Raw genomic sequence first — 70,808 nt, forward strand, 5'->3', positions numbered from 1 at the left:
TTAACACTATAATGTAATGACCTGACTAGATCATAAATGAACAATTGTCCAGACAGAGGCTTGAGTTTGCGAATTGACGGTTTATTGAACCAACTTTACACAGGCTACTGTTTGGGCCGTAGCACACGCCAAATAGATGACAGATAACCCACGCAAATAGATGACAGATAACCCACAAGCCAATCGTGACCTTCTCTTGTGAAGCCCAGACGTAAGAGAGAGAGAACAAAGGCTGAACCTGGTCTTAACTTCCAATGCCCAACCCCCCTCCACGCCACTCCGCCAACCACCAGGATGCCCGGCATCAGAACATTCCAGGCATTCCCGTGATTGGCAGATAGCAGGTTGATTGACATGTCGGACCCCGCGAACACCGGGTACTGGTCAGTACAACACAACCACCTCCTAGCCTAGCACATAACACACAGCTGTCTGTGCGGGTCGCTACAATAATTTGCTTGCGAGCATGATAGCTGTACTTTTTGTCGATAGTTGACATGAGCCAATCGGCGTTTCTCAAGAAGTTGAATGCACCCAACTAGATTTTACGAGTTCACAACTGGTAATTACCACCTTCCCATTTAGTTATCAACTCAGCAGAAGCCCCAGCATCACACGCGATACAACTAGCAAGCCAAACCAGCTTTTGACAAATATTTCCTATAACAAATCATTTGTGGGTGCAAACCCAATTTCAGATTAATACATAGGAAACGGACATTATTGATGTTGCATACTGAATAGGCCTGTATGTTCTGGCTAACATAAATGTGCCTCAACAAACCTACATCGTTGCAACAAAACAAAAAGACTAGCTAGCTAATGCTTTTAACCTTATAGGCAAAAAAACATGTCTAGTTTAACAAGCTAGGTCACAGATGAAAGAGTTATAAATATCTCTGGCTAGGTAGCTATTTTAACTCGATTACAAGCTCAGGTACATCAATTAATGTAGCATGTCAGGGCGAAAGAGGACACAAGTATCCTTTTTTAAAATTTAATCTTTATTTAACCAGGTAGGCTAGTTGAGAACGAGTTCTCATTTGCAACTGCGACCTGGCCAAGATAAAGCGTAGCAATTCGACACATACAACAACACAGAGTTACACATGGAATAAACAAAACATAGTCAATAATACAGTAGAACAAAAGAAAACAAAAAGTCTATATACAGTGAATGCAAATGAGGTAAATTAAGGAAATAAATAGGCCATGGTGGCGAAGTAATTACAACACTGGAATGGTAGATCGGCAGAAGATGAATGTGCAGGTAGAGATACTGGGGTGCAAAGGAGCAAAATAAATAAATACCAGTATGGGGATGAGGTAGGTAGATAGATGTGCTGTTTACAGATGGGCTATGTACAGGTGCAGTGATCTGTAAGCTGCTCTGACAGCTGGTGCTTAAAGCTAGTGAGGGAGATGTGAGTCTCCAGCTTCAGAGATTTTTGCAATTCGTTCCAGTCATGGGCAGCAGAGAACTGGAAGGAAAGACGACCAAAGGAGGAATTGGCTTTGGGGGTGACCAGTGAGATATACCTGCTGGAGCGCGTGCTACGAGTGGGTGCTGCTATGGTGACCAGTGAGCTGAGATAAGGCGGGGCGTACCTGAGCCCGAGGGCCAAGTAAAAAGGGGCGTGTCACTGAGGAAGGTGAGGTCTACCGTCCATGACCATGAGAGCAGTGATGTTGATGATGTCAGACCAGGAACAGTGAAGAGTCAGTACTTCTCCAAGGAGGGGGAACCACAAAGGCTTGGAGAAGAGTTCTTCAACCAGCCCTGTATAAATTTGGCTAAAGCATTCCTGGGCAAAATACGTTCCCTAGAATCAAACATAAATTTAACCCAAACCACTGTTGAATAATCCTTGATCAGATACATATTATAACACAGTAGGTAGGCCTATGACTAGGGGCAGCCCCCGTGATGGGAAGGGGGCTCTTTGTGGACTAATGTCTACCTCTGATATAGCTACAGATTGTTACACCAGATAATGTGATTGAACTTTTTTTGCTCCGTGAAGTAATCCAACAATTTGTACGCCGCCACCTTGTCTATTTCAAGTATTTTCTCATTGATCGAGACTGGTAGGTGTCCACCCCAAGGTGCTCGTGTCATGAAGGGCAGACACCTGTCTCGATCAATGAGAGAAGACTTGAAATAGACAAGATGGTAGGATTACTTCATGGAACAAAAAAATGATTACCTGGTGTAACAATCTGTAGTCACCTCTGAGGATTATTGTTGCAACTAAGAGTTGGAAAGGTCATCTATTTTAATCCTGAACAGAAACACTGCTTGCATTCAAACGACCAGCAAATTTCAAAGCCAGGAAGTGCTTGTGTATGCAGAGTGACTATTAATAATCTTAGCCATGACTCCTTTGCATGTTGCTTCTTTTTAAGCCCTCCAGTGGCTGAATCCTGTGCATGTTTGTGTTTAATTAAGTTATGTCTGGACCAGTTTACAGGAAGGCTGTAATAAAAAGTATGAAAGCCATTATCATGTGGCAAGGCTTCCGGGCTGGTTGTTAATTGTCAGAGAAGCTTGGTTCCCCCCGGTGTGATCATGCATTCCACCAGCCTTCCAGCACACACTGCCTCAGAACACTGTGTGGTTTGTGAACAGTCCTTTGCTCAATGCTGAAATAATTGCTCTCCTCAATGGGGACTTCTTTCAACAGCACTGAAAGAAACTCTGACTCTGAGTAGTTGGTGCTGACTGAGATCCAAACAACTGATGGGAGAGGACTTATCTTGTAGAAAAATATTTTTTTCCTTCTCACATTAACCTAATTTTATACGACTTTGTCCCCCCCCCAGCTCCATCTATACTAAATGCCTTCTCAGTGGAGTCTCATGGCCTCTGTTGATTTTGTATTTATTATGGATCCCATTACTCTTCCTGGGGTCCAGCAAAAATTAAGGCAGTTTATACAATTTTAAAACATTGCAATACATTCACAGATTTTACAACACGCTGTGTGCCCTCAGGCCCCTACTCCACCACTACCACATATCTATAGTACTAAATCCATGTGTATGTATGTTATTGTGTGTGTATGCATGTGTCTGTGCCAATGTTTGTGTTGCTTCACAGTCCCCGCTGTTCCTTAAGGTGTTTTTTAAATCTAATTTTACTGCTTGCGTCAGTTACTTGATGTGGAATAGAGTTCCATGTAGTCATGGCTATGTAGTACTGTGTGCCTCCCATAGTCTGTTCTGGACTTGGCATCCTTTCACTCCCTCCTCTCTACATTTTCCTCTTCTCTCTCTGCTGCTAAAGCCACTTTCTACCACTCTAAATTCCAAGCATCTGCCTCTAACCCTAGGAAGCTCTTTGCAACCTTCTCCTCCCTCCTGAATCCTCCTCCCCCTCCCCCCCCTCCTCCCTCTCTGCAGATGACTTCGCCAACCATTTTGAAAAGAAGGTCGACGACATCCGATCCTCGTTTGCTAAGTCAAACGACACCGCTGGTTCTGCTCACACTGCCCTACCCTGTGCTCTGACCTCTTTCTCCCTCTCTCTCCAGATGAAATCTCGCGTCTTGTGACGGCCGGCCGCCCAACAACCTGCCCGCTTGACCCTATCCCCTCCTCTCTTCTCCAGACCATTTCCGGAGACCTTCTCCCTACCTCACCTCGCTCATCAACTCATCCCTGACCGCTGGCTACGTCCCTTCCGTCTTCAAGAGAGCGAGAGTTGCACCCCTTCTGAAAAAACCTACACTCGATCCCTCCGATGTCAACAACTACAGACCAGTATCCCTTCTTTCTTTTCTCTCCAAAACTCTTGAACGTGCCGTCCTTGGCCAGCTCTCCCGCTATCTCTCTCAGAATGACCTTCTTGATCCAAATCAGTCAGGTTTCAAGACTAGTCATTCAACTGAGACTGCTCTTCTCTGTATCACGGAGGCGCTCCGCACTGCTAAAGCTAACTCTCTCTCCTCTGCTCTCATCCTTCTAGACCTATCGGCTGCCTTCGATACTGTGAACCATCAGATCCTCCTCTCCACCCTCTCCGAGTTGGGCATCTCCGGCGAGGCCCACGCTTGGATTGCGTCCTACCTGACAGGTCGCTCCTACCAGGTGGCGTGGCGAGAATCCGTCTCCACACCACGTGCTCTCACCACTGGTGTCCCCCAGGGCTCTGTTCTAGGCCCTCTCCTATTCTCGCTATACACCAAGTCACTTGGCTCTGTCATAACCTCACATGGTCTCTCCTATCATTGCTATGCAGACGACACACAATTAATCTTCTCCTTTCCCCCTTCTGATGACCAGGTGGCGAATCGCATCTCTGCATGTCTGGCAGACATATCAGTGTGGATGACGGATCACCACCTCAAGCTGAACCTCGGCAAGACGGAGCTGCTCTTCCTCCCGGGAAGGACTGCCCGTTCCATGATCTCGCCATCACGGTTGACAACTCCATTGTGTCCTCCTCCCAGAGCGCTAAGAACCTTGGCGTGATCCTGGACAACACCCTGTCGTTCTCAACTAACATCAAGGCGGTGGCCCGTTCCTGTAGGTTCATGCTCTACAACATCCGCAGAGTACGACCCTGCCTCACACAGGAAGCGGCGCAGGTCCTAATCCAGGCACTTGTCATCTCCCGTCTGGATTACTGCAACTCGCTGTTGGCTGGGCTCCCTGCCTGTGCCATTAAACCCCTACAACTCATCCAGAACGCCGCAGCCCGTCTGGTGTTCAACCTTCCCAAGTTCTCTCACGCACCCCGCTCCTCCGCTCTCTCCACTGGCTTCCAGTTGAAGCTCGCATCCGCTACAAGACCATGGTGCTTGCCTACGGAGCTGTGAGGGGAACGGCACCTCAGTACCTCCAGGCTCTGATCAGGCCCTACACCCAAACAAGGGCACTGCGTTCATCCACCTCTGGCCTGCTCGCCTCCCTACCACTGAGGAAGTACAGTTCCCACTCAGCCCAGTCAAAACTGTTCGCTGCTCTGGCCCCCCAATGGTGGAACAAACTCCCTCACGACGCCAGGACAGCGGAGTCAATCACCACCTTCCGGAGACACCTGAAACCCCAACTCTTTAAGGAATACCTAGGATAGGATAAAGTAATCCCTCTCACCCCCCCTTAAAAGATTTAGATGCACTACTGTTCCACTGGATGTCATAAGGTGAATGCACCAATTTGTAAGTCGCTCTGGATAAGAGCGTCTGCTAAATGACTTAAATGTAATGTAAATGTGAAGAGACCTCTTTGGGTATGCATGGGTGTCGAGCTGTGTGCCAGTAGTTTAGACAGACAGCTAGGTGCATTCAACATGTCAATACCTCATAAATAAAGGTAGTGATGAAGTCAATCTCTCCTCCACTTTCAGCCAGGAGAGATTGACATGCATGTTATTAATATTAGCTCTCTGTGTACAGTTGAAGTCGGACGTTTACATACACCTTAGTCAAATACATTTAAACTCAGTTTGTCACAATTCCTGACATTTAATCCTAGTAAAAACTACCTGTCTTAGGTTAGTTAGGATCACCACTTTATTTTAAGAATGTGAAATGTCAGAATAATAGTAGAGAGAATGATTTATTTCAGCTTTTATCACATTCCCAGTGGGTCAGAAGATTACATACACTCAATTAGTATTCGGTAGCATTGCCTTTAAATAGTTTAACATGGGTCAAACGTTTCGGGTAGCCTTCCACAAGCTTCCCACAATAAGTTGGGTGAATACTGGCCCATTCCTCCTGACAGAGCTGGTGTAACGGAGTCAGGTTTGTAGGCCTCCTTGCTCGCACACACTTTTTCAGTTCTTCCCACCAATTTTCTATAGGATTGAGGTCAGGGCTTTGTGATGGCCACTCCAATACCTTGACTTTATTGTCCTTACGCCATTTTGCCACAACTTTGGAATTATGCTTGGGGTCATTGTCCATTTGGAAGACCCATTTGCGACCAAACTTTAACTTCCTGACTGATGCCTTGAGATGTTGCTTTAATATATCCACATAATTTTCCTTTCTCATGATGCCACCTATTTTGTGAAGTTCACCAGTCCATCCTGCAGAAAAGCACCACCACAACATGATGCTGTCACCCCCATGCTTCACGGTTGGGATGGTGTTCTTCGGCTTGCAAGCTTCCCCCTTTTTCTCAAAACATAACGATGGTCATTATGGCCAAACAGTTCATTTTTTGTTTCATCAGACCAGAGGACATTTCTCCAAAAAGTACAATCTTTGTCCCCATGTGCAGTTGCAAACTGTCTGGCATTTTTATGGCGGTTTTGGAGTAGTGGCTTATTCCTTGCTGAGTGGCCTTATGTCGATATAGGACTCGCTTTACTGCGGATATTGATACTTTTGTACCCGTTTCCTACAGCATTTTCATAAGGTCCTTTGCTGTTATTCTGGGATTGATTTGCACTTTTCGCAAATCGCTAATTTCTAGGAGACAGAACGCGTCTCCTTCCTGAGCAGTATGATGGCTGCGTGGTCCATTGGCATTTATACTTGCATACTATTAATTGTGATACAGTGAAATAATCTGTCTGTAAACAATTGTTGGAAAAATTGCTTGTGTCATGCACAAAGTAGACGTCCTAACCGACTTGCCAAAACAATAGTTTGTTAAGAAATTTGTGAAGTGGTTGAAAACAAGTTTTAATGACTCCAATCTAAGTGTATGTAAACTTCCGACTTCAACTGTACATCCAAGGGACAGTCGTGCTGTCCTGTTCTGAGCCAATTGCAATTTTCCTAAGCCCTTTTTTTGTGGCACCTGACCACAAGACTGAACAGTAGTCAAGGTGGGACAAAACTAGGGCCTGTAGGACCTGCCTTGTTTTGTTAAGAAGGCAGAGCATCGCTTTATTAAAGACAGACTTCTCCCAATCTTAGCTACTACTGCATCAATATGTCTTGACCATGATTATAATTCCTGATTCTAACTGGATGATATTCTATAGGCTTCAATTAAGACAAGTAACTCTTTATCCACATTATAGCAGGGGGTGTAAAGCCATAACACAAGTTTTTCCAGCAGCAGACTTTGATCGATAATGTCAAAAGCTGCACTGAAGTCTAACAAGACAGGCCCCACACTCCTTTTATCATCAATTTCTCTCAGCCAATCATCAGTCATTTGTGTAAGTGTTGTGCTTGTTGAGTGTCCTTCCCTATAAGCATTCTGAAATTCTGTTGTCAATTTGTTTACTGTAAAATAGCATTGTGTGGTCAAACACAATTTTTTTCCAGAAGTTTACTAAGGGTTGGTAACAGGCTGATTGGTCGGCTATTTGAGCCATTAAAGGAGCTTTACTATACTTGGGTAGCGGAATGACTTTAGCTTCCCTCCAGGCCTGAGGGCACACGCTCTACAGTAGGCTTAAATTGAAGATGTGGCAATATCGTCTGCTATTATCCTCAGTCATTTTCCATCTAGATTGTCAGACCCTGGTGGCTTGTCATTGTTCATAGACAATAATTTGTTCACCTCTTGAGTTGAATGATCTAGCTAAACATGGTGGTTAAAATGTGTGTTGTGTATTCCTGTATCAACATTGGAGTCCAGCTAGCGGTTGCACAGCCATTGGCACACATACATCATCAGCAGAGCTTATTGTGACCCCACACATGTAGTCTAGTTCTCTTCAGAGACAACAATAGCTCAAGTTCCTACTGAAGACATACCCACTGAGGACACACATGAAAGAAAGTCTTTATTTAGGCCATCCCTTGTTTGTGCTGCAAGGTATTGGTGCGTCGGAGTGCAGATGGTGGTGGAGACTGAGGCCTACCTGGGAGAAGAGGACAAAGCCTCTCACTCTGCTGGGGGAAAATGTACTGCGAGGAACACAGCGATGTTTATGAAACCCGGCACCATCTACGTGTACCCCATCTACGGCATCTACCTCTGTATAAATGTTTCCAGTCAAGGTAAGACCATACAACAAAAACAGTACAACAGCCAGGCTTACCCTGAAGGTAGTGGAACAAACCACCAGTAATAAACCAAACTGCCATTAAAACCACACGCAGAAAAGTTCAGTGTGTTGGCCTTATCTGTAGGAAAATCACCTCATTAGAGACTAAGTAGTGTTGCATCTCCCAGGCTCCCCCATGTTACTTTCATTAGGCCATAGTTCTCTTTTTTTCAACTGCTTCTCATTATTGAAGACGTTATATTATATGTTGCACCATGTTATTATCCATTCATTCACACTGGAGAAAAAGGGCAAAGGAAGGAGATAATATGGCTCCACTCTATCGTTCCCTGTGTGTGTTCTCTCTAGGGGAGGGTGCTGCTGTGCTTCTGCGGGCTCTGGAGCCTCTAAATGGCCTGCGTCTGATGAAGCAGCTGCGGACAGCCAGGCGGAGGGAGGAGGCCCGGCCCCTGAAGGACAAAGAGCTATGCAATGGTCCCTCAAAGCTGTGCCAGGCCCTGGACATACCGCGCTGCTTCGACCGGAGAGACCTTGCCTCAGACCCAGAGGTGTGGCTGGAGAGGGACACCCAGATAGGACCGCAAGAGCCAGGCCTTAGGGAGGTGGTCTCAGCAAGCCGGATCGGCATTGACTCTCATGGGGAATGGGCCACCAAACCCCTGCGCTTCTATCTGCGTGGTCACCGCTGTGTGAGTGTAGTGAACAAACAGGCAGAGATACAGATTCACTCACTGGCCAACAATGTGATATCAGACTTTGCGTCCTCCTCAGTGGACGTATGTGATGGTGACACAGGACAGAATTGAAACTGGGAATATTTTTGGAATTGTATCAAACCATGATGAGTATATACTTAATGTTTTTACAGACATAATGCAAGTGAAAAATGTCAGCTATGAGCTATTTCAGTAATTTGGTCTAGCTATGGGGAAATCATTGCAAAATACCCAAAGCCAAAATGTTTGCTCTGAGGGGAATCCAGATTCAATATATAATTACGTCTACTTAGATACACACATTGTTGCCCAAACACAAATCCCACAGATATGGAATATGCCATATTTGTGTGCTACAAATGATTCAACTACATTCCAAACATCTGTAAAATATTTGATCTAGCCTCCCCTCCCTGCTATCAAAGCAACTAGAATTTCCATTCCAGTCATTCTCATTAATAAACATCCTTGCTGGAAAAGTTCTCTTGGAATCATTGATTTCGCAGATGTTTGGAACGTCGTGCTCCTTCTCTCAAAGCAGAAACAGCATGTCTGATGTTTGGCATCTTTTCATTCTTTCCCTCCCACTGAGACTCCTGGGGGAGGCAGCCTTGCCTGCAGCCTGGAATGAGCATTAAGGTTGTTTTCCTACATTGTGTTTGTTGGAGATGATTTAGCACTTTTGGGAATCCCCCAAATGGAAAGGCTCAAGTGGAGTACTGTGTTTAAACTGCCCAATTTATAGGTATCACTAAAGCTCTTCACACACTGTTATTCAATCATGTACAGTAGTATTGAAAACAAGGCATTGAACGTAAAACATCTAAGAGAGAAAGGGACTAATTAAATCATCTAAAAGCTACATACATTCACTCCCAGTCCCCCAAGCAGAGCAGACAGTTATTCTTTTAGAAATCTTATTGTTTTGGGTAGCATTGATATGAGTACAGTTGGCTAGAAGCAATGAGCACCATAATAAGGCCTTTGTACAGCAGCAGTCCGTATCATTCTGTCCGTCTGGTATTTCAGAAAGGGTCCTTCACCTCATGACAGACCTGTTCACTCTCTCTACCCTCTACTCCAGAGGAGACTGGAAGAGGGAGATGACAGACCTCTACTCCAGAGGAGAGTGGAAGAGGGAGATGACAGACCTCTACTCCAGAGGAGACTGGAAGAGGGAGATGACAGACCTCTACTCCAGAGGAGACTGGAAGAGGGAGATGACAGACCTCTACTCCAGAGGAGACTGGAAGAGGGAGATGACAGACCTCTACTCCAGAGGAGACTGGAAGAGGAGATGACAGACCTCTACTCCAGAGGAGACTGGAAGAGGGAGATGACAGACCTCTACTCCAGAGGAGACTGGAAGAGGGAGATGACAGACCTCTACTCCAGAGGAGAGTGGAAGAGGGAGATGACAGACCTCTACTCCAGAGGAGAGTGGAAGAGGGAGATGACAGACCTCTACTCCAGAGGAGAGTGGAAGAGGGAGATGACAGACCTCTACTCCAGAGGAGAGTGGAAGAGGGAGATGACAGACCTCTACTCCAGAGGAGAGTGGAAGATGGAGATGACAGACCTCTACTCCAGAGGAGAGTGGAAGAGGGAGATGACAGACCTCTACTCCAGAGGAGAGTGGAAGAGGGAGATGACAGACCTCTACTCCAGAGGAGACTGGAAGAGGGAGATGACAGACCTCTACTCCAGAGGAGAGTGGAAGAGGGAGATGACAGACCTCTACTCCAGAGGAGACTGGAAGAGGGAGATGACAGACCTCTACTCCAGAGGAGACTGGAAGAGGGGGAGGAGATGACAGACCTCTACTCCAGAGGAGAGTGGAAGAGGGAGATGACAGACCTCTACTCCAGAGGAGAGTGGAAGAGGGAGATGACAGACCTCTACTCCAGAGGAGAGTGGAAGAGGGAGATGACAGACCTCTCTACTCCAGAGGAGAGTGGAAGAGGGAGATGACAGACCTCTACTCCAGAGGAGACTGGAAGAGGGAGATGACAGACCTCTACTCCAGAGGAGAGTGGAAGAGGGAGATGACAGACCTCTACTCCAGAGGAGACTGGAAGAGGGAGATGACAGACCTCTCTACTCCAGAGGAGAGTGGAAGAGGGAGATGACAGACCTCTACTCCAGAGGAGACTGGAAGAGGGAGATGACAGACCTCTCTACTCCAGAGGAGAGTGGAAGAGGGAGATGACAGACCTCTACTCCAGAGGAGAGTGGAAGAGGGAGATGACAGACCTCTACTCCAGAGGAGATTGGAAGAGGGAGATGACAGACCTCTACTCCAGAGGAGACTGGAAGAGGGAGATGACAGGGTCCTCATGGTTGGTGACCACCAGAACACTTCTGAATTTGTCAAATAGGGTCTTCAGCTGAGATCGCCTCATGTTTTCATTATACATGATCTCCTCCAGGTGATGGTGCCCTCGGAAGTAGTGCAGCAGCCTGGAAAGAAGGAAGGAACATCACACAACAGGCAGAGAAATGAGACTAAAGCAAATTATTCTCCAAATCATTAGCTAAGTAAATCTAGCATGAAGCAGCACTTGTTAGAGCCAGTAATCACATTAGTGCATCCTGCACACTATGCAGTCACACTATTGATTCACTGCTTAGGGCTTTGGCATTTTCCTTCAAGCTTTTTCTCACTTCTGCAACTCAGCAATTGTTACACAACTGAAAAATAACATTCTATTTCCCATATATTCTTACATGAAGACGGGATGAGATTTTTTTTTTTTTTTCAAAGCCTTGAACAAAAATCCTTTAATTCCCCACAAGACCAAGCTGACAGATGTATGTTTGTTCTGAAGATATACTAGTCACAAGAGCCTCCAGCCCCGGTCCTTCAAAATGAACCAGCCCACCTGTCATACTGGCTGTTACACAATAGAGGGCGCCATTACTCCACTAAAAATACAGTAGCCCACCTTGGTGCCAACTAGTAAAGCGCAGGGGACATACTGTACCTGGCAAACATGCGCAGGTCTTCAGGACTTTGTGCAGCTGGGATATTGAGGATGACCTGGCGCTCGTGCTCTGTCAGGCTGGCCAGTAACGTCTCGGTCATCCTCCTGTTTAGTGGAGAGTCTCCACCAGGAAGCAGTTCTGCACTGGAGTTATCCATACTGGGACTGGTCAGGGTCATGTCATCACTGCTGGCTACACAGACAGACAGACAGACATACAGACAGAGAGAGAGACAGAGTGAGGGGTGGAGAGAATGAGAGAGACAGACATTGATTGAGGAGAAGGAATGACAGACAGGGGTTAATGATTAGCTGACTAGAGGCACAACTGTAGCAGGTAACCCTTTTGAACAGGAATTGAACAGGTTAACCAGGTACGGTAGTACATAAAAACAGAGCGTACTTCATCAACACTTCACCCCCAGAGTGCAAGACAGCTGGTTGAAGGGGAAGTTCACATACTTGGAGATCCAAAGCTGAGTGCGCTGGGCGTGCTGAGGCTGCGTCCCCCCACCCGGGCCACCAGGGGGAGCTCCTCGTCCCGCAGCAGACCTGGCTCCTCCTCACTGGGGGGGACCAGCAGACACACATAGGTATGGAGCTGGATCAGCAGGCGCCGCTGGAGCATCCACACCACCATCTGGATCAGCTGGGCCTGGCCAAATGTGGAGGGGAAAGGAGAAGGGACACACTGGGTTAGAGGCACCACTCAAAGAAAAAAACTGAACAAGTGGAACTGGAAGAAGCGTCACCCTGTAACTGGGCTCATCTGTTTGAGACAGAAAGGTTCCAACCTGGCCCAAAATAGAGCCAAGAAATAGCTGCGTGTTCTGATCCTGTTCTCATGAAAAATAGATGTTGAGAAGGATGGAGTTGATGTGATGTCTTTTATAATTTATCATCTTCGCTTAGAGAGCTCGGCCAAACCAGGATGGGTCTGGGAGAGACGCTCTTTCTGCTTCAGACATCAGCATTTCTAAGGCATCAATGATATGCCGAGTAGCTTTCTGGAAGCTATCTTTTAGTCAAAATGAGCTTGTGTATTTCCTAATAGACCTACCTCCTGCACAGACGCATCCAGTGGGTTCCTAAACTCAGACAGTGAGAGCGGCAGGGAGAACTTGGCCAGCATGGAAGGCAGGTCATGACCTGGGAACTGCTGGCCAAACGCCTCAGCCAATGGAGAGTACCTATGCAAGAAGAAGGAGATGGTGATTTCTTACTTCTTCATATTCATATTGTGCCCGTTACAAATGTTCAAGCTGGAGAGAATCCTTTCAGTCTACAGTACGAAACACAGACAAACCATGAGTGGCCAAAAGAAAATCTAATTCAGTCAACAAAAATAATGGGTTAACATGATATGACATCACATTTTGTTATAGATTCACCATCCAATCGTTAGGTCATAATTCAAAATGATCACCCTGATGCTCATGATGACAGCTTGTTATGTTGGTATAAAATAGATGTACAGATTACAGTGTCTGGTTCATTAGTTTAGCCAACTCTCAGCACACACCCTGTTAATGAGGCATGGCAGGAATGAGAGAAGGAGAGAAAGGGAGCACGAGGCTGTTCAAACACTCACACAGATACTCACAGGCTGATGTTGGCGTGTGGGGACAGCATGTAGACATTGTTCTCACACAGAGGGTACACTATGATGGCTTTTCCCCAGTACACCAGGTGAGCAGCAATCTGGAAGATCTGCACACACAACGAACAGAAACAAAAATGTAACTGTGAAAATGCATGATTGGGCATGGACAGAACCTGTCTGTATAGAAATGAAATATTACTGAAGAGAAAGAAGATTCATCATTTACCCCACTAGATGGCAGTATGAGAACAGCAACATTATGACACCAACAATATGATGTGACATTGAGGACAATTTGTAATGACTTGCTATTCTTTATATCGACAATTCTTTATATTGCAGCATGTTAGTGATCAGCAACTTACAATCAAATATGTTCAAAAGTGGACCGATGTCAACTAAACCTGGCTTCAAATACTATTTAGGGTATTTCAATTGCTTTCAAATACATTTGGAAGTAAGTATTTATATTTTATTTTTAAAGACAAGTAGTTGAATATTGGAACTTATTTGGAAATACACTGACTCAAATACACTCCTATGCATTAAATCTGGGCATCTTAAAAAAGTGTTTGAAATTAGTATTTGAAAATGCTTTCAAATAGTAGGCTATTTGTAGGAAATGCTTTGAAATACATTTACATACTTCCAATATAAGTATTTTATTCAGCCACATTATTTGAAAATACTCAAATACACAGAAAATAAGTATTAAAATAATAAACAGTCAAATACCCATGTATTTGAACCCGATCAAATACCCATGTATTAGTGTGTACTGATGCAAGGTGCTCCTACCAACCTGTAGCAGGTTCAGGTCTGCATCCTGTGCCAGCTGCTGCAGGTTCTTGACTGCAGAGCAGGTCTTAATGAGGCGCACCAGAGCAGGAGAGCAGTCCAAAGGCAGCTGGGCCAGCAGAGCCTTCTCACTGTCCAGCAACAGCAGAGCATGATACGGCCTGGGGGACAACAACACATACATTTAACACAGAGCCCATGTTCATGACTAATTATCACTAGTTACATTCTACATAGTCCGTGAAGTGTATAGAAATACACTTAGCGCCCCTTTGTTGCTACAAATGTACAACATTTTCTCTCTTGGAAAATACTCATAATATATAGCTATCATTATGGCTTATATTTAAGTTCCAATGCATGTTTTACTAAGGGCAAAATTGTAGTAGTAATTTGAGATGAAGATACTAACATTGGTCTGACTAAACATAAGCATGTGAAAGGCAGAAGAAGTAAATAAAGAATGCCATTAGGTGGCGCTGTGGCCTACAGGAAATTATTGGTGGAGCTGCTCACCAGATGCAGTTAATAGTTCCACATAAAGAAGCAGGCCACAAGAGCTAACTGTTACCACAAAGAGTTCTCTCTCACAGCCTCGGTATATAATTACTGTAAAACGTTCCATAACACAGATCTGATCAACCTAATGTCCACATACAATGAAAGCCTACGAAGTTCTGCCGTCAGTTACAACTTGTAACCCACACGTCACAAACAGTGTTCAGTAGCTCACAAAAGGACAAACTCACACACATACACACCTTATGGCCTTGAGGCTACGCTCCAGAGCCTCTGGGGGTACGTGGTTGCCCCCTACCCGGTGGATCTTGTGAGGTAAACAGAAGCTCACCTCCAGCCAGTTGTTGATATGGAGCCTCACCACCCCTGTTGTACACAGGCTAGAAACACAACACAGGCTCTATTATTACACCTGCACTGTAAGAACAAAGAAACGATCCACAAATACATCATTTTGTAGGGTGTTTTTACAAACCTGTCATATGCCTCCTTCAAGTCCCTGGCAAGCTTGCATTTAGGAAGGATTTGTCTGAACGGTGACTGAGGGCTGCCATCAGCTAAGAACGAAAACACAGAAAATCAAGTCACATACATTGACCTCTCCATGACATTGTAAAGCCATGTCGCGTGAAGACTTTGACAGACACCTCTCATCCCCATCTTCTTTGGGACAATATGGAGAGGAAAATATATGCATTGTTCTGTAAAATGCTGTCAGAGTTAAGAGTTAAGTAGGTACTTCATGGTATATGGTACTTAATGGCTGGTACTTTATGGTACTAGACTCAAGCACTGAGTGGTGTGTTTTGGGTAATGTAGTATGTGACTCACTCTCGGTCATGTTGGTCACCTCGTCCTGCACGGCCAGCATCAGCTTGGCCTCTCTGGTGAGGTACTGGCAGCGGCGCTCCTCGTGCTGCAGGGCGATGGCGATACGCCGGGACAGGTTGTGCATGCAGCTGATGACGGACGGGTCGGCGTTGGCCTGTAAGAGGCGCCAGGACAGAGAGACGGCATTATGAGACACTGGTGCAAAGCAACTGGAACACTGATCACACTTCAACACTGGGTTAAAGTGATACTTCGAGATTGTGGCAATTTATCTAATTCCCCATAGTCAGATGAACTCGTCGATACCATTTTTATGTCTCTGCGTCCAGTATGAAGGAAGTGAAAGGTTGTTTCGTGAGCCAATGCTTACTAGAAGTTTATAGACTTCCAATCATTGCGCTAACACTAGTTAGCAATTGCGCTTGGCCTAGTTAACAACTTCCTTCAAACTGCACGCAGAGACTCTGAAATATCGAAATATCCCTTACCTTTTTTACTTACTAAAAAGTACTTTATTATTAGTTTATAGATGATTATAAATCTATAATGGTTATAACACATTGGTTGAAATTGTGAGCATCTACTAAATTATTACATTGTAATTGTAACAAATAGGGAATCTATGGTCCAGCAAGTCAGTTCAATAATAACTTAATAAAAAAAATTGAGTGGTAAAATGGCCCTAGTTCCAAACTGCTAATTAAAAAAATGTGAGTGGTAAAATGGCCCTAGTTCCAAACTGCTAATTTAAAAAATGTGAGTGGTAAAATGGCCCTAGTTCCAAACTGCTAATTTAAAAAATGTGAGTGGTAAAATGGCCCTAGTTCCAAACTGCTAATTTAAAAAATGGCCCTAGTTCCAAACTGCTAATTTAAAAATGTAAAAATGGCCCTAGTTCCAAACTGCTAATTTAAAAAATGTGAAATGTGGTGCTAATTTAAAAAATGGCCCTAAAACTGCTAATTTAAAAAATGCCCTAGTTCCAAACTGCTAATTTAAAAAATGTGAGTGGTCAAATGGCCCTAGTTCCAAACTGCTAATTTAAAAAATGGCCCTAGTTCCAAACTGCTAATTTAAAAAATGTGAGTGGTAAAATGGCCCTAGTTCCAAACTGCTAATTTAAAAAATGTGAGTGGTAAAATGGCCCTAGTTCCAAACTGCTAATTTAAAAAATGTGAGTGGTAAAATGACCCTAGTTCCAAACTGCTAATTTAACAAATGTGAGTGGTAAAATGGCCCTAGTTCCAAACTGCTAATTTAAAAAATGTGAGTGGTAAAATGGCAAAACTGCTAATTTAAAAAATGTGAGTGGTAAAATGGCCCTAGTTCCAAACTGCTAATTTAAAAAATGTGAGTGGTAAAATGACCCTAGTTCCAAACTGCTAATTTAACAAATGTGAGTGGTAAAATGGCCCTAGTTCCAAACTGCTAATTTAAAAAATGTGAGTGGTAAAATGGCCCTAGTTCCAAACTGCTAATTTAAAAAATGGCCCTAGTTCCAAACTGCTCATTTAAAAAATGTGAGTGGTAAAATGGCCCTAGTCAAAAGTGCAGGAGATCATTTTCTGCATTGTCATGTTAGGCGCAGAGCTGTGGAAAATGCCAGTGAGTGACAGGCTGGGTGGGTTGCTGGGCAGATATGAGGTTAGAACATGACTGTGCACATTCCACCCAGTCTCAGCTGTGCAGGGCTAGGCAGCCTCCAGTGAATCAGCAGTCTGCCAGGCTGAGTCATGCCCAGGGGAGGGTAGTGCCATGCTGGGTAGAGTGATTAAACAGAGCCCACTGCCCCCGCCCAGCTCTCACCCTCCTTTCCAACACAGATAGACCCCATGCTGGAATGTTATCACCCCAAGAGACCCATCCCTTTCTGGGAAAGCACTCTCCCTGACCTGGCCTCACCCACCCAAATTACCAGCCAATTTATTTTATTTAATTAGACTAAATGTATTTATCACCAATGAATGTGGTGTTTGTAAAATAAGCACATAATGTGAAAAACATTTAGCTAATCCAAACCTGAGTATTAGCACTTATTCATCGAATTAAGATGAATATTATTGACATGACAATAATTATATTCAAGAGGAAAGAAAAAGCTATTTATGGAAAATAAAATAAAAATGACATTCTTACCCTCAGAGCAAACACAACACTGAACAGGATCATGGTGGGCATCTCCCTCTTAGGTGAGGGGTCTGTCTTGGACACCTGGACAGAAAGAAATAAGATAATAAATATAAGATGTTCTAAATCATTCTATGATCAATGGCTTTGCACATCACTATTTAAATCATAATACTTGCTATTGTATGTATTGAAATGTATAAACAACACAGTGAAAACATTCATGTTAGTCCTGTGACAAAGCTCTCTAGACAAGAATAAACAGCTGTAAATGGCTCCTTTTACTCGTGCCTTTTATACTGGTATTTTCAACATCTTATTTACAAAAATACATAAATATATAATTGCACTCTTTAAAGCTTGGTTTATTACAGTAGGTATTCAATTAAGCTTTGAAATAACATTCTATGAGAGCCATAGCTCATGAATTGTTGGTATAATTTCTGAAAAGGGCCATTTTGTAAAGATTCTAACATACAGCTCAGGCTCGGTTATTAGGGGATCACACTGATGAGAAATTGCCATTTGGATACAGTCAACAGCATACAAATCACATGGATTAGCAAATGATTCACTGCACTAGTTGAGTAATTTGTTATTGGGTTCATCAGGACACTAATTTCAACCCTCTGGGGCGGCAGGGTAGCCTAGTGGTTAGAGCGTTGGACTAGTAACCGGAAGGTTGCAAGTTCAAACCCCCAAGCTGACAAGGTACAAATCTGTCGTTCTGCCCCTGAACAGACAGTTAACCCACTGTTCCTAGGCCGTCATTGAAAATAAGAATTTGTTCTTAACTGACTTGCCTAGTTAAATAAAGGTTAAAAAAAATAACAGGCTACATGTAGTCCTGTGAATGAAATAGTACCTATCATTAGGTTAGACACGTTTTAATTACGTTACAAACCATTTCAATATTTGTCTAGAATTTCACTCCAAATGATTTCTCCACCCCTTATATTCAACCATTCTCTCTTACTTCTGTGAAATGTCAAATAATGATTGTGAAACACAGATGTAAGGCACTTCTTCCACTAGATGGAGCGAGTGACCTGAGTTCACAGTCTCAGAGTGGAATTAGAAGTCAAAGGAGAATTGCTGTTTCATATAGAGAGGAGAAGAACTGCCCCCTCTCAATGAAGCCAAAGCCGACCGCAATTGGGAAAATGTCAATCTTCGTGGTCAATCTTCGTGTAAATAAATGAAAATATTCTAAGACAAGCATGGTACCAATAATTAATTCTATTACACCAGATGTATGTCCTTGAACTGATTATTTTAAAACCAAAAGGTCGCTGGTTCCAATCCCCGAGCCAACTAGGTAAAAAAATCAGTCAATGTGCCTTTGAGCAAAGCACTTAACCCTAGCTGCTCCTGTAAATCGCTCTGCAGAAGAGCATCTACTAAATGACTAATGGAAGCCTGCAGTACCCCGGTAGGCCTTCAACTTGATATATTCATTGAGAGGGGGCAGCACTGAGCTAGCCTGCAACGTCACTTTCTGGAGTAGCTCAAACTGTACATGTTATATATCCATGAGATGCCATTTTAACTGAATTCCTTGGCTTCAAATGTGCTATTGAGTCTTCACAAAGGGATGAATTGTGTCACGTGACTGATGGCTTTGTCCATCCATTCATATACAGTCATTATTCAGATCTCATGGTATTGCTGGACTGACTGACAGAGAATCTCTGCGGGTGAATGTGTATTTATGCTCAGGCCATCACAAATTCACAAAAAAAGTATCTTACCTGAATGGTGTGAGGATGCTGGAGGAGGGTGGGGTGCCCAACGAAACGCACATTGTCTATCTTCAGCTCAAACTTCTTCCCACACATATCAGACTTGGTGGCCAAGATAGTGGCGAGGATGATGTCAGAGAACCTTATTGGAGAAAGAGAGGAGAAAAATACATAAGTAAACCAGCTGAGAGTAGAGCAGGAAGGGAGGAGAGCAACAAGATATCTGAGAAAGTGCCAATTATATCTAATTCAGTTTTATTGTCTTTGTTTTATTGTTTAGTCCATCAACCTATAATGGTAGCCATAGTGTTTCTATGGATAGGAGGGTTAGGTTAATCACATGGATCAGCCTGCAACCTGATTGATGGATCACAGTTTGAGAGGAGCTGGTGTAAATAGTACTTGGAGAGGAGAGACGACAGTGAATAAGCCCCCTCTGGCAGAGAAGGTGAGGGCTTTGTAAAGGGGAGGTGACAGACTCATGCTGGTTTACATAGCTCATGCTGTAGGCTGGCCCCATCATCCAATACAAATTATATCAACATCATTAGGTGGTATTATTCCATCAGACAACCGAAAAGGGACAGATTCTAATCCAATCTTAATCATGACTATGTTTTTTTGTTCTGAGAAATAAGTTATTATGTCTCTGCTTGGTTTAGTCATGTAGATAAAGTCTGTATCTATTCAGAATTGATTTCCCAACAATCAAATATCATCACATGAAGTGGATTCCAATGCTAAATTAACTGAAGAATCTATGTCCGCTGGTTTTGGAGCAATCACTTAACAAGGCTTAATTGAAGTGCAGGATTTAACAAGATAAACCAGTGAATCATTCCATCTGTAATAATTCAACAGGAATTTCAGAGATTAAGGTTGGCGCAGGTATATGTATATGTACACACACAGGATATATTTTATATATATATATATATATATATATATATGCAAGACAAAACAGGAAGGAAGGAAGGAGTGAATAAAGACAAGGGTGTAGTAAACCAAGGAAAGGTGGTTTTAGAATGACTTGGTCTTACCCTGCTACCAACTGTTGATCAGTTAATGGAGTTTGTTCTCTGAAATGGGAATAGGGCCAGAAAAAAAAAGAAAATGCAAACAAAAGAAAAAAAATGCAGCAGACAATTGAACAGAGTCCATAACAGGACATCACAAACAAAGCTAAACAAGATTACCACTTGAGAGTGACTTGAATAAATATTTTAAAGCAAATTGATCTCATTTCTGTACCAAAGACTTGATTACAGAAAATGTTGTAACGCTTCACGATGCATTGCTCTTGTACCAGAGTACAAATGCTATAATTAACCCAGTAACAATGTTATGAACATGTTATTACAAAGTAATGTATCATTTGCTTTGTAATTACATAGTAGTCAACATTAGTTTTTTTTGTTAGTGGACTCAACTCCATTAAAATGCAACAACAAAGCAATAACTAAGTAACAACAAGTTACTAGAGTAACTACCATGTTAATATCATAGATGGGTTGAAATAGGTAAAGAGTAGGCCAAACTTGATGTAAATAGGCCTGTAGCTTTTATTTGAGTAACTATCAATTGTAGGCATCTGTATTTTTGTTAAATTCTTCCTTTTAAATTAAAATGAGTGACTGAAATTTTCATTAAAAAAAATCTTTATCTAGTGGCCACTATTTTGCATGCCAGCAATTTCTTATTATCTGAATGTCACTTGAAAATTAAAAAGCAAACACTTTAAAAGCCCACATGTTAAACAAAAGGCACTTATGTAGTAACAAGGTTAAAAAGCTCATGTAACCTATCCATTTATTTGACATACATATAGAGTGACTTTCATAATCACATATTCCAAACAACAGATAAGGGGTGTATTGCCATGAACCCATGCTGTAATATCACAGACACATTTGCAAGAAGGCACAAATACAACCCTAGCCATCTTGGGTGATCCAGAGCCAATAGGACCCTAGCCAACACACATGCCACAATTGTTTTAATCAAATGTTGACTAATTTTGTTCTGATATGAACATATCCAAAACTTGACTGGTTAACAAAACGTATGATGAATATGCTGAAGCCTGTCCCGCTGGTGCAGTGTCACACAGTCCCCTACCCAATTCATAAATGCTAACTATTTTAGCACATAATGATGATAGTATCTTCTGACTAGGGGAGTTTTGTTGAGCGCCCAAACACTTGCTTTAAACATTAACAAGCATTGCCTGAGGTACTATATTGGAAACATAAGGAATGTATCTCTTATCAGTGAGAAATACTTTTTTATTTTTTTTATTCAAGTTACTACACGCCTTTATTGGGTTAGTTTTCCCACACGGACATATGTCCATGTTACAGAGCTTGTTGATGGAAGACATTGGCCGCCACCTGTGAAAATTGGCTATCTAGCGTGCTCCGAACACCTGTGTGTAAGATAACTGAGGAGGAAATGTAGTTCAAAAACTGGGGGCACACAAAGTGTATGGATCTGTGTAAAACTACTAAAGTAAGTGTATCTTTTTTATTTGAAAGATAGGGGGCATATCAGCATACGTTTTGAAAACCGCTTCGAAAGCGATGATTATTGACGTTTTTAAACCTTAAAACACAGCATCGGAATTGTAGTTTACACCGAGCCAAATGCGGGCGAATGTAATGGCTGAAAACCCGACACATGGATGAGGGTTTTCGAAAGCTAACAGTCCCCATTCAAAGGGATGTTGTTTATTTCCCCGTCGTGATATAGACCTAAACATGGACACATTATGTAGGTGACATAATATGACGACCAATACCTTGAATCTCCATCTGGGTCTTCAAGAACATCTCCTGTAGTGTTCAATGCATATGGACTTCGCTGTTTTGCTATTGGGCAAAGACATCAGATTAGAAGATTTGTTTACCGAATTTTACATATCACACCACATAGCAAGCTAACGTCAGACACACAGTAAGGACTACTTACTCGTGAGTGATGAAGTGCAATCTGCAACCCGTTGAAATGGGTACCTAAAGAGCAATTTATTCCCTCGGCTACCCGAAGTAACCAAAATTACACTGATAGGGCTTGTCTTTTCACCACATTTGAAGAAGCTATTTTCAGACTGTTTATACATAGATTTTCGCTCGCCTTGTAAATCAAATGATGATGAATGAATGTACATATTTTAACGTCGAGTTAGCTACTGTAATGTTAAATATCAATTGACAAACAGTTTGCTAGCTACATGGTTATAAGAAACCTAGCTACCACTTGCCAGACTTTCCAATAATTATCAAATATAGCTAGCTCCGAGCTAACTAGCTTGTGCCAGCTAAGAAATGTTGAGGGTTAATGTTACCTATCGCAGCACCATTAGCTACATTGATTAACTACTTAACAACATTCGGTAATATACTGGTGACAATATATTTTAATACTTATATAATTCCGTTATCTGCTAGATGTGTTGTTTCTCTACTCCAGCTCAGAGCTGCCTGCCAATGTTGTGTGTTACACTGATATGTGATGTAGACCGTAAAAAATAGTTCCGCTAGTGGGGTGGGAGATTACAGTGATTCGGTCGATTCTAAAACAAATACCCTGTTGTAAAAACTCGCATTTTACCAGTTAATATCATCACTGTTATTTTTCAGTAGCAATGCAACTGTACTGTAGCCTCGCGAGCCAGCATGATCATGTGAGGCTGGAAAGCATAGAGCAGGGGTTCTTAAACGTTATCACCTAGAGACCCAAATTAAACATCAAATCGGTCACAAACACATATTTAGCAGAAGTAGCGAATTGCTTGTGTTCCTAGCTCCAACAGTCCAAGAGTCAGTTAAGAACAAATTCTTATTTACAATGACAGCCTACCAGGGAACAGTGGTTTAACTGCCTTGTTCAGGGGCAGAACGACAGATTTTTACCTTGTCAGTTTAGGGATTCGATCTAGCAACCTTTCAGTTACTGGCCCAACGCACTAGGATACCTGCCGCCCAGCATGAGTAAAACCCTTTGCTTGATACTGTTATCCATAATAAAAGTCGACATTAGAATCCAGTTTACTTTTAATAATCTGAGCGAAATTATCTAAAGAGCTCTAGTGCGCCTAAAGTCGTTTTCCATTGCTTTGTTGCCATTATATCAGTTCTAGCGTGTCTCAATAATGACCATCTACACTGAACACAAATATAAACGCAACATGTAAAGTGTTGGTCCTATGGTTCAGGAGCTGAAATGACAAAATCCCAGAAATGTTCCATTTGCCCCCCAAAATGTATTTCTCTCAGATGCTGTGCACAAATTTGTTTATTTCCCTGTTAGTGAGCATTTCTCATTTTCCAAGATAATCCATCCACCTGACAGGTGTGGCATATCAAGAAGCTGATTAAACAGCATGATCATTACACAGGTGCACCTTGTGCTGGGGGACAATAAAAGGCCACTTTAAAATGTGGAGTTTTGTCACACAACACAATGCCACAGATGTCTCATGTTTTGAGGGAGCATGCAATTTGCACGATGACAACAGGAATGTCCACCAGAGATGTTGTCAGAGACCTGAATGTTAATTTCTCTACCATAAACTGCCTCCAACATCGTTTTAGATGATTTGGCAGTACATCCAACCGGCCTCACAACAGCAGACCATGTGGAACTGTAACCGATGTGAAATGGCTAGCTAGTTAGCGGTGGTGCGCGCTAATAGCGTTTCAATCGGTGACGTCACTCGCTCTGAGACCTTTAAGTAGTGGTTCCCCTTGCTCTGCAAGGGCCGCGGCTTTTGTGGAGCGATGGGAACCGATGCTTCGTGGGTGACTGTTGTCTGCAGAGGGTCCCTGGTTCGAGCCCGGGTAGGCGAGGGGACGACTAAAGTCACGTGGTTACATAACCATGCCATTCCAGACATATGTCTTCTTCACCTGTGATCGTCTGAGAGGGGGGTGCTGAGGAGTATTTCTGTATTTCTGAAATAAAGCCCTTTTGTGTGGGAAAACGCATTCTGATTGGCTAGGCCTGGCTCCCCAGTCGGTGGGCCTGACTGCCAAGTCAGGTGCACCAGTGCACCAATGGGCCCTTCCATTGGTGCACCTGTGCCAAGTCATGTGAAATCCATAGATTACGGCCTAATGCATTTATTTCAATTGACTGATTTCCTTATATGAACTGTAAACTCAGTAAAATCTTTGAAATTATTGCATGTTGCATTCAGTATAACGCAGTTACCTACAACTATTAAAAAGTTGCTACTCTGTCTCCGTGCAGCAGTCTCTCAACCAGTGCTCTCAACGCACGCACACCCCTTTGTCCCTCCTCGTCTCCACCATTCATTCACTCACTCACTCACTCACTCACTCACTCACACACTCACTCACACACTCACTCACTCACACACTCACTCACACACTCAGTAACAGCCTGCTCACTGCCTGATAGTCAGCAGCAGGTCACAGTGAAATATATATATTTTTTAATGAAATGCCATGGCGGCTGCGGTGCAATTTAGAAGTAGCCCAAAAACCTGCCACCCGCGATCAATACATTTTCACCTGCGACATCGTTTCAAAGTAGCCCAATTATCAGGAAAACAGACGGTTCATAATAGCCAATCACAACACTGGACTGGCCAATGCCAGGAATTTGTTAGTTCGTCCATCACTCCAGTAAAAGTGACCAATTTAAGGTTTATAGACATGCACCCGCCTGTAAACCCGCACCCCCATCAACCCTGGAATCCAAACTTAAAGGTGCCAAAACTTGAGAGAGCAATTTGAGAAATTGAAAGCGAATGACTATTGCTGTTGGACAATTTAATGCGCTCAAATACTTTTTTTACACGTTTGAATCACGTTTGCTCACAGTTCTATATGTACTGTTTAAGACATTTTTCTTTTTGATCAAGGATGAGGTTCTGCTCAAATTTAATTAGCGCTCTTGACTGGCCTGTGCACTCGCGGGACCGCTCTATTAGCTTCTCTCTTGACTCACAATGCAGAGGGCGCCGTATAGCTCCTCATTGACATGATTGGTTGACTGTAGGTAGGGGCGGGAGGTCCAGTATAAAATACAAACTCACTTCCTTGGCTGGCAACTTCCTTTCACAACAGCTCTGCTTTGCTAAACCAAGAAGTATGAAAACCCTGACGACTGCGGAGGCTGCATGGGGCAGTGCAGAGCCTTTCACCCACTAATGCCAGATAGCCTAAAATAATGAAAGAAAAACCTTAATATAGCCTAACATAGCCTATAGTTATAAATTGCTCAAGAATTATACATTCATTGATTTTTAAATTTATTGTTTTCTCTTTCAACCTTCCCGCCAGTCACACTGTAAATCCGTATGCTTTACTAGCACAAATATATTGAGTAGACTGAACTTAAATATTTCCAAATGTTTCACACACTCAAATACTTTAAGTGCTACTGTCTGTTTATCATATATGCATAGTCACTTTAACTATACATTCATGTACATACTACCTCAATAAGCCGGACTAACCGGTGTCTGTATGTAGCCTCGCAACTTCTATAGCCTCGCTACTGTTTATAGCCTGTCTTTTTACTGTTGTTTTATTTCTTTACCTACCTATTATTCACCTAATACCTTTTTTTGCACTATTACTTAGAGCCTGTAGGTAAGCATTTCACTGTAAGGTCTACTACACCTGTTGTATTCAGCGCACGTGACAAATAAACTTTGATTTGATTTGACACAAAATTTGATGAAAAGTCATGTGAACTTTACATTTTTAAGTTGACCTAAACAAGTGCACACTTTTAAGTATTTATAACATATTCTTTTTAAGTGACAGTAGCTTAGTTGTATAAGTGAATATAACAAAACACAGCTTGCACATTTAATATTTATTTGCTTGTAGATGCAACTTCAACGCAATTGTAACAAAACAAAACCTGATTTTTATAAGTTAGCATAACATTTGTTTTACTTTAAGTACATTGAACTCGAATGATTTCAAATGATTTGTAACATTATAATTCTGTGTTCAAATCAGGTAAACATATTGTGTGTTTGCACCTTTTAATTGCCAACCTTGAATTACATACATTTGTTTAGCTGACTTCACAATAAAAGTATTATCACCTTGCTAAATGTAAGTACTTATGTAGCACTCAAATATTATAAGCTACTTTGTTGATTTATAAGTCCATGTCAGGTGAACATAAAAATTGCAATGGGTGTGTACAAAAACATGTCCAGTATTACATTACTTTCAATAAAAAAGTATGATGTGGAAATTAGAGCAACTTCTTTGTATTGACTTCAATGTAAAATATTGTGTGTCTTCAACTTACAACCTATTTATCTAATATGACTTACAGGTTTTCGTCCAGCTGACTTTGCAGCAAAAATAGCCGAATTTAAGTGATTTTTTTTACTTCGATATTCACCGAATTTTGTTTACATATAATTTCATGGCGAAATTCCCTGCCTAGATATGTCATGCCATGCAGCGGCTAGAGGATCATTAGCTAACCTTTACTCATATTCACAAATGTAAATTTACCAACAAAAAAACACGTGTTCTTACCTTACAAAAATAAATTGAACTATATTTTAAGACAATTAAATACTCTACTAACAAAAAAGCTGTTAGAATTATAAGTGTATGTATGTCCCTTAACCCTGCTGTGGAAACCAATTTTATGTTGTGCAATGAACAGGCAGATGCCACACAATATGCCAAAATCAATTATCGTTGGAGCTCTGCTGTTAACACTGCCTGAAGTAGAACCTGGAGACGGTGAGCTCCCTCAACACCACAATATTATAACACAGACAGATGACTGAGTATATTACTGTATAGACTGCTCTATGAATGTGCTCAGTATTAGTACTGTAAGTAGAGGTTATCATGATGGCATGTTCTCTCAAAGCAAACCAGGGAGCAAAGTTCAAAGCCAACCTATTTAGCGGTTCATCATGATTTGCTTTGTAAAACGTCTAATGACTTCAAGTTAATTAAGAGTATTGACGTCTGATACTTCATATAATGATTTTGAATATTTGTTGGTTAGGCAATATAACCCAGAACAAACATAATAGCTGAAGTATTCTTGTGTAACTCCTTCAAAAGTACATATTAAATGTATTTTTTACATTGTCTACAAAAGCAGTCATAGTTTACTAGATCTACCTCCTTGCTAAGACAACAACACACAAGCCAATCCCTCCCAGCGTGCTTCCATGTAGATCATTTAGGTTCAGATGTAAATGTCATGTTGAACTGTACAAATGAATATAATTTATTATTGGAGAAAACCACAACAACATTTCATGTTGGATTTCAAACACATGAGATTCACAGTTGTCAGTCCATTTTTGTTCCTCTGGTCACATTTCAAGAGAACCCACATGAAAGGAAATAACAACAAAAAAGCAGACACCAACTTTTTTTTGTTCCAACAATCACCAAGTTCTCTTTTTTAAGGTTGAAGAAAAAAAATCTGTTGTCTTACCACAGGCACATTTGACCTGTAATTAGGTTACAGTTTATTTTTCAAGGCCAAAACTTGATTTGAGCTTTTCACAATCAACGTTAAGGAACACTTGCTGGATGAATAGAAATGAGCTGGACATGGGTTTTGGGTAATCCAGATGTAAGAGCATAAACCAGGCCAAAAAGAGCGAGAAAAGCATCTGGCCAGGATTGGAAACTGTGCATCACCTCTCCATCTTTGAGGATGATGGAGACTTGGTGTGGCTGAAGGGAGACTGCATCTTCATCATCATAGATGATAGCAAGTATGCAGACTGGACCAATGAGGACACCAGGATTTCTTGACTCACGTCCCTACAGTATAGTATGACAACCGGAAGAGTGTGAAGTACAGATCAACCAATGCGGAAGACGTGTTATGATTTCTAGGCACATCAATATTAAAAGGAGCAGTCTTAAACTCTGTAATAACCCTGAAGTATATTAATGAACCCTGCAGGTTTTGAACACCTCTGAGTCGCTTTTACGAAGTAGTGCTGGAAGACAATGAAGGCTAGCCGTTCGCCTGACATTCACATCCCTTGATTGCTAAAAGGACACAGACAGAATATTAATAAATCAACTTGCAGAGGACAAATTGGAAAAGCATATAGACACTGTGATTTAAAACCAATATGGCTATCCATAGGCTCAATCACTAATAGAGACAACACCCCTTTGACTACCATTTCACCCCAAACCAATTTTATGTACACTGCAGGTGGGGTTTGGACATTTCTTTATTTTTTTAAATAAAATAATAAATAGGGGGAGTGCCCGCACAGAACCAATGAAACTGACCAAATATGTCAATTAGAAAATAACAAACCATTTCATCATATATCTTCAGAATGGCAGAAAGCCAAAGTCCAAAGCTCCCCATCTGTCCCTGCACCTCCCGGGATAAAGCCAGCAAGCGTTCAGTGTGATGGTCTAGTGCAGAAAGAACATTCGCTGCAGGTTCTGATTAGTTATGTGATGAAACTCAGCACATACTTGTAGATTACATATTTTAAAGACACAGACGTCTTCTGTACTTAATACGATTATACATTACCAGGCTCTTACTGAATGACAATAACTCAATACATAGCTCTTGCCACGCCATCCAAAATCAGTTGTCTTTGGTTTCTGGTTAACACCAGTTGTCTTCCAAATTGGTCATACCCTTGATTTCACTCTCTCAGTATCAATTCAAGATCATGTGAAAAGGTTGGCACCTCAAAGTTGTCACTCGGTTGTCCTGGATGCTGTGAAGTTACGTGTGGATTACTCAACGACACCCCAAAGCTAGTCATGGCATTCTCCAATATCAAAAGCTTAATTGTGCCCATGTTTGGCAGATCATCAATGCAGGTCAGCTTGAAAAACTGTGAATCAGACTGTGAGTTTAGAAATTGAATGTCAATGGTGCAAGGAATGTCAAATATCTGCCTCAGTAAAATTATAAATTGGTCAATAGTGGCTGGACATTCTGGTAGTATCATCCTTTCAATTCCACCAAGATCACTCTACGTTTGAAGGGAGATGATACCATATCAATTTATGCAAAACCAGAGAGAACAGAATAACAATTACTTTAAGATGAGTGATGTCAAGCCTGTAATTTAATAAGTAGTAATGGAATTAATATGCATATTTTCGAATTAAGCATATTCATTATATGTGAATGTGAAGCTGTTTTGAGTGATGTCGGTGGCCACACGCAACAAAAAGTATGGTCCCACCACATTGGAGGTGGGCACAAACTTAACCTTCAATTCCATCCAACAGACCGGCATACATAAAGTATAGGTCACACAAAACACTTTTCTTTAACTAGCTAGCTACCTAACTTTACTGTGGGGCAGCAGGTTAGCTGTATCTAGCTAGCCTGAACCTCCCATATCACATTCGCTTATATAAACATGCAGTACAGCAAATTAGCTTTCTATGTACCATTAGAACAATACCGTCTCCGGTCCCGTGCGTTGTCGTTTGCTAGCTGTGGCAACGTAATCATAAATGAGCAAGTACAATGGAAGTAATCGCGAAGCTGCAGGCGAACCCTGACAATTCTTAGCAGGAAGCAAGTAACGTTAGCTATTTATTTTAATTTTAATAAACAACAAATCAATACAGGAAGCACATGTGGGAACACAAGTATATATGAATTATATACAAAGGACAATTGGGCTAGGGGGTACAATATCACATTACACAAGGACCTTAACTGGTGCATCTGAATATCACTGTTAGTAGGCCCAACTTCTAAGACACACCATACACATCATTTTGAAAGTAGGGAAATTGAACAGTTAAGAAAGGGGTGGCTAGTGAGGTCGAAGTCAGTCTCTCTTCCTGCCTATCGTTCGTTCTCCTCTTATGCCTTGTCATTTTACTTGCCTCCTATTGTCTCCACCCACAACACACACCAGCCACATGTGGATACAGCCACATAAGGAAATGAAAGGGTGTCAAAAATGGTTGGTGAGATCTTCTCATGCCCTCTACTCTTTTGTCAATTTTTTATGCCTTACACAATTTGTCCTCCCTATAGTCTGCCATCAGACAGAGTAAATTGTGCTGATGTACTGTCCTCTGCAATGACTTGTGTGCTGATCGTAGTCTGGCCCTCTATAACATTGTACTCTGTCAGTGCGTGTGGTGTATAGCTGGTAGACATGCTTACTCTCTGGCATGATGTAGGCAGAATTATGTAGGGACCTCAAAGCCTAACGGTGAGAATAATACAGATTGCTAAATGTAGCAATGCCCCAATTGGTTAGGGCCAAACCTATTTGAATGGTGACAGGATGAGGATGGAGGCCAACTCAAAATGTTGTCAGGAGGCCTATATTCCCCAAATGATGGCTCAATTACATTACACATTCAATGTGTCCAGGACATGGTCCTTAATTAAGCTCCTGGTGTCCAATTCCATTTAGATTTTAAAACTGTTTTGCATCTGATCGAGGAAGTGGTCTAGTGTTGATTAAATGTAGCTTGCATCTGGGCCTAAAAGTGATAAACCTGGTGTTAATTGGTCATTGGTAATTATTAGATTAGATGTACGTAAAGTGTCACTGTGGATGTCTGTCTCCAAGAAAATGTGGCATATGACGCCCTGAATTAAGAGTAATGTTAGAGTAATGTTTTTGTTCAAGTGATATAACTTCTAAACAGTTAGCTGCATGTCATAAAAAAGCTGGTTAATTTGACATTTTGGGCGGGCATCTGGAAGGATCATCGGTCAAAGGCAACATCTCCTCTGTGATCATACTGAACTTTCTCCAAGTGTGTGTGCAGTAGTATACCTCACACACAGACGGCTTACTTCCCGCCAAAGTTTGTACAATTAAGTATATATAATTTAAAGCTACATTGCATTAAGGAGCCAATTGTGAGCACGGAAATCTAATGTAGTCTCATTATTTAAGTTAGGGAGGAAATTTCCGGAGCCTGACGACGTAGCGTAGGTCACATCGTCAGTAGGTCATTAGATGAAGTCGGTTAACTTTTCAGCAGTTCATGTTAATTTAAGGAAAAGTGCTGCCGGTTTTCATGACCTAGCCTAGTTAAATACAAAATTACCCGAAGGGTAAATCTTTTTTTTTTAAAGAAAGTTATGCGTAATACATTACATGATTGTTATAATGTTAGTTGCAGAACACTGTGAAAACTCTGTGGCTAGCTTTAGCAAGCATGACTAACAGGTAAAGTTAGCTAGCTAGCCAACTGATGGATCAATGCACGTGTAACAGGCTGACTACACCGCTGGCGTCACGTGCGTGAGCGTTGCAAAATATAGTCCTTGTGTGCGCCAACGAGCGTCTGCTTGCCAAGGGCTAAAATAGAAGTCATTCCTATTTCTGACGCAGATCACACTGCAAGTCCTGCCTCTCCCATCTCCTCAATGGTTTGTAGAAGCAGGTACCCACGTGCCATCTCTTCATTGGTTATACCCACGTGGGTGACTGAAAGATGAACAAAGTCAATACACCTAATTTATGAAAGTTGCCAATTGCAATATAAAGTTAAGAGAAGAAAAAGCCTGGAAGGAGGAGAGATGACTAGAAACGATTCGGTTGACCATTTTATGTGTGGATTCATTGGCGGAGTAGAGGACCTTGTGCATTTCAGGTAAAATAACAACTCAATGTTTATATCCCAGGACAAATTAGCTAGCAGCAGCAAGCTAGCTATAAAGGACAAATTAGATAGCAAGTGCAAGCTAGCTAGATAAATTGCCATTGATGTTTAATGCTTTTCGACCTGTCCACAAATTAATATGGGGCGGCAGGGTAGCCTAGTGGTTAGAGCGTTGGACTAGTAACTGGAAGGTTGCAAGTTCAAACCCCCGAGCTGACAAGGTACAAATCTGTTGTTTCGCCCCTGAACAGGCAGTTAACCCGCTGTTCCCAGGCCGTCATTGAAAATAAGAATTTGTTCTTAAGTGACTTGCCTGGTTAAATAAAAGTAAAATATATATAATTGGTTCAGAGTTTGTTTAGATATTTTAACCTGTGTGTCGTGATCGCGTTTGGTGTGGGGGGGGACAAAATACCATTATACACGATGGCGCACACACGCAGCCGGTTTGGGTTCCGTGTAACGTTTAACATCGATCATTTTATGTTAAAATCCATCTGCCGTGACATGTGCGTATTTATTTGATGTTTTAACTAGTTGGCAGCCCGTCTCAACAATTAGCTAGCCTAGCTAACGTTAGTTTGCAGAAGAGAGACGCCTCTAGTTTATGTCATGACTTACTCTTCCACAGAGCTATGGGGACAATGTAAATAGTGTTTTGGCTAATGTGTTAAATGCATTGCTTTTGAGAGTTAACGTTACGCCTGCGATTCATTTTATTCCATGTTGGACCAACACACAGAACGCTTGCTAGACCTATCCAGAGAAGCAGGGAAAGATGGGAAGAAATGGACAGAAGATGGCTGCCATTCTAAATTTGTACAGCCAGGTTGTCACGACTCCTACCGAAGGTGGCTCCCCTTCCTGTTCGGGTGGCACTCGGCGCTCGTCGTCACCGGCCTACTAGCTGCCACTGATCCTTTTCCCCTTTCTGTTTATTGGTTTCACCTGTTTTGTGTTTAGGCTGATTAGTCGGGCTATGTTAACCAGTAGGCCCGCCTGCTCTTTGTGCGGGATTGTTTGTGTGACTAGTGTGCACGTTTGAGGTTAACGTGTTTCCCATTTCGTGGGTTTTGGCCGTACTGTTTAAGTCCCCGTGTTTGGGGCATTTGTTTTGTGTGTCGTGGGGTGGCTTATGTTCGCCGTTTGTGCATTAAATAGCACTACCCTGAACTCTCTGCTTCCTGCGCCTGACAAATTGAATCAGTAAGCAAAATGTAAAGCAAATGAATTGATTGAAATGTTACATTTTAAGATCAGTGATACCCTTACACAAATCTATAGTGCATGTTTGTAATGTTTCTCTGTAGCAACCACGTGATGTGAACACAGATGAACTGTTGTCCTCAGATGTCTTCCAGCAATACTCCAACTTAATTTTTAAATTTAATTTCACCTTTATTTAACCAGGTAGGCCAGTTGAGAAGAAGTTTTCATTTGCAACTGCGACCTGGCCAAGATAAAGCAAAGCAGTTTGACACATACAACAACACAGAGTTGCACATGGAATAAACAAACATACAATCAATAGTACAGTAGAAAAATCTATATATACAGCATGTGCAAATGAGGTAGGATAAGAGAGGTAAGGCAATATGTTCATAACTTGCATGGTGGATTGTTTGTGTGCGAGGTTGTTCAAATATTCTTTGACCCAAAATAAAGGAGGGGAGAAACTACTTGTGTGTCTTCATGAGAGTTTATTGTGACATGATAATGACATTTTCATGTTCTTTCTCATGAGGGAACATCCCAAGACCCTGCAGCCATCAAGAGATCAGCAGCCATCATCTCAGTCATTGATGACGATGGAGATGTAGCTGCTGTGTGCGAGGTTGTTCCATCCAGGAAGAGTCTCCGTGGTCCTTGAGAACGTGGTTATGAAGGATTTCCAGTGCTGGCCTGATGCACTTGTAAAATTGGAAATTGATGGGAATTGATGTAAAAATGTATCACAGTGCCACTTAATATAATGTTTACATACCTTACATTACTCATCTCATCTGTATATACTGTACTCTATACCAACTACTGCATCTTGCCTATGCCGTTCTGTACCATCACTCAAAGATATATGATCTTTATGTACATATTCTTTATCCCTTTACACTTGTGTGTGTATAAGTGTAACAGTATAACTTTACACGGCCCCTCGCCCATACCCGGGCGCGAACCAGGGACCCTCTGCACACATCAACAACAGTCACCCTCGAAGCGTCGTTTACCCATCGCTCCACAAAAGCCGCGGCCCTTGCAGACCAAGGGGAACTACTACTTCAAGTTCTCAGAGCAAGTGATGTCACCGATTGAAACGCTATTTAGCGCAAACACCGCTAACTAGCTAGCCATTTCACATCCGTTACACTAGGTAGTAGTTGTGGAATTGTTAGGTTAGATTACTCGTTGGATATCACTGCATTGTTGGAACTAGAAGCACAAGCATTTCGCTACACTCGCATTAACATCTGCTAACCATGTGTATGTGCCAAATAAAATTTGATTTGATTTTGTATGTTTGTACAGCCTAATGTACTCACTCCTACCTGGATACCTGAATTGCACGAATTGCAATTTGGATTATACAAAAAGTGTTGTTAAACTTGGATGGAGACAGAATGAAGCCAAAGGTCCTTGCTTTGAAAAACCAACTGCAAAGTACCAATACCAAAAACATTTATGGCGCTAAACAATTGTAAATAGCTACTTTATCCTATAAGGAAAAGAGATTTAGGGATAAAAACATGTTTAAAAACAACTGAAGATGATTAAATGTTTTGTGGGCAACTAAAAAGTCTGCCTGCATTTGATTTGATCTGTGCCTTTAGTCAAACCGATCACAAAAATGAGAAAGTCATGCAATACTATTGGCCTTTAATCTTAACATGTACACAGATACAAGAGTAACTTGACTTCAGTTAGTGTAGAGTTTAATTGAAAGTGTTACTGTTTGGGAAAACTGAACATTGGCATTGTGAAGATACCTTACAAATCCTTGTATATCGGAAGCTTTAGAGGCAATGGCCACAAATCTCACATTGCTGACGTCATCATATGAAAAATGGCCGAGGTCCCAGAGGATGAAAATGGATAGGGAATCTTCATGGAGTTGTAAGGAGTGGTCGTTTGCATATCTGTGTAGTGTTGTTGGGGAAACAACGTTCGCACACACTGTCTACTTGCATTTAGAACGTTTATATTTCAGTTTAATGATTCGGCGTAACACCTTAGTCAGGAATGAAGGTTTAGGACCGAAACATTGCGTGCATAAGTACATTTTATAATCGGCAAGTATTACTTTGTTTTGTAAACATAATGGAGTGAAAATTGTCGTGGGGGAAGAAATGTAAATTGTCAACATTAATCTTCATTTTAAACAGTTGAATGTAGTCAAGTTGTTAGACTGAAATTTACGTCGGCACATCACTACCTCATTATTTTAAATTTAAAACCTCCAGCACAACTGTATTTGAATGGAAGCTACCACATCAATTGAAAGTGTTAATTGGAGAAAGAAGGGTCATTATACTGTGCTTATGTTTTAATAGTTAAGTTGATGGGGAATGTTGCAGTGTTACACAATATTGAATTGATTGAAAGTTGGAGGTTTGTTATCATAGTCTTTTAAAAGTTCTGTTAAAATGAGTCATGCTGTACAGAAATGGCATTCATCTATTGATGGATGCTAAAATAGATGAATCATGTTTGGTGCGTTCATGTAATTAGATATGTGTGTTCCTGAAGCCGCAGTGTTTCAAATCAAATAAAATAAACTGTTGTAAAGCTAACTTGCTTTAGACTAGTTGACTGAAAGAAAGAACTTGGATTTTAAGAGTAGTTTTTGACTTAAAATGTTGAAGTGCAGCTGGTTTCCACAAATTATTTGAGTTACATAACAAAAAATGTAAAGTTACACAGGACTAAAATGTGAGAGCATTCATTTGTTTTACTGTCTTATGTTTAATTTCCTCAAAAGTTGCATGGAAACTTGAACATGTTGATTCGGTATTTGTTGAATGCACTCCAAATAATAGAGTAACTAAAGTAATTAATTACAGTGATACATGAATGATTTAGGTTATTAATCAAGTGAAATTAACATATAAAATAGTAATATTACTTGGAATTGTAAGTAAGTTGTGCAAAAGTTACACAGTTTGGATACTTAAACAATTAAATTCACAGTGACATGATAGAACCAAGTTAAGTGACAAGTTGTTATGGCTTTAATGTTTTGAGTACAAACAGAACTTCACAACTAAAGTTGTTGTAGGGAGTAAAAGCAAGTTAATGGACAGACATCTTTGAAGTATTCTGTACTCAAAAAAATATACTTCAACATGTTGCCCAGACTCCAAATATTTAGTAGATCTAGCTCAATCTACTATGTTTAGGTAACTCTGAAATTACCATTAGTGGACAAAAATTATTAACTGTGTGTTACACTACTAATCTACTTCATTAGCAAACTATGTTGAGTACAATGTACTTAAAAGATTTCTCTACTTACTAAAACTTTTGTGTTTAATCAACTTTAAATTGTAGCCCATTTGGGATCATGAAACACTTATAGTTTGAGTAAAGCCAGCTGTAACGTTGTAAGTAACTGTACTCTAGAATCCTAGTGCAGCGGGTTTCCACAACACTGTAGAGTAATGATAACTAATAAGGGTTTACAGTGCAGCCGCCCTTCGTTAACACAATAGTCCATGACCCTAAACCATCCGTTCCCCATCGGTCAATGCCCATCTCTATATTGCCTAATTATTGATGTTATGGGTTTTGTGGTGGAACTTTCCCCCAAAATTGCTACCCCCCAATCCTAACCCTAATGTTGTTTGTACAAATATGAATACAGCAGGTTGTTTCGATGACTTTATTTTCACTCAGGCAGGGATGTCAGAACATAATCACTTGTCTGGGGTACATTTAGAAGTACCGACTGCTCATTGCGGCGACAACCACTTTCATGAACTTCTGCCAGGTTGCCTGGATTTCAGGAGTGAAAGCGGCTCCGAATTTGGCGGCAATGACAATTGTGAGGACGTCAGCCAACACCTGTAGACAAAAGACAAAGGAGGAAGATGTTAAATAAGACTGCCGTTTTTGTTTTACCTTTGTAATTAGACGTATTGTTCTGAATGCTATACGTGTAGCCTAAAACAAAAGGCCTACCCTGAAATTTTCAGGGTCGACGAAGAGTTTGTTGGCGTGGGTCTCGCTCAGTGACTTGTATGTGGCCAAGATGTTGCCCATGTTCTTCACAGCTTTATCCAGAGCTCCACACACGACCTTGCCGTGAGCAGCAACTTTGGGGTTGCCCATGATTGCTGCGGCAGTGGACACATCTCCGAAAGAGCCGAAATAACGCTGAGTCCAGGGGTAGACGATCAGGACTCTGTCATTGCATGAACACCGAAGTATGTGGATTATTTTCAAATGTATTTAAATTATATGCCTAGTTAATACTCTAATATGCTCCATTCAAACTTAATATCAACTCAATATTAATATGATAACAGGACAAGTATAATATTGTTATAATTACTCATGATCTCCACTATAAACTATGTTAGATGATATATTTGAATGAGGCTGAAGCCATAACCTACCTTCCCAGAGCCAGTGGTCCGACCTCATTGATATCTACTTTGCCCCAGACAGCACTGATGGTGTTCTTCTCGGCGTCTGTCCAGTCAGCCATGTTGTCAGTGTTTGTTTTCCGGTTTTGCAACAAGATTGAACAATTAATGTATTATGTAGGGAGACGCTGCATGCAACTTATATTTATGAGTGTTCTCCGCCCACTGGAGGCGGCGCATGTGATTGGCTCTGGTAAAGATCAGTATTGGTCAAGTGTTTAATGAGCGCTTCAGCTCTTATACCTGATGTTATTGAGAATTCAGTTTCAAAATCCAATAATTTATCTGTTAAAAACAACAGTAAATGCTATTTTATTAGTTTGTACAGAATCAAGCTAATTCCGGCCTACAATTTGGTTACAGTTCCTTATCTACGACAATATTATGCCTTCCTTTTTTATCGGGGGATTCAGACCGTTCCGCCCATTTTAAGTGATTAATTTCAAGACATTACATATGATAAGCAGGAATGTCCTGTATTATTTGAAGATAGGTGTGTACCCATGTCCTCGCATGACCTCTGACTTTTTCCCCGATCATCATTCGAAGTCTAATCAACCTTTTCATTGGGGATCATATCGAACAAATGTCAAATATGTCACCTTGAATAAATATTTTCCAATTGAATGCAGGTCTTGAAGGTGGTTTTGATTTGTACAATTTCATTTACTAAGGTGCATCGTAATTTTAAATAGCTAATTAGCTAGCAATTAAATATTTTGATATTTTGCCAGAAGCAGCTTTAGAATTAGCCTATTGGAAATATATGATTGATTATACAGACATATTTCGTTTATGCAACGAAATAAATAATCATTATTATGTATTATTATATTTATCAATCAAACAAATTGTAAAATTGTTGACAGGTACAATTTATTTCCATACATTGTTTCACAGTACAGTCAGAAGACGAAAACATAGGCAAAAAAAAATCTGAAAAACGTTAATGATGTATATTATTACAAACATAGCCCTCTGACATCTTATGGGAGGGCCTAATATAGAAATTCTAACTTAACATTTGATAAAAGCCAAGATAACGTTTCTTACTCTTGAGTTTTGACAAAGATGGTTGCAGTGTACGGGGAGTGTCCCCTAGTATCTGGGCGTGTCTGCCGCTCTATGGTAATATAAAGGGACCTAGTTGTATAGGCAGTCATCTGGTTAGGTTAAATTCTTGTAGATCTAATACACGTCAATCAAAAAGGAGCAAAATGAGTCTGACAGCAAAAGACAAATCTGTGGTCAAGGCCTTCTGGGGCAAGATTAGTGGAAAGGCAGATGTCGTCGGCGCTGAGGCTTTGGGAAGGTAAGCCTTCCTAATGGAAGAATGATGAGAATGGTTGTGTTTAACCCGCTGACAGCGGCCTATGTGCCTACCCCGAATAAGCATTTTAACATACAATAAGTCAACTACTTGCATTACATTGTAGACAGACGATGGTAAGAGTAAGATACGCATAATGCTTACTTACTTACTTGCAAACTCATTTGCAGGATGCTGACCGCCTACCCCCAGACTAAGACCTACTTCTCCCACTGGGCAGACCTGAGCCCCGGCTCTGCCCCAGTCAAGAAGCATGGAAGCACCATCATGGGTGCAATTGGTAATGCTGTCGGAGTGATCGACGACCTCGTCGGAGGACTGAGTGCTCTCAGCGATTTGCACGCCTTCAAGCTGCGCGTTGACCCTGGCAATTTCAAGGTTGGCGCCCAGATAACTTATCTTTATATTTATCACTCTCGACTTCAACTCTAAGTCTGTTTCTGGCTTAATTCGTCAATATTAACTTTTAAAATCTACTTTTCAGATTCTGTCCCACAACATCCTTGTGACCCTGGCTATTCACTTCCCTGCGGATTTCACTCCCGAAGTGCACATTGCTGTGGATAAATTCCTTGCAGCTTTGTCCGCTGCCCTGGCTGACAAATACAGATAAATTGTAGTTCAGTTCCTGCGCTGTTGTTATCACAATAAAATAAACGGGCAATGAATTAAGTTATGTTCTGTTTTTGTGTCCTTATTCCACCATATTTCACCATCAAGCTCATATTTGAATGTTAGCAATACAACAGACTAAATACAGTAGATTCACACATAAAAAAAATGGAATGACAAAGGAATGAAGACATTATAAAAATAAAGTGGTTGTAACGTCTCTCGTCGAAAGGAGTGGACCAAAGCGCAGCGTGGAAAGTGTTCATGATATTTTATTTTCAAAAAACACTCAAACAAAATCACCAAAGTGAAAACGAAAGCGCACAGTTCTGTCAGGTACAGACACTAAACAGAAAACAATATCCCACCAAACCTCAAAAGGAAAATGACAACTTATATGTGATCCACAATCAGAGACAACGATAGACAGCTGCCTCTGATTGGGAACCACACTCGGCCAAAAACAAAGAAATAGAAAACATATACTTTCCCACCCGAGTCACAACCTGACCTAAACAAAATTAGAGAATAATAGGGATCTCTAAGGTCAGGGCGTGACAGTGGGGATCCTATCTGACCTAAAACAGGGCGTTTTTACTAGGATTAAACGTCACGAATTGTGAAAACTGAGTTTAAATGTATTTGGCTAAGGTGTATGTAAACGTCGAACTTCAACTGTATATTGGCCATATACCACACCCCCTCGGGCCTTCTTGCTTAAATTACCCAGTGGGTCAGATCAGAAGATTGGAGATGTAGTTCAGGGATGTGGCTTTCAGATAATTATTTTTATCCACCATGACAGTTAATGTCATTCTTGTTAATCTGTTCTGTTGTGTAGTTATCACATGTTAAGGTTGAACATTCTGTCACGACTTCCGCCGAGGTAGGCTCTCCTACCCGTTCGGGCGGTGCTCGGCGGTCGTCGTCACCGTCCTACTAGCCACTACCGATCCCTTTTCGTTTATCTGTTGGTTTTGTCTGATTGGTTGCACCTGTGTGTTGTTTAGTTAATTAGTGTCTGTATATATTGTAGGTTGTCCCACCCTTGTTTTGTGCGGGATTGTTTATGTTGTCATTATTTTCGTCTATCGGTGTTTTTATGTTTCTTATTCTCCGGTTACTCTGTTATCCTGTGTTGGATAATTTCACCATGTGTGTGTTTGGGTTCACCATGTTTGTTTTGTTCAACGGAGAATAAACTTTAATTCGCTATCTGCTCTCTGCGCCTGATTCCACCCACCTTGATTAGACGTGACACATTCACTTATGCAAATCACATTGTTGGGATAAATACCACCTTATTATCTATCGTATGTAATACATCATCTGAATATTCTAGAATAATGTATCAAATGCAAACATTTTAAAAACTCTTAAATGTAACTAAATGTAATCTAAAATGTAATCTACATAATCCACAAAAATAATGTTTTATCATTAGAGGGCTATAAACAATAGTAATGCTGCACTCCAAGAAATGTTAAAATCTCCACTTTCTGGTAAAAAATAGTTATAAATTGCTGAGGTGTAGTCACTTTTGAGGACACAAGCTCAGGTACACAGTGCAAATATGATACAAATATGAATACATTAAATATTTAGATGATGTATTTCCTATTCAACAAAACTGTATGAATAAGACTTCAAATTACTTATATGCTTTCTAAATATAGTAGAATCAAATTATAAAATGACTAACTATGAGGAAGCATGGCTCACTGGAGAGACGCTATCGGAGTCGGTGCAGCCAGCCGGTTTCTCCACGCATCGGTCGGACAGAAACAAACATCTTTCTGGTAAGAAGAGGGGCGGGGGCGTATGCCTTATGGCTAACGAGACGTGGTGTGGTCACAAAAGCATAGCATACAGGAACTCAAGTCCTTCTGTTCCCCTGATTTAGAATTCCTCACAATCAAATGTCAACCGCATTATCTACCAAGGGAATTCTCTTCGATTATAATCTGAACAAACTTTATTTGACTCTTTGCAAACTGGAATCCATACATCCTGAGGCTGCATTCATTGTAGCTGGGGATTTTAACAAGGCTAATCTGACAACAAGACTTCCGCGACGCATATAAGGCCCTGCCCCGCCCTCCTTTCGGAAAAGCTGACCACGACTCCATTTTGTTGATCCCTGCCTACAGACAGACACTAAAACAAGAAGCTCCCACGCTGAGGTCTGTTCAACGCTGGTCCGACCAATCTGATTCCACACTCCAAGACTGCTTCCATCACGTGGACTGGGATATGTTTCGTACTGCGTCAGGCAACAACATTGACGAATGCGCTGATTCGGTGTGCGAGTTCATTAGAACATGCGTTGAAGATGTCGTTCCCATAGCAACGATTAAAACATTCCCAAACCAGAAACCGTGGATTGATGGCAGCATTCGCGTGAAACTGAAAGCGCGAACCACTGCTTTTAATCAGGGCAAGGTGACCGGAATATGACCGAATACAAACAGTGTAGCTATTCCCTCTGCAAGGCAATCAAACAAGCTAAGCGTCAGTATAGAGACAAAGCAGAATCTCAATTCAACGGCTCAGACACAAGAGGTATGTGGCAGGGTCTACAGTCAATCACGGATTACAAAATGAAAACCAGCCCCGTCACGGGCCCGCTTTGAGGACAATACAGTGCCACTGACACGGCCTGCAACCAAAACATGCGGCCTCTACTTCACTGCAGCCGAGGTGAGTAAAACATTTAAACGTGTTAACCCTCGCAAGGCTGCAGGCCCAGACGGCATCCCCAGCCGCGCCCTCAGAGCATGCGCAGACCAGCTGGCTGGTGTGTTTACGGACATATTCAATCAATCCCTATCCCAGTCTGCTGTTCCTACATGCTTCAAGAGGGCCACCATTGTTCCTGTTCCCAAGAAAGCTAAGGTAACAAGGACCATATCACCTCCACCCTACCTGACACCCTAGACCCACTCCAATTTGCTTACCGCCCAAATAGGTCCACAGACAATGCAATCTCAACCACACTGCACACTGCCCTAACCCATCTGGACAAGAGGAATACCTATGTGAGAATGCTGTTCATCGACTACAGCTCGGCATTTAACACCATAGTACCCTCCAAGCTCGTCATCAAGCTCGAGACCCTGGGTCTCGACCCCGCCCTGTGCAACTGGGTACTGGACTTCCTGACGGGCCGCCCCCAGGTGGTGAGGGTAGGCAACAACATCTCCACCCCGCTGATCCTCAACACTGGGGCCCCACAAGGGTGCGTTCTGAGCCCTCTCCTGTACTCCCTGTTCACCCACGACTGCGCGGCCACGCACGCCTCCAACTCAATCATCAAGTTTGCGGACGACACAACAGTGGTAGGCTTGATTACCAACAACGACGAGACGGCCTACAGGGAGGAGGTGAGGGCCCTCGGAGTGTGGTGTCAGGAAAATAACCTCACACTCAACGTCAACAAAACTAAGGAGATGATTGTGGACTTCAGGAAACAGCAGAGGGAACACCCCCCTATCCACATCGATGGAACAGTAGTGGAGAGGGTAGCAAGTTTTAAGTTCCTCGGCATACACATCACAGACAAACTCAATTGGTCCACCCACACAGACAGCATTGTGAAGAAGGCGCAGCAGCGCCTCTTCAACCTCAGGAGGCTGAAGAAATTCGGCTTGTCACCAAAAGCACTCACAAACTATCACCGCCTGGTACGGCAACTGCTCCGCCCACAACTGTAAGGCTCTCCAGAGGGTAGTGAGGTCTGCACAACGCATCACCGGGGGCAAACTACCTGCCCTCCAGGACACCTACACCACCCGATGTTACAGGAAGGCCATAAAGATCATCAAGGACAACAAGCACCCGAGCCACTGCCTGTTCACCCCGCTATCATCCAGAAGGCGAGGTCAGTACAGGTGCATCAAAGCTGGGACCGAGAGACTGAAAAACAGCTTCTATCTCACGGCCATCAGACTGTTAAACAGCCACCACTAACATTGAGTGGCTGCTGCCAACACACTGACTCAACTCCAGCCACTTTAATAATGGGAATTGATGGGAAATTATGTAAAATATATCACTAGTCACTTTAAACAATGCTACCTAATATAATGTTTACATACCCTACATTATTCATCTCATATGTATACATATATACTGTACTCTATATCATCTACTGCATCTTTATGTAATACATGTATCACTAGCCACTTTAACTATGCCAATTTGTTTACATACTCATCTCATATGTATATACTGTACTCGATACCATCTACTGCATCTTGCCTATGCCGCTCTGTACCATCACTCATTCATATATCTTTATGTACATATTCTTTATCCCCTTACACTTGTGTGTATAAGACAGTCGTTTTGGAATTGTTAGTTAGATTACTTGTTGGTTATTGCTGCATTGTCGGAACTAGAAGCACAAGCAATTCGCTACACTCGCATTAACATCTGCTAACCATGTGTATGTGACAAATAAAATTTGATTTGATTTGTAAAATACGTATTTGTATATACAGTGTTAGAGAACATGTGCATATTTTCTAAAGGTCTCTCTTGATCCAAATGTCTTCCCCCATTGCTGTGAATGTCTCACAGAACTCTTCCTGAACTAATTAGGAATTCGCATTTCATCGCATTTTAATCTGGTCCATCTATGAGAAACAGAAAGTGCTTTTCGTTTGAAATCTATGAATTATTTAAGATTACTGTCTATCAATCAATCTCTGAATGTGCTACAGCGACGAGACCACTCACTATATCATGTTGCTTTATGATGTAAGGATTCCAGGCATATGGGTTGTTAGTTGTTAGTGACTGTGACATAGGGTTCAGACAGGAGTTGATGGACAGTGAATTGATGCAATAAATAATATATATAGGCCTTTTTTACCCTCCAATTCCTTTATATACAATTGGTAGTAGCAGTCTTGTCCTATCGCTGCAACTTCCATACTACAGATCCGAGTTCGCATGGCTCTCGACCATCGTCTCGCCTCTAGCACTGCGCTATGCAATAGACCGCTGCGCCACTCCGGAGGCCGCAATAATACTTGCAGCTCTATTTTGTATTTTATCGGATTTATTTGAATAAAGCTCGACATCAGTTGCCCTCGTTTTGCAAGACGGCGCGATCTGTCACATTGCTGTGGATAAATCCAGTGATGGTGAGGGCAAGGCTCCAAAATCATATTTTGAACGGATTGTGTTAGGCTACTCAATTAATGTGTTGAAAACAATTTCACATGATTGTGGTATGACGTTTAACATGTTGCTAAAAAGATTGACAAATTAGTTCTTAGGTTTCAAAAATGGTAAAAGCATTTGTTGACAGTGGATTGCAGTCATTCTAAGGAAATACATATTTAAATATCTAAAACAAAGAAAATACATATTTAAATATACTATATTGTAATAATCATATTACAAGTAGCAAACATTATGTAATGGTCGGCAGGTAGCCTAGTAGTTAAGAGTTGTTAACCGAAAGGTCTAATTCAGCAGACTCTCTGGATAAGAGCGTCTGCTAAATGTAAAACATGTGATCGTCTGTCCAGGTTTTAGGAAATCATTTATTTTTCAAACTTGAAAATGTGTAGGCTAGGCATCGCTTATTTGAATCCACTGAAGGCCTAACTAGAACCCATTTGCCATCAGTACAATTGCAGGAGAGCGTTTTCCATTAAAAAAACAATACTTCAAAAAGATAAATGCTTTTAATGTATTTTATTATTTTCAATATGTGTAGCTATGGCACAGCTTCCAGCCTAACAGACTGGAGTTGGAGTGTCATCTCTCTTCCATATTGATGCTGTCGAGTGATGCTCTAGTGGTACTGTCTGCCAAGAGCGGACACAACGACAGCCAGGAACTTCTGGAAGGCTTCCTGAGTATCAGCATTGAAAACGGCGGGACCGAGCTTGGCGGCCACGCACACGGTGATGCAGTCGGCAAGGAGCTGTGGAGAAGGAACCAGATGGAGAATGTAATATTGGAATAGGCTTTACATCGGCTCATAACGCTATTTAATTCATAAGACTAATTATTTATGTATTTTGTTTCAGTTTGCTAATGTGCAATATTCACCCTGAAGTTGTCGGGATCCACGTGCAGTTTCTCGGAGTGCATCACACTCAGTGCAGCATAGGTGTTCTTGATGTCATCCAGGTTCTGCACAGCTCTGTCCAGTCCGTGCATCACGGTCTTTCCGTGCTTGGCCACGGCGGGGTTACCCATGATGGCAGCGGGTGTGGATAGGTTGCCGAAGGTGCTGAAGTGTCTCTGAGTCCATGGAGACACGATCAGAAGTCTAAAAATAATTAAAACAGGCTGCCATTAAAATTATACTTCACAATCAATATGGTCTGTATCGCACCAAAGGTGAACACCGCGATTTCATACTACGCACTTAGTGCTAAATATTCTAGGTAGACTATTATCGTGTTATTATTTAATGATATCTACATAAATATTATAAGAATGTACCTGGCCAGGGCCTGGGGTCCGATCTCATCCACGCTGATCTTTCCCCACAGGCCTACGATGGCACTGCGCTCAGCATCTGTCCAGTCGACCATGTTGACGTTTGTTTGTTGATTTCCGTTGGTACTTGCAAAATGTTACAAGGGACTCCTGAGCTTTTTGTCTCTTGCGACGTCCAATTTATTGATGTTCAGTATCTCCGCCCTGAACAGAACACAGAAAATGATTGGATGAATATCTTGAGGGGGCAAGGTCATCGAGTGTGGCACATATCGGCATTGAGCCAACTTCATCCCACCTTTAAAGATAATGCTTGGTCATTTAGGCGTTGCCAAATTCAAATGATTATGGATGGAATAAACAAGTCATGATTAGCCTCCATCGGCATTTTTGTCCAAATGTAGTTATTGACATAGCCTTGTTCTGTTCAATGTTCTCTATATACTGCATACTAAAATACGCCAATTCATATTGTTATGTTCAAAATAATATCTGACACCACTCAAACCAATGTAGGTTCGGAAACTTTAATGCCAATTCTCTCAGGATAGAACCTTATTTAGCACAACATTCTCTTTTTAACTTATCGTTGTAATATTCACATTGAATTGCAATATTATAGTTATACAATTCTAATTATTGATGTAAGGGATTGGGAGTAAACTATTTAAAAAAGAGCATGACTCAAAATGTGTTTTATCTTCATATTCAGACGGCCCCACCCATTTGAAAGTTCCATTTATCTGGTCTTTTTTGAATGATTATTCTAAATGTCAGTTGGTGACAAGTCGTTTTATAGGCTTTCATCCGGGGAATTGATACGTTCTAACTGGACACTATTCAATGTGGATATTGGCCTATTTCATTCAATGAAACTACAGCTTTTTGTTTAACTCCACTGAAATACAATGCACGTAGCCTATATATTGTTACAATGTTTAGTGATAGGCCTAGGCTACGCTTTGCAAACAAAGCAAAACCGTTCCGATTATCAGGTCTATAATACGTCTCATATTAACTGTGAATATTGACTACATCGGCCAAATTGGATATAAGCCAACACGTCTTGATTTGGTTGCTAGTTGCCAATCCAATCACGTTGCAAATATTTGTCAGTGTTGGGGAAGCTACTCTGGAAATACAATTGACCAAATTAGCAATTATTTTACACTGGAAGAAATTAAGCTACACTAAAGCTACCCCTAAGAAAAATATAACGTTACTATGGAAAAGAAGTTCACTAGCCAAACAACTTCGTAAAAAATGATCATATGTAAATCTGAAATGTAATCGAGTAAAAATTGTCAGAGAACTTTGGGGTAAAAGGTTGACAGTGTGTATTTTAGCCTATTAACACAAAAACGATGTTTCAAGTCAGAATTAGGCAGGTCTAATGCCCCCCAAAAGTAAATGATTGCATATTTCATCCATATTGTATTTTATTTAGCAAAAAAAATAGTGTGTAATTCCGGTAGTTAGCTGCTACATGGGGGGGGAGTAGTTAACTACTGAAAACCCTAACTAGATTTCAATGTAGTTCAACTCCCACCAAGCTACTACGAAATGTAGTTTCCTTACTCGTTGAACTACATGCAGTCCACTACTCCCCAACACTGCCTTGTGTACAGAATCACATAGCCTAAACTCACCAGTGAGTATAGGCAATATTAGAACGTACGACCAAACCTTAACTGTAAAGAAAATATTGAGATATTAAGTGTTTTAAAAACACTTTGTTATTCAATCTATATTAAATAAATACATGCAATGTTATGACAGCATTTTTACAAACGAAATCGATTTTGTGCAATTGTCATATTTGGGGCATTACACGAATTGGCTCAGTTCCATAACATTACAAAAAAAAACATGAATCATGTCTTGGAAAAATGCCCAATGAGAGGAGGAGCCGAGATCATATCGGGGCGTGCCTTCTTTCATGCCTCAATAAAAACAGCCTCTGAGAAGTCTACGCTCACACGCTTCTTTTCTCAGCATCTTCATCTAAGTGGATAAACGGACAAGACGCAGCTATGAGTCTCTCAGCCAAGGACAAAGCTAACGTGAAGGCCATCTGGGGCAAGATCCTCCCTAAATCCAATGAGATTGGAGACCAGGCTCTTTCCAGGTAATTACATAACGATGTATGATCAATTATAGGCTAGGTACATGTATTCAAATTATTAACACAACTCCTCAGTCAATTATATGGAAGCTATGAAAGCTTTGCCTATCTCAGCAAAAATATGGACGGGATCCCCGACCGTGTGAATTATTGTTTCAAATGATTTTTGGCTCACCTGATTTCTAATGTCCACGACAGGATGCTCGTCGTCTACCCCCAGACCAAGGCATACTTCTCCCACTGGGCTTCCGTGGCCCCCGGTTCCGCTCCAGTGAAGAAGCACGGCATCACCATCATGAATCAGATCGATGACTGTGTTGGCAACTTGGACGACCTTTTTGGTTTCTTGACCAAGCTCAGTGAACTGCACGCCACCAAGCTGAGGGTGGACCCCACCAACTTCAAGGTAAGAGAAAAAGTCACAAAAAAACACTTAAAAAATCTACGTTTTTACCTGTGTGAAGGTGAAATAATCCATTTCCATTTTCCTTTGCAGATCCTGGCTCACAACCTGATTGTGGTCGTTGCCGCCTACTTCCCCGCCGAATTCACCCCCGAGATCCATTTGTCCGTGGACAAGTTCCTGCAGCAACTGGCTCTGGCCCTGGCGGAGAAGTACCGCTAAACTGGAGTTCAGCTGCTAAACTGTCATCCGAGCTTCAAGCTCTCGCAGTTTTACATCAGAATTAGACGTTCATCCATGATTCTCAAACGTAATGTCCTTCCGATATTGACACACTGACAATAAACCTAAATGAAACGCATGTGTTTCTGAGGTGTTTGTTTTTCATTTTCGTTGTCTCACATTCAGTGGGGCCATACCCATAGGGGGCACAGGGGCATGTACCCCCTCAGATTTGTCCTCTTAAAAAACGTAATAATAATAATTTCTCTGTAATGCTACCAGCCATTTAGCAATGGTATGACGTTGGCTTTAGCTAGCTCAGATAGGTTCCCAATCTCCCAAACTCATAACTATCTACCAATAAGCCATTTCAGACTATCAATCAAGTTAGAGAAGCAAGATTTTCAAAATTATTCAATTTAGGGACCACCCCACAGCCACCCTCACTTACTCTGTGTCCCCTCAGATTTTTGCGGTGCATGAAGCCACTGCTCACATTGTCTTGTGATTTACAGTGCATTCGAAAATAATTCAGACCCCTTTACATTTTCCACATTTTGTTACGTTACAGATTTATTGTAACATTTATTAAATCGTTTATTCCTTCATAAATCTACACACAATACCCCATAATGAGAAAATCAAAAACAGGTTTTAAGAAATGTTTGCAAATGTATTAAAAGACAACAACAGGAGCATGTAGGACCGCCAAGAAAGATGGCAGCATTTTAGAGAGCTCCTACCGGCATGCAAATATTGCAATTCAACGGCATACGCTTTCATTTTTGTCTTAATATATTGACTTGAAGTACAGTTTAATATAAAGATCATTTACATTTTGAAACATCTCGCTAAAGTGGCGTTATTGGAATGTCGACACACGCTAAAAAAACGTATTCAAGCCTAACACACGGTTTTCACAGAAGGCCACACTCGCTAGCAAACAAACAGCAACACTCCCACCAAGACACTGGAAAACACGTAAACCCAGAGAAATCGGTACATATTTAGGATCTATTTGAGCAAATGGGAAATTGAACACGATTTTGTTGGATGTTCCATCCGATTTCTCCACGATAAAAACAAGCAACACAGTCTCACATTCAATTCGTGCACATATGTACATAATGCATTTCAGCAAATTTCGTGCGTTTAAATTTCGTGCATTTTTGTGCATTTGTGTGTGTTTTTTGTGTGGCTTAATTCGTGAGAAAAGACACGAATTTATGTGCTTCTTAATTCGTGCAAAAAGACACACATTTAACCAGTAGGCTCCACACAAGCCATTGCAACAACCATATAGACGTGATAGTCTATATTCAATTGTGTTCTTCTTTATGGCTAATTCAACGTTATGAATACATCGGCTCATAACGCTATTTAATTCCCCGCCGTGAATACAAAAATGTTGTCTTTGTTTAACCATGTTTTAAAATGTGTCGTTGTATGTACTGTTTTAGACTTGCTGAACAGACATTTTGAGAAAAGACACATATTTATTAATGCCAATGTTGTTTTCTTTCTGTGCTTGATTTCACTTGTAATCAGAAAGGCCCTTTTCTTCGTGTAGGCAACAGTACACGATGTTCTTCATAACCCATTTCATATTTCGTTGAGTCTAAATTACAAAATGTTATTCATAATACATTTATTACATGTTAAACAGGTTGGGCTAGCGTTGTCCGGGTTAGGTAGGGCTTGGCCGGTAGGGATGTCCTGTGGCGGGCCAGGCGCAGTGCGGGCTAACCAAGGTTGCCAGGTGCACGGTGTTTCCCCCGACACATTGGTGCGGCTGGCTTCGGGGTTGGATGCACGCTGTGTAAAGAAGCAGTGCGGCTTGGTTGGGTTGTGTATCGGAGGACGCATGACTTTCAACATTCAACCTTTGTCTCTCCCAAGCCCTTACAGGAGTTGTAGCAATGAGACAAGATAGTAGCTACTAAAACAATTGGATACCACGAAATTGGGGAGAAAAAGGGGAAAAATATATATATATTTTTAAACGATGTCTGTAAGTATAACAGAACTGATATGGCAGGCGAAAACCGAGGACAATCCATCCAGAATTCTTTTTTTCAGCTCACCTCTGATTACAATGGCTGGGAATGGGAATATAAAATGCAAGTCCTCCAGATTGCCGTTCCTATGGCTTCCACTAGATGTCAACAGTCTTTAGAAAGAATTTCAGGCTTGTTTTTTGAAAAATTAGCTAAAATGTGTAGTTTTTCTAAGTGGCTCCCATTTTGGCTGTAGTGTTTGTAGAGCATTCCGGTGAATGTGCGTACTTCGTTATTTATCTCCGGTAATGGTCTCCAGGATGTTCCGTCTTAAATTTGATAATTTATTTACATAATAGCATACCTGAGGATTGATTAGGAACATTGTTTGATATGTTTTAAACAAGTTTATTGGTAACTTACGGGATTCATTTGTATGTATTTTGAACGAGGGAAACCGGTGGATTACTGAGTCTAGCACACCATTGAAACATACTTTTTGGGGATCTAAAGAAGGACTTTATCGAACAAAAGGACCATTTGTTATGTAGCTGGGATCCTTGTGATTGCAACCAGATGAAAATCTTCAAAGGTAAGTGATTTATTTTATCGCTATTTCTGACCTTCTGCTTGGTTGGAAAATATATGTAATGCTTTTGTGTGCAGATAATTGCATGGTGTGCTTTCGCTGTAAAGCCTTTTTGAAATCTGACAACTCGGCTGGATTAACAAGAAGTTAAGCTTTTAACTGATGTATGACACTTGAATTTTCATGAATGTTTAACATTACGATTTCTGTAATTTGAATTTGGCGCTCTGCAATTTCACCAAATGTTGGCCAGGTGGGACAGTAGTGCCCCAATGATCCGTAAGAAGTTTTAAAGCGTATTAAAGTTATACTACATGAAACCTTTTATTTAAAATACTAAATTCTGGAGTATAGATCCAAATTTCACATTTTAGCTTCACTCCCCAAATACATGTGGTTTTGGCTGTACCTTGGTATTGGACGTTACAGTGCCTTGTTAAAGTAATCATACCCATTGGAAACTCATTTGACAGTGATTACATCTGTGTCTTCCTGGGTAAGTCTTTTAGAGCTTAACGCACTAGGATTGTGCAAAATTAGTACATTATTCTTTTCATAATTCTTCAAGCTCTGTCAATATGTTTGGGATCATGACTAGACAACAATTTAGAAGTCTTGCAATATATTTCCAATCAGATTTAAATCCAAACTTTAACTTGGCAACTCAGGAACATTCACTGTAGATTTGTCATTGTGTTGTAGGTTATTGTCCTGCTGAAAGGTGAATTCCTCTCCCAGTGTCTGGTGGAAAACAGGCTTTGCATTTAAGCCAAAATGTATATTCCTTTGCAGTTTTTTTCAGTATTAACTTCAGTGCCTTGTTGCATAAAAGATGCATGATTAGATTTTTAAAAAAATCTGTAAATATGTATTCTTCTTTTCACTGTAATTAAAGTCATTATTGTGGCGTTACTACAATGATGTTGATCCATGCTCAGTTTTTTTTACCATGACAGCCTGTAACTGTAAAATCACCAATGGCCTCATGGTAACACCCCTGCAGTTGCATTCATGTCCTGAAGCTCAGTTCAGAAGGACGACTATCTTTGATGTGTCTGGGTGGTTTAATACAAAATCCACACCATAATTATTAACTTGATCATGCTTAACGAGATATCCAATGTCTGATTTGTTATTGTTACCCATCTACCAATCCCTACCCTTCTTCATGAGGCTTTCGAAAAGCTCCCTGGTCTTTGTAGTTGAATCTGTGCTTGAAATTCAATACCTGACTGAGGGACCTTACAGATGTTCTATGTATGGGGTACAGAGGTATGGGTAGCTATTCAAAAATAATGTTTATTCCTATTGAGTCCATATAACATATTATGTGATTTGTTAAGCCAAATTTAACTTGTGAACTAATTTAGGCATGCCTTTATAAAAAAAAAAATCTAAAATTTCTTCCACTTTGACATTAGAGTACACCATTTTGAGCTGCTTGTTGACAAAAAAAAACTAAATTAGATCAATGTCAATCCAACGTTGCAACACAATAAAATGTGAAGAAATCCAAGGGGTATAAATACTTTTGCAAGGTACTTTATGTAGTTGAAATATTATATTTGAGAGGAGAAGAAGGCACTTGACCAACCTGAGATTAGGTGCAACCAAAAAGTCATAAAATCATTTCAAAGGAATAGGTGCAACCCTTGCTCACAATTATATATTGAATTATTTATTTTCTATTTCTGCTTAAAAAAACTTCATTCCTTTTTATGTTTTTTTTTCTTGTCTAACAGTGGAAAGAAATGGGACGACGACTGGATCAAGGCCGAGGACCAGGTTTCTCCAGTTTAACTTCTACTTCATGCACAAATGTATTCCTCACTCTCCCTTCACATGAATCACTATCAATCAGAAATGGTTGGCCGAATTCGCCATGATTTACCATGAAACATTCATGGAGCATCAGCATGCCAACCATTTGATCTCAATCAGTTTCATGAGAATATGCATTTAGTTATTCTTCATATAAAGTGAGCTACTAAAGTATTGCAACAATGACACATATTTTGTTGTTTTGGATCTGTACTCCAGCACGTTGTATTTGAAATTATACAATGACTAGGAGGTTAAAGTGCAGACTATCAGCTTTACTTTGAGTGTATTTTCTGGTGAACCGTTTAGAAATTACAGTACGTTTTGTACATAGCCCCCCATTTTAGGGGACCAAAAGTATTGTGATAAATTCACTTATGTGTATTAAAGTAGTCAGAAGTTGAGTATTTTTGGCTTTTATGTTTGCATTGATTCATTTTACTATGTTATTAAATATATACGTTTAATTTCACTGTTCATTTTTTACCTTTAGCCTATGCCTATTTCTATAACACAATGCACATAGCTGATTATCTTATGGAGTAGATATTTACTAAAGACAGTTCATTTGCAAGTGCAATAGTCCATTTTTTCCCAGATCAAACATGTTGGTCTTTCAGTCAAAGCACCCCATACAGAAGCAATCAGTTGATATAATAATGAACAAACATTAAACAATCAGGCTATATGAATCAGACAGTAGTAGGTCAGATGGTTGAAAATCACAGATTCATATCGTGAATGTTTACAGTAGGCAAAAATCATCTTGTGGTCTTCATATCTGTTGTTAGTGATGCTCTCCAGTCTCCGCTGCCGTGGTTCTGAACTCGGCACGGCATGCCTTGCATTTCTGCCGCACTTAGCTAACAGTAGCTGTCCGTGGTCCTGAAATAAAACGCCGGCGCACTATTAGAAAAGGCGCACAGGTTAACATACACAGTTCTTCACCAGGTCGCAATTGTAAATGAGAACTTGTTCTCAACTTGCCTACCTGTTTAAATAAAGGTGAAATAAAATAAATTAAATAAATAAATAAATTTGACCTGGGCCTTTTCCAATATATTAAAGCTACAACATTGTGTTTGGAACAAATTAATGCAAATCTGAGACTTACAGGTCACTTGTTTCCTTCTGTCTTTCTACTGGAAGAATGTTAGTTCAATGGATAAAGGTACTGGATCATTTCTTTCCAAATGCCACCCTATTCCCTTGAAAGTGCACTACTTTTGACCTGAGGCCTAGGCACATATAGTACAATGTTGATATATTAGTTATGAGCAGTGGATTAGGCTGATCAACTTTAGTACTTAGTGAATGTCTCAATAATGAGAAAATAAGCATAAAAAGTTATGAGAATGTTGCATTGAGACCGACTGACCTTGAACTTCACAATTCATGTCCAAGTTTATTATAGGCCTATAGGCTAGGCGTAGCCATTGAAAGGAATAGGTGCAACCCTTGCTCACGCTATATATTATAATACACAGGCCTACGTGTATATCAACATACCTTACACACACACACACACACACACACACACACACACACACACACACACACACACACACACACACACATACATACATACATACATACATACATACATACATACATACATACATACATACATACATATATATATATAATGCTATTACATATATCACTTTACCTGCATTAAATATGTTGGATATAGGCCTACCCCTGAGTAATATTGACATGCAACATGTTTAGCGCATAGAGGCAGACCGTCTATCTGCTTGGTCTCTAGGCTAGTTGTCCGCGGAAAATATGTTTTGAAGGTGAAAGTCAAATCATTCCATAACTGCTTTTTTTGAATAGGCAGTGAAAATTCATTTTCATCATTGTTGCTTATCAGGAATATGATACGCCGAGGACCATGGCAATAGAGGTGCGGTTATGCGGCCATGTGGGTAATGGGTATAGGGGATGAAAGGACACATATAGACTGTTGAATGTCTATTTTTGAACATCTAGAAGCGTCAATATCGATGTAACAACGTTTATATAAGCATTTTTATATTTACACTTGTTTTCTGCCATTAACCTTTATACACCCATAGGAAACCTTTGTAAGAGATCAGGTCTGGTCATAGAATCCCAAAAAACATGTTTTTTTTGTTTTTTTGTAGCTCAGTTTTATAGCTCGGCACAAATAATCCTTTGCATGAATTAGACATACTTATGCAATCCCATACCCCTGGTGGCCATGGGGTGCTCAGTAGCGCCACCAACAGTTGACGTTCACCCAAACTTTGATGATTTTTAAATCAAGAATAGATGAACATATCCGAATGTTATTTGACATGAAGATTTAGTAAGGGGTCCTTATTAAATAAATAAAAAAATCACACATGTCAAGCTTAAATAGTTATGACGAAAAACACATTTTAAAAAGTGCACTACCTCAGACATTGAATTGGCATGTGGTGATGCAGTACAGCGTTATGTATGTCCTAATGAATGTACACATCATTCTACACATCAATTCGAATGATATTGGCGAAGATATTGATAAAGAACAAACCGGTTAGGGTTAGGAAAAAACAACCAAATTTGTAGTTTAGAACTTTTCTGTAACATAATAATTTATTAGCTACATCAATAATTTAATAACGTGACAATGTATATGACATTCAAATGAAAGTAACATTGCACAATAATCATTTATGAATAGTTTTAAAATGTTATCAGAAAATTCAGAAACGCAGTTTATTACGTCACGCGCATTGGGAAACGGAAGACGTGGCAAACGCTGTGACAACACAGATATACGTGCATGTTCACAATTCTCCCACTGTGTCAGACCTGCCTGCATAAATGCCATTTTTTCATCTAATAAAAAAAAAAAGAAGAACAAACGCGAACATGCTTCGCTGTTGCTAATAGTCGCATTAAAGGTATGTCACTTGCAACTGGCCTGATCAGGATGGGACAATCCATTTCAATAGGAACATTTCCAAGTTTGCAGCTTAATGGCTATGCATTAATCTTCCCAAAATATGTAATGGGTCATAATTGGGTCAGCATAATAAAATACAATAATCACTTCCATCATTCTGTGTCCATACTTTTGATAATTCATTGCGAGTGCCTGTAGATTCTAGGAAACATTATTATTCAACTAACCGGTTTCATCTGCAGCTGATGAGAGTCAGTTCTTGTACACAAGTACAAGTAAAGTAGCCCTCTCAAAAACTCATTGAGAGTAAAGACGTAACTGGTCAAAGTACTCTGTACTAGTTAAGCATTTGTACATCTCTTACATACATAAGGAATCGTTGACTTAAAAGCCCATGACTAATGTACTGATGTAGCTCCATCAGGATGCAAATGATTACTTGAAGACAAGGATAACCTTTTTTTGTTATTCATTAACTAAACTAATAAGCACAGTACATTACAGTTTAACTGTGTTTAAATCGGCAATCACCAGGTGAAACAATAAATCGTCCTCCCCGCCAATGATTCTGTAAAAAGAAGAGGGATGGGGCAGGATAAATGTAACCATATGTTTCGAGGCTATAGTCCAGTGGTGTCAATCTCATGTCATGGAGAGCCTAGTGTATGCTGGTTTTAGTTTTCCCCTTTCAATTAAGACCTAGACAACCAGGTGAGGGGAGTTCCTTAGTAATTAGTGACCTTAATTCATCAATCAAGTACAAGGGAGGAGCGAAAACCCACAGACACTCGGCTCACCATAGAATGAGTTTGACACATGCTACAGAGCGTATGTTTACATTTACTTTGTTTACAAACATTGGAGTAGAAAAAGCTTATATTTGAGGTTCTCATGGGGTACGGCTGTTGAACTATGTTCACGAGGCATTTATAAATTATATTCTTCAAGAATCCAAAAGTGACAGCAGATTGGCCATTTAAAGGGGTGCATCAGACCTGGTCATGTAACCGGGCAAAAGCAGTAACCGACAAGCGCCCTTCTCAAATCTGTGCCACACGATCACATTGTCAACAAGGAAGTAACATAAAAGTTTAATTTCCATAAAATGTTCAAACTATTTTTCCTTAGGAAGGCAGATAAAGCACATATGCAAAACAAATGGAATCACCTTTCACCCAGTGCAAACTGCACCCACCAAAACAAACAAGTTCAGTCTGTGATAGATTACTCATCATCAGAGCTGTAGTGGATGCTGTCATATATGTCATCTAGGTCCTCTTCCAGGAGGTCATCTAGGGAGGTGTCTTGGCCCATAGCTTGGCTGTATATCAGTTTGACAGAGTCCCGGTGTCTTCTGAGGCTGCTGACTCTCCTCTGAAGCATGGAGAAGAGACCTCTGTTCCCAGCTTCCGACTGATTCAAATGCCAGCCTAACGCCAACAATCGTAATGTGTAGGGTAAATATAATGAAGTATTCCTTAAATACAATAGCAATTACAGGGAACCAACATCAATTTTACATATTAACGAAAGTTCCCCTACTTTGCCTACTTAGGTCAAGTGCCACATGTGAAGCAAGGTCTTGCACATTCTCCGATTCCCTCTTTAGGTTTTCCCAGTGCTGCTTGACTTCCTTTAGGACAAATAACTCTTCCTCCTTCAGCCGTCTCAGGAGCATCACCCGGTCAGGCTATTTTCTTTGTGAGTAGGTGTTAGGTAAACTATGATTAAATGACTGAACAAATAATTTTAAATGGAACTGTAACTAAGTAAACTTATACTCTGTTTTATTATATCTGATTAACAATATGAGTTCATAAGAAGAGATTGTGTGACACGGACAAGGAGTAATTAAAGTTAATGAACACCATTCCAACTAGGAAGAAAGGAATGGTTTGTGGATTAAGTAAACAGAAAAGGTAGTTAATCTATGGTTGAACCTGACGAAACTGAGCTCTGGGGTGTTTTAGATAAGGCAGTGAGTGCATTCCTAGGTTTTCTGTTAATTAGAACTGTCAGCTAAGTGGTGATCGATAATGGTGAGGAGTCAAAAGTTAATTCAGTTGTGTTGTGTGTCCTGTGTATGTGCTAGGGGGTAAGAATGAACTCAGAATGAACTTTTAAAGTTCCCTTTGACCCGGTCTGGAGGAGGAGATTCATTTTAGGAGCAATGAAATGACGTCATGTTGTATAGAAACTGTTGCACGTGGTAACGTGGCAGCGCGCTCCGAGAATACATTCTGTTACCTATTATTGAAAAGACTGGTCTCCGTCTATTTTATGCAAACAAGAATCTTACAAATTCTCGTAAAATAGATTAAGGGAATTAAATGAATGAAAACATATTGGAATAACTAAATTACAGTAACAGTAGGTCAGCTGTAAATTCATAAGAATCCAGTGGCAGGCCAGTAGCCATTCTTAAACAGATCTGCCAAGTTTGCTGTCCAGGTGCTAAGACAGGTTGTACAGGTCAGCACAGGCACTGTGACATTGTAGCGACCTTGTGGGGAAAAAATGTAGTCTGAATTAATGTTGTTTTACATTGCATTGCTACATCACTGTTTGGTTCTTGTAAATATTGCACATACCATTTATTCCTACGAGGATTATTTGTTTTCCATGGCCAACATGGATGGTGCTTGTCAGGCAACCACATATCACCTCTGGTACATCCAATGGTAAGAAACAATCTAGGGACAATATTTATATACAACAATAAACAAGAATACATTTGAACTTTGATATAATACATTCAGCTGCAAAAAAACACAAACACACACCCTGTTCATGAAGTGCATATTTGCCATCACTGAGGAGAGATATGGCGGTTGTTGGAGGAAGGGGAGTGTAGAATCCCTCGGTTGTGCAGAGGAAACTTTGCATGTGTAGAGACCTCGCAGTCTTCGCAGTAAAGTTGTTTCGGCAGACGGTCTCTACATCACAGAATAGCCCTTTTCACATTGCATGACTGACAGATCTTCTGAGAAGCATGTTCTGCAACCAGCAGATAATCTACAATCTCAGGCCTGGACTCCCTCCACCTATCCTGTGAGAGTTCCTTCCACACACTCCAACTGTGTGATGCACCAGGCACAGCAGGATTTGAACACTCAGGGTCTTCTAAGTCAGCTAGGAGGATGTTCATTTCTCTATGAAGTATTGCTTTTTTGAAAACACAATACAAATGGGAAAAGCATTAAATTAAGAATATTACTTCATTAATCTATTAAAACGCACATAGGGCTGTAAGTAGGTGACAGCAAATATATCTCTGCACAATCTATGGTGTGACAAGCCAAAAACCTCAGCTTTGATTCTACAGTAAACTAATGTACAGGGCAGACCAACATATTGACTAAAGTCTAAAATGGAATATCAAACAATAGAACTTGATCCCATCGTCGAATAGAAATTCTGAATGTTCTTAAAACAGCAAAAACACACTGAGTACAAAACATTCTCTTTCCCTGACAAACTGACCAGGTGAAAGGTATGATCCCTTATTGATGTCACCTGTTAAAACCACTTCAGTGTAGATAAAGAGGAGGAGACAGATTAAAGGAAGATGTTTAAGCCTTGAGACAATTGAGACATGGATTGTGTATGTGTGCCATTCAGAGGGTGACTGGGCAAGACAAAATATTTAAGTGCCTTTGAAAGAGGTATGGTAGTAGGTGCCAGGTCCAACGTTTTGTGTCAAGAACTGCAACGCTGCTGGGTTTTTCACGATCAACCGTTTCCCGTGTACATCATGAATAGTCCACAACCCAAAGGACATCCAGCCAACTTGACACAACTGTGGCATGCATTTGAGTCAACATGGGCAAGCATCCCTGTGGAACGCTTTCGACACCTTGTAGAGTCCATGCCCTGATGAAATGAGGCTGTTCTGAGGGAAAAAGAGAGTGCAACTCAAATTAGGAATATTTTGTACACAGTGTATTTTGACTACAGAGTAATCTCTCCTTAAAGGCAAATGCTTCCAGCTTCCACAATTACAAACGGTGGTTTCAAAAGGAACGACACTGTGTAAACATTCATATAGTGGATTTGAATGAATTCAACTAAGACTAATTCCATAATGTGGAATGGCAGATTGCTTCATATTAAAGGAAATGTGGAGGAACAAGCACTCTCTCCAGGATGTTGTTATTGCCCTCCCCTACAGAAGTATATGGATGTTGTTATTGCCCTCCCCTACAGAAGTATATGGATGTTGTTATTGCCCTCCCCTACAGAAGTATAAGGATGTTGTTATTGCCCTCCCCTACAGAAGTATATGGATGTTGTTATTGCCCTCCCCTACAGAAGTATATGGATGTTGTTATTGCCCTCCCCTACAGAAGTATATGGATGTTGTTATTGCCCTCCCCTACAGAAGTATATGGATGTTGTTATTGCCCTCCCCTACAGAAGTATATGGATGTTGTTATTGCCCTCCCCTACAGAAGTATATGGATGTTGTTATTGCCCTCCCCTACATAAAGTATATGGATGTTGTTATTGCCCTCCCCTACAGAAGTATATGGATGTTGTTATTGCCCTCCCCTACAGAAGTATATGGATGTTGTTATTGCCCTCCCCTACAGAAGTATATGGATGTTGTTATTGCCCTCCCCTACAGAAGTATATGGATGTTGTTATTGCCCTCCCCTACAGAAGTATATGGATGTTGTTATTGCCCTCCCCTACAGAAGTATATGGATGTTGTTATTGCCCTCCCCTCCCTACAGAAGTATATGGATGTTGTTATTGCCCTCCCTACAGAAGTATATGGATGTTGTTATTGCCCTCCCCTACAGAAGTATATGGATGTTGTTATTGCCTTCCCCTACAGAAGTATATGGATGTTGTTATTGCCCTCCCCTACAGAAGTATTGGATGTTGTTATTGCCTCCCCTACAGAAGTATATGGATGTTGTTATTGCCCTCCCTACAGAAGTATATGGATGTTGTTATTGCCCTCCCCTACAGAAGTATATGGATGTTGTTATTGCCCTCCCCCACAGAAGTACTTGGATGTTGTTATTGCCCTCCCCCACAGAAGTATATGGATGTTGTTATTGCCCTCCCCTACAGAAGTATATGGATGTTGTTATTGCCCTCCCCTACAGAAGTATATGGATATTGTTATTGCCCTCCCCTACAGAAGTATTGGATGTTGTTATTGCCCTCCCCCACAGAAGTACTTGGATGTTGTTATTGCCCTCCCCTACAGAAGTATAAGGATGTTGTTATTGCCCTCCCCTACAGAAGTATATGGATGTTGTTATTGCCCTCCCCTACAGAAGTATATGGATGTTGTTATTGCCCCCTCCCCTACAGAAGTATATGGATGTTGTTATTGCCCTCCCCTACAGAAGTATATGGATGTTGTTATTGCCCTCCCCTACAGAAGTATATGGATGTTGTTATTGCCCTCCCCTACAGAAGTATATGGATGTTGTTATTGCCCTCCCCTACAGAAGTATATGGATGTTGTTATTGCCCTCCCCTACAGAAGTATATGGATGTTGTTATTGCCCTCCCCTACAGAAGTATATGGATGTTGTTATTGCCCCCTCCCCTACAGAAGTATATGGATGTTGTTATTGCCCTCCCCTACAGAAGTATATGGATGTTGTTATTGCCCTCCCCTACAGAAGTATATGGATGTTGTTATTGCCCTCCCCTACAGAAGTATATGGATGTTGTTATTGCCCTCCCCTACAGAAGTATATGGATGTTGTTATTGCCCTCCCTACAGAAGTATATGGATGTTGTTATTGCCCTCCCTACAGAAGTATATGGATGTTGGATTTGTTATTGCCCTCCCCTACAGAAGTATATGGATGTTGTTATTGCCCTCCCCTACAGAAGTATATGGATGTTGTTATTGCCCCCCCCTCCCCTCCCCTACAGAAGTATATGGATGTTGTTATTGCCCTCCCCTACAGAAGTATATGGATGTTGTTATTGCCCTCCCCTACAGAAGTATATGGATGTTGTTATTGCCCTCCCCTACAGAAGTATATGGATGTTGTTATTGCCCTCCCCTACAGAAGTATATGGATGTTGTTATTGCCCTCCCCTACAGAAGTATATGGATGTTGTTATTGCCCTCCCCTACAGAAGTATATGGATGTTGTTATTGCCCTCCCCTACAGAAGTATATGGATGTTGTTATTGCCCTCCCCCTACAGAAGTATATGGATGTTGTTATTGCCCTCCCCTACAGAAGTATATGGATGTTGTTATTGCCTTCCCCCTACAGAAGTATATGGATGTTGTTATTGCCCTCCCCTACAGAAGTATATGGATGTTGTTATTGCCCTCCCCACAGAAGTACTTGGATGTTGTTATTGCCCTCCCCTACAGAAGTATATGGATGTTGTTATTGCCTTCCCCTACAGAAGTATATGGATGTTGTTATTGCCCTCCCTACAGAAGTATATGGATGTTGTTATTGCCCTCCCCCACAGAAGTACTTGGATGTTGTTATTGCCCTCCCCCACAGAAGTATTGGATGTTGTATAAGGATTGCCCTCCCCTACAGAAGTATATGGATGTTGTTATTGCCCTCCCCTACAGAAGTATATGGATGTTGTTATTGCCCTCCCTACAGAAGTATATGGATGTTGTTATTGCCCTCCCCTACAGAAGTATATGGATGTTGTTATTGCCCTCCCTACAGAAGTATATGGATGTTGTTATTGCCCTCCCCTACAGAAGTATATGGATGTTGTTATTGCCTTCCCCTACAGAAGTATATGGATGTTGTTATTGCCCTCCCCTACAGAAGTATATGGATGTTGTTATTGCCCTCCCCCACAGAAGTATATGGATGTTGTTATTGCCCTCCCCTACAGAAGTATATGGATGTTGTTATTGCCCTCCCCTACAGAAGTATATGGATGTTGTTATTGCCCTCCCCTACAGAAGTATATGGATGTTGTTATTGCCCTCCCCTACAGAAGTATATGGATGTTGTTATTGCCCTCCCCTACAGAAGTATATGGATGTTGTTATTGCCTTCCCCTACAGAAGTATATGGATGTTGTTATTGCCCTCCCCTACAGAAGTATATGGATGTTGTTATTGCCCTCCCCTACAGAAGTATATGGATGTTGTTATTGCCTTCCCCTACAGAAGTACTTGGATGTTGTTATTGCCCTCCCCTACAGAAGTATATGGATGTTGTTATTGCCTTCCCCTACAGAAGTATATGGATGTTGTTATTGCCCTCCCCTACAGAAGTATATGGATGTTGTTATTGCCCTCCCCCACAGAAGTACTTGGATGTTGTTATTGCCCTCCCCTACAGAAGTATATGGATGTTGTTATTGCCCTCCCCTACAGAAGTATATGGATGTTGTTATTGCCCTCCCCTACAGAAGTATAAGGATATTGTTATTGCCCTCCCCCACATAAGTACTTGGATGTTGTTATTGCCCTCCCCCACAGAAGTACTTGGATGTTGTTATTGCCCTCCCCTACAGAAGTATAAGGATGTTGTTATTGCCCTCCCCTACAGAAGTATATGGATGTTGTTATTGCCCTCCCCTACAGAAGTATATGGATGTTGTTATTGCCCTCCCCTACCCCTCCCCTACAGAAGTATATGGATGTTGTTATTGCCCTCCCCTACAGAAGTATATGGATGTTGTTATTGCCCTCCCCTACAGAAGTATATGGATGTTGTTATTGCCCTCCCCTACAGAAGTATATGGATGTTGTTATTGCCCTCCCCTACAGAAGTATATGGATGTTGTTATTGCCCTCCCCTACAGAAGTATATGGATGTTGTTATTGCCCTCCCCTACAGAAGTATATGGATGTTGTTATTGCCTTCCCTACCCCCTACAGAAGTATATGGATGTTGTTATTGCCCTCCCCTACAGAAGTATATGGATGTTGTTATTGCCTTCCCCTACAGAAGTATATGGATGTTGTTATTGCCCTCCCCTACAGAAGTATATGGATGTTGTTATTGCCCTCCCCTACAGAAGTATATGGATGTTGTTATTGCCCTCCCCTACAGAAGTATATGGATGTTGTTATTGCCCTCCCCTACAGAAGTATATGGATGTTGTTATTGCCCTCCCTACAGAAGTATATGGATGTTGTTATTGCCCTCCCTACAGAAGTATATGGATGTTGTTATTGCCCTCCCCTACAGAAGTATATGGATGTTGTTATTGCCCTCCCCTACAGAAGTATATGGATGTTGTTATTGCCCTCCCCTACAGAAGTATATGGATGTTGTTATTGCCCTCCCCTACAGAAGTATATGGATGTTGTTATTGCCCTCCCCTACAGAAGTATATGGATGTTGTTATTGCCCTCCCCTACAGAAGTATATGGATGTTGTTATTGCCCTCCCCTACAGAAGTATATGGATGTTGTTATTGCCCTCCCCTACAGAAGTATATGGATGTTGTTATTGCCTTCCCTACAGAAGTATATGGATGTTGTTATTGCCCTCCCCTACAGAAGTATATGGATGTTGTTATTGCCCTCCCCTACAGAAGTATATGGATGTTGTTATTGCCCTCCCCTACAGAAGTATATGGATGTTGTTATTGCCCTCCCCTACAGAAGTATATGGATGTTGTTATTGCCCTCCCCTACAGAAGTATATGGATGTTGTTATTGCCCTCCCCCTACAGAAGTATATGGATGTTGTTATTGCCCTCCCTACATGAAGTATATGGATGTTGTTATTGCCCTCCCCCACAGAAGTACTTGGATGTTGTTATTGCCCTCCCCCCACAGAAGTATATGGATGTTGTTATTGCCTTCCCTACAGAAGTATATGGATGTTGTTATTGCCCTCCCCTACAGAAGTATAAGGATGTTGTTATTGCCCCCCACAGAAGTACCCTTCCCCCACAGAAGTACTTGGATGTTGTTATTGCCCTCCCCTACAGAAGTATAAGGATGTTGTTATTGCCCTCCCCTACAGAAGTATATGGATGTTGTTATTGCCTTCCCCCACAGAAGTATAGGGATGTTGTTATTGCCCTCCCCTACAGAAGTATATGGATGTTGTTATTGCCCTCCCCTACAGAAGTATATGGATGTTGTTATTGCCTTCCCTACAGAAGTATATGGATGTTGTTATTGCCCTCCCCTACAGAAGTATATGGATGTTGTTATTGCCCTCCCTACAGAAGTATATGGATGTTGAATTTGTCTTCCCTCCAGAAGTATATGGATGTTGTTATTGCCCTCCCCTACAGAAGTATATGGATATTGTTATTGCCCTCCCCCACAGAAGTACTTGGATGTTGTTATTGCCCTCCCCTACAGAAGTATAAGGATGTTGTTATTGCCCTCCCCACAGAAGTATATGGATGTTGTTATTGCCCTCCCCTACAGAAGTATATGGATGTTGTTATTGCCCTCCCCTACAGAAGTATATGGATGTTGTTATTGCCCTCCCCTACAGAAGTATATGGATGTTGTTATTGCCCTCCCCTACAGAAGTATATGGATGTTGTTATTGCCCTCCCCTACAGAAGTATATGGATGTTGTTATTGCCCTCCCCTACAGAAGTATATGGATGTTGTTATTGCCCTCCCCTACAGAAGTATATGGATGTTGTTATTGCCCTCCCCTACAGAAGTATATGGATGTTGTTATTGCCCTCCCTACAGAAGTATATGGATGTTGTTATTGCCTTCCCCTACAGAGTATATGGATGTTGTTATTGCCCTCCCCTACAGAAGTATATGGATGTTGTTATTGCCCTCCCCCACAGAAGTACTTGGATGTTGTTATTGCCCTCCCCTACAGAAGTATATGGATGTTGTTATTGCCTTCCCCTACAGAAGTATATGGATGTTGTTATTGCCCTCCCCTACAGAAGTATATGGATGTTGTTATTGCCCTCCCCACAGAAGTACTTGGATGTTGTTATTGCCCTCCCCTACAGAAGTATATGGATGTTGTTATTGCCTTCCCCTACAGAAGTATATGGATGTTGTTATTGCCCTCCCCTACAGAAGTATAAGGATGTTGTTATTGCCCTCCCCCACAGAAGTACTTGGATGTTGTTATTGCCTTCCCCCCAAGTACTTGGATGTTGTTATTGCCCTCCCCTACAGAAGTATAAGGATGTTGTTATTGCCCTCCCCTACAGAAGTATATGGATGTTGTTATTGCCCTCCCTACAGAAGTATAGGGATGTTGTTATTGCCCTCCCCTACAGAAGTATATGGATGTTGTTATTTCCCTCCCTACAGAAGTATATGGATGTTGTTATTGCCTTCCCTACAGAAGATATGGATGTTGTTATTGCCCTCCCTACAGAAGTATATGGATGTTGTTATTGCCTTCCCCTACATAAGTATATGGATGTTGTTATGCCCTCCCCTACAGAAGTATATGGATGTTGTTATTGCCCTCCCCTACAGAAGTATATGGATGTTGTTATTGCCTTCCCCTACAGAAGTATATGGATGTTGTTATTGCCCTCCCCTACAGAAGTATATGGATGTTGTTATTGCCCTCCCCTACAGAAGTATATGGATGTTGTTATTGCCCTCCCCTACAGAAGTATATGGATGTTGTTATTGCCCTCCCCTACAGAAGTATATGGATGTTGTTATTGCCTTCCCCTACAGAAGTATATGGATGTTGTTATTGCCCTCCCCTACAGAAGTATATGGATGTTGTTATTGCCTTCCCCTACAGAAGTACTTGGATGTTGTTATTGCCCTCCCCTACAGAAGTATATGGATGTTGTTATTGCCTTCCCCTACAGAAGTATATGGATGTTGTTATTGCCCTCCCCTACAGAAGTATATGGATGTTGTTATTGCCCTCCCCACAGAAGTACTTGGATGTTGTTATTGCCCTCCCCTACAGAAGTATATGGATGTTGTTATTGCCTCCCCTACAGAAGTATATGGATGTTGTTATTGCCCTCCCTACAGAAGTATAAGGATATTGTTATTGCCCTCCCCCACATAAGTACTTGGATGTTGTTATTGCCCTCCCCTACAGAAGTATAAGGATGTTGTTATTGCCCTCCCCTACAGAAGTATATGGATGTTGTTATTGCCCTCCCCTACAGAAGTATATGGATGTTGTTATTGCCCTCCCCTACAGAAGTATATGGATGTTGTTATTGCCCTCCCCTACAGAAGTATATGGATGTTGTTATTGCCCTCCCTACAGAAGTATATGGATGTTGTTATTGCCCTCCCAAAGAAGTATATGGATGTTGTTATTGCCCTCCCCTACAGAAGTATATGGATGTTGTTATTGCCTTCCCTACATAAGTATATGGATGTTGTTATTGCCCTCCGCTACTGTATATGGATGTTGTTATTGCCCTCCCTACAGAAGTATATGGATGTTGTGCCTTCCCTACAGAAGTATATGGATGTTGTTATTGCCCTCCCCTACAGAAGTATATGGATGTTGTTATTGCCCTCCCCCACAGAAGTACTTGGATGTTGTTATTGCCCTCCCCTACAGAAGTATATGGATGTTGTTATTGCCTTCCCCTACAGAAGTATATGGATGTTGTTATTGCCCTCCCCTACAGAAGTATATGGATGTTGTTATTGCCCTCCCCCACAGAAGTACTTGGATGTTGTTATTGCCCTCCCCTACAGAAGTATATGGATGTTGTTATTGCCTTCCCCTACAGAAGTATATGGATGTTGTTATTGCCCTCCCCTACAGAAGTATAAGGATGTTGTTATTGCCCTCCCCCACAGAAGTACTTGGATGTTGTTATTGCCTTCCCCCACAGAAGTACTTGGATGTTGTTATTGCCCTCCCCTACAGAAGTATAAGGATGTTGTTATTGCCCTCCCCTACAGAAGTATATGGATGTTGTTATTGCCCTCCCCTACAGAAGTATAGGGATGTTGTTATTGCCCTCCCCTACAGAAGTATATGGATGTTGTTATTTCCCTCCCCTACAGAAGTATATGGATGTTGTTATTGCCTTCCCCTACAGAAGTATATGGATGTTGTTATTGCCCTCCCCTACAGAAGTATATGGATGTTGTTATTGCCTTCCCCTACAGAAGTATATGGATGTTGTTATTGCCCTCCCCTACAGAAGTACTTGGACAGTGATGCTAAAATGTTGAATTTGTCTCTACACTCCAGCATTTTGAATTGCATTGTCGAGAAGCTACCTGCAAGTAAGCATTTCGTTGGATGATGTTACCAGCAGTATCCTGTACATACGACTAATACAACTTGCAACTGGCCCCATGAAATAAAAGGTGACATTCTGTACTGTAACCTCATATCAAACATTTGATCTCAAATCCGAAATTCTGGAGACGTGAGTCACATTAAAAAATGTTGCACCACTGTCAAAATAAAGATATAGTGCAGTATAATTCAGTAACACCAAGATGACCCCAATTTTGAAAGTAAGACAATTTAAACATACCTATTTCTTCATCAACGTTGAAAACTGGAGTGGATTCCAATCCACTGGTCCTTGTCTCTAAAATAAGATATGCAAAAAAGGAAAGGGTTAGACTTAGAGGCATTCAGAAGTTGATAAAGCCATTTTTGGACTTATATTAATGATATGTACCCATTGATTCTTGAAGATTATAACTTATTAATGCCTCATGAGTTTAATTCATCTATAAGCTTGTTTTAGTCAATGTTTGCAGACAAAGTAAATGTAAAAAAAACACTGTATAGCCTTAAAACATGGTTAAAACTATTATTTTAATAACATTGATGGTAAGTTATTGCATCCATAGCTCTGTATATAAATTGAAAGTGGTTACATTTCGCCAACCCCATCACTCAGCTTTGAACCAAAACAGGGGAGTGTGCTTTGTTATTGTTTCAACTACCGATTACAGATTTAATAAAAATATAATAAATTAATTACAAGGCCACTGAATAACAAGGAGTTGTATAGATTAATCTATTCAATCGCTCATCAATATCTGATTCTTCCTCCTCAGTGACTGGCCCAAAATGTTGCACTAGTCTGGCTCTTGATGTACTGGCCCTTGGAGCTGAAAACATTGGTAATAAAAATGTTTTTAATTCAAAACATTTGCTGGAATTCTGATTCTCCTTTTGTTAAATGTGTATTTTCATCAGAGACAGACAACAGTTAGAGACAGGGAAAGGTTGGATCAGACCTGCATGTAATGTATTATGTACTGTGAGTAGATGGTACTAGACCAGCCTATGGCACGGCAACAAACGTTTAATATGCTATGATACAGTATGTTTGAAAGGAAAAAGTCAGATCAGGGACCAATAAAATGAAACACCTAGACGGGATGAAACTTACCAACAGAAGTGGATGTAGTTGCCTTCCTGGTTTGAGGAACAATCTGTCCTCGCTCATCTTTGTCTCCATCTGAACCTAATCCCTGGAGGCTTGTTTGTCTTTTTCTTATTATTGTCCTAAAAAGTGCATTTCAGTTATCCTGGCTGGCCCACTAATAAGAGTCTCTTGTGGACCACAAGCAAGACTTTGATTTTCACATAAGGTGAAGTGATTTGTCAGCTGAGGAAAGGCACCTGCAGTAGACCCATGTTCTGGCTCACTCACACAGCTAACATGTGTAGAAGTTCACAAGGATGCTAACAAGTGCACCCTTGTGCCTCATGCTCAGTGGGCAATATCATTGATGCCTGTGATCAGGTCATATCACGGAGTCTACGTTTAAATTCACATTTGTGCCACGTGGAGTCTACTTTGACAAACAAAAAGCAATGATAAATCATAACGCTGTGGTGCTGGAGGTGTGTTGAGAATATATATGCACGTATGGGAGCTGTAGGGGTTACATTACCGGTAATGTACGACTTGTTACATTACCCGTTCTGGGTTGAGCTCCTCAGCCAGCCTTTTTGCCTCGTTAATGGCCTCGTCCAGTTGGGCTTGTGGGTCCTTCTCTTGGTTGAGCTCCTCAGCAAGGCGTTCTGCCTTTTTAATAGCCTCATCCAGTTGGTCTTGGGGGTCATACCATCTCAAAAGAAATAACTTCCAATCCTAACACATTCCTTCACATACAGTGGGGAGAACAAGTATTTGATACACTGCCGATTTTGCTGGTTTTCCTACTTACAAAGCATGTAGAGGTCTGTAATTTTTTTTTATCATAGGTACACTTCAACTGTGAGAGACGGAATCTAAAACAAAAATCCAGAAAATCACATTGTATGATTTTTAAGTAATTAATTAGCATTTTATTGCATGACATAAGTATACATGGAACTACAACCGAATAAAACACCATTAGCCATCATGCATTGCTTACATTCAATTCTATGCTGAAAAGTCTGTTCAGAAAAATCGAAAACAGTACATATAGGCATACGACTACAATGTTTTAATAGGGATTAAATAAAGACAAAATATATATATTGTAATGAAACATCCCACTTCTGACACCAATATATTGAAACTGCAGGGAGCAGGTCTCGAACCCTCGACCTTCTAGCCCGAGATCCGGCGCGTTATCGACTGTGCCGCAAAAGCATGCTCATGTAGGGTCAATTAGGGTCAATTTCCATGCTTATAAACCCAGGGTCGTTACAATATAATGTAGCGACCCGCACAGACAGCTGTGTGTTATCTGTTTGGCTAGTAGGTGGTTGTGTTGTACTTACCAGTACCCAGTGTTCGCGGGGTCCGACATGCCAATCAACCTGCTATCTGCCAATCACGGAAATGCCTGGAATGTTCTGATCCCGGGCATCCTGGCGGTTGGCGGAGTGGCGTGGAGGGGGGTTGGGCAGGGGGATGGAGCATTGGAAGTTAAGACCAGGTTTAGCCTTTGTTTTCTCTCTTACGTCTGGCCTTCACAAGAGAAGGTCACGGTTGGCTTGTGG

General features: G+C 41.1%; 6 protein-coding genes across 9 annotated transcripts; 3 read left to right on the top strand and 3 right to left on the bottom strand.

The window, feature by feature from the left end:
- The first annotated feature begins 956 nt into the window (after window positions 1–956).
- On the top strand, window positions 957–9,529 carry LOC115103629 (DNA-3-methyladenine glycosylase-like). The gene is made up of 5 exons (XM_065006733.1): window positions 957–980; window positions 1,593–1,818; window positions 2,025–2,088; window positions 7,729–7,913; window positions 8,270–9,529. The coding sequence occupies exons 1-5, from the start codon at window positions 957–959 to the stop codon at window positions 8,725–8,727; spliced, it is 957 nt and encodes a 318-aa protein (XP_064862805.1). The 3' UTR covers window positions 8,728–9,529.
- A 921-nt stretch (window positions 9,530–10,450) lies between these two features.
- On the bottom strand, window positions 10,451–22,747 carry LOC115104213 (GATOR1 complex protein NPRL3-like). 4 transcript variants are annotated; one of them, XR_010460404.1, is made up of 15 exons: window positions 22,209–22,747; window positions 22,039–22,108; window positions 20,282–20,320; window positions 19,251–19,383; window positions 17,509–17,583; window positions 15,373–15,526; window positions 15,017–15,098; window positions 14,784–14,921; window positions 14,027–14,183; window positions 13,225–13,331; window positions 12,682–12,811; window positions 12,084–12,276; window positions 11,622–11,814; window positions 10,692–11,097; window positions 10,451–10,615 (listed from the first exon to the last, which is right to left on the bottom strand). XR_010460404.1 is itself a non-coding variant. In XM_065006482.1 (14 exons), exons 1-14 carry the CDS (start codon window positions 22,405–22,407, stop codon window positions 10,932–10,934), a joined length of 1,836 nt encoding a protein of 611 aa, XP_064862554.1. In that variant the 5' UTR covers window positions 22,408–22,747; the 3' UTR covers window positions 10,451–10,931. The 4 variants fall into 4 exon arrangements, 2 of the variants coding, with proteins under 2 accessions (XP_064862554.1, XP_029481364.1); XR_010460403.1 differs by having other exon boundaries at window positions 10,451–10,654; XM_065006482.1 differs by having other exon boundaries at window positions 10,451–11,097.
- Window positions 22,748–36,714: 13,967 nt separating this feature from the next.
- LOC115104214 (hemoglobin subunit beta-1-like) lies at window positions 36,715–37,614 on the bottom strand. The gene is made up of 3 exons (XM_029625505.2): window positions 37,465–37,614; window positions 37,028–37,250; window positions 36,715–36,910 (listed from the first exon to the last, which is right to left on the bottom strand). The coding sequence occupies exons 1-3, from the start codon at window positions 37,554–37,556 to the stop codon at window positions 36,782–36,784; spliced, it is 444 nt and encodes a 147-aa protein (XP_029481365.1). The 5' UTR covers window positions 37,557–37,614; the 3' UTR covers window positions 36,715–36,781.
- Window positions 37,615–38,642: 1,028 nt separating this feature from the next.
- On the top strand, window positions 38,643–39,500 carry LOC115103630 (hemoglobin subunit alpha). The gene is made up of 3 exons (XM_029624473.2): window positions 38,643–38,806; window positions 38,995–39,202; window positions 39,309–39,500. Exons 1-3 carry the CDS (start codon window positions 38,712–38,714, stop codon window positions 39,435–39,437), a joined length of 432 nt encoding a protein of 143 aa, XP_029480333.1. The 5' UTR covers window positions 38,643–38,711; the 3' UTR covers window positions 39,438–39,500.
- A 5,630-nt stretch (window positions 39,501–45,130) lies between these two features.
- LOC115104216 (hemoglobin subunit beta) lies at window positions 45,131–46,063 on the bottom strand. Its single transcript, XM_029625506.2, has 3 exons — window positions 45,905–46,063; window positions 45,506–45,728; window positions 45,131–45,377 (listed from the first exon to the last, which is right to left on the bottom strand). The coding sequence occupies exons 1-3, from the start codon at window positions 45,994–45,996 to the stop codon at window positions 45,246–45,248; spliced, it is 447 nt and encodes a 148-aa protein (XP_029481366.1). The 5' UTR covers window positions 45,997–46,063; the 3' UTR covers window positions 45,131–45,245.
- A 1,806-nt stretch (window positions 46,064–47,869) lies between these two features.
- Window positions 47,870–48,790, top strand: LOC115104217 (hemoglobin subunit alpha-4-like). The gene is made up of 3 exons (XM_029625507.2): window positions 47,870–48,029; window positions 48,225–48,432; window positions 48,523–48,790. Exons 1-3 carry the CDS (start codon window positions 47,935–47,937, stop codon window positions 48,649–48,651), a joined length of 432 nt encoding a protein of 143 aa, XP_029481367.2. The 5' UTR covers window positions 47,870–47,934; the 3' UTR covers window positions 48,652–48,790.
- Window positions 48,791–70,808: the final 22,018 nt, after the last annotated feature.

This window comes from Oncorhynchus nerka, linkage group LG21 (assembly GCF_034236695.1).
Source record: "Oncorhynchus nerka isolate Pitt River linkage group LG21, Oner_Uvic_2.0, whole genome shotgun sequence".
NCBI classification, from domain to species: domain Eukaryota; kingdom Metazoa; phylum Chordata; class Actinopteri; order Salmoniformes; family Salmonidae; genus Oncorhynchus; species Oncorhynchus nerka.

What these genes read in the sequence shown, in the direction of transcription:
- LOC115104217 (XM_029625507.2), top strand. Translation starts at nt 47,935, where the DNA reads ATGAGTCTCTCAGCCAAGGACAAAGCTAACGTGAAGGCCATCTGGGGC. An exon ending in GGAGACCAGGCTCTTTCCAG is followed by an intron (nt 48,030 to 48,224) that starts GTAATTACATAA and finishes TGTCCACGACAG; the next exon opens with GATGCTCGTCGTCTACCCCC. An exon ending in TGGACCCCACCAACTTCAAG is followed by an intron (nt 48,433 to 48,522) that starts GTAAGAGAAAAA and finishes TTTCCTTTGCAG; the next exon opens with ATCCTGGCTCACAACCTGAT.
- LOC115103630 (XM_029624473.2), top strand. Translation starts at nt 38,712, where the DNA reads ATGAGTCTGACAGCAAAAGACAAATCTGTGGTCAAGGCCTTCTGGGGC. An exon ending in GGCGCTGAGGCTTTGGGAAG is followed by an intron (nt 38,807 to 38,994) that starts GTAAGCCTTCCT and finishes ACTCATTTGCAG; the next exon opens with GATGCTGACCGCCTACCCCC. An exon ending in TTGACCCTGGCAATTTCAAG is followed by an intron (nt 39,203 to 39,308) that starts GTTGGCGCCCAG and finishes TCTACTTTTCAG; the next exon opens with ATTCTGTCCCACAACATCCT.
- LOC115103629 (XM_065006733.1), top strand. Translation starts at nt 957, where the DNA reads ATGTCAGGGCGAAAGAGGACACAA. An exon ending in AGCATTCCTGGGCAAAATAC is followed by an intron (nt 1,819 to 2,024) that starts GTTCCCTAGAAT and finishes TGCTCCGTGAAG; the next exon opens with TAATCCAACAATTTGTACGC. An exon ending in TATAAATGTTTCCAGTCAAG is followed by an intron (nt 7,914 to 8,269) that starts GTAAGACCATAC and finishes TGTTCTCTCTAG; the next exon opens with GGGAGGGTGCTGCTGTGCTT.
- LOC115104216 (XM_029625506.2), bottom strand. Translation starts at nt 45,996, where the DNA reads ATGGTCGACTGGACAGATGCTGAGCGCAGTGCCATCGTAGGCCTGTGG. An exon ending in GGACCCCAGGCCCTGGCCAG is followed by an intron (nt 45,729 to 45,904) that starts GTACATTCTTAT and finishes AATTATTTTTAG; the next exon opens with ACTTCTGATCGTGTCTCCAT. An exon ending in TGGATCCCGACAACTTCAGG is followed by an intron (nt 45,378 to 45,505) that starts GTGAATATTGCA and finishes CCTTCTCCACAG; the next exon opens with CTCCTTGCCGACTGCATCAC.
- LOC115104213 (XM_065006482.1), bottom strand. Translation starts at nt 22,407, where the DNA reads ATGTACATTCATTCATCATCATTTGATTTACAAGGCGAGCGAAAATCT. An exon ending in GTGTTGTGTTTGCTCTGAGG is followed by an intron (nt 15,527 to 17,508) that starts GTAAGAATGTCA and finishes CGCCTCTTACAG; the next exon opens with GCCAACGCCGACCCGTCCGT. An exon ending in CAGACCTGAACCTGCTACAG is followed by an intron (nt 13,332 to 14,026) that starts GTTGGTAGGAGC and finishes TTGTGTGTGCAG; the next exon opens with ATCTTCCAGATTGCTGCTCA.
- LOC115104214 (XM_029625505.2), bottom strand. Translation starts at nt 37,556, where the DNA reads ATGGCTGACTGGACAGACGCCGAGAAGAACACCATCAGTGCTGTCTGG. An exon ending in GGACCACTGGCTCTGGGAAG is followed by an intron (nt 37,251 to 37,464) that starts GTAGGTTATGGC and finishes ATGCAATGACAG; the next exon opens with AGTCCTGATCGTCTACCCCT. An exon ending in TCGACCCTGAAAATTTCAGG is followed by an intron (nt 36,911 to 37,027) that starts GTAGGCCTTTTG and finishes TTTTGTCTACAG; the next exon opens with GTGTTGGCTGACGTCCTCAC.